This window comes from Sander lucioperca, chromosome 1, assembly GCF_008315115.2.
Source record: "Sander lucioperca isolate FBNREF2018 chromosome 1, SLUC_FBN_1.2, whole genome shotgun sequence".
Classification (NCBI taxonomy): domain Eukaryota; kingdom Metazoa; phylum Chordata; class Actinopteri; order Perciformes; family Percidae; genus Sander; species Sander lucioperca.
In genome coordinates, this window is record NC_050173.1 from 43,497,983 (window position 1) to 43,570,071 (window position 72,089).

The 72,089-nt window shown below is 40.2% G+C and overlaps 3 protein-coding genes and 2 long non-coding RNA genes across 7 annotated transcripts in view; 3 read left to right on the plus strand and 2 right to left on the minus strand.

Moving 5' to 3' along the window:
- Window positions 1-34,445: 34,445 nt before the first annotated feature.
- Window positions 34,446-52,217, minus strand: LOC116062538 (protein Daple). 3 transcript variants are annotated; one of them, XM_031317246.2, is made up of 8 exons: window positions 51,907-52,217; window positions 50,026-50,180; window positions 45,936-46,192; window positions 44,055-44,142; window positions 41,185-41,297; window positions 40,641-40,778; window positions 40,309-40,399; window positions 34,446-34,734 (listed from the first exon to the last, which is right to left on the minus strand). In XM_031317246.2, exons 1-8 carry the CDS (start codon window positions 51,995-51,997, stop codon window positions 34,696-34,698), a joined length of 972 nt encoding a protein of 323 aa, XP_031173106.1. In that variant the 5' UTR covers window positions 51,998-52,217; the 3' UTR covers window positions 34,446-34,695. The 3 variants fall into 3 exon arrangements, with proteins under 3 accessions (XP_031173106.1, XP_031173107.1, XP_031173104.1); XM_031317247.2 differs by having other exon boundaries at window positions 40,309-40,396; window positions 50,026-50,183; window positions 51,907-52,216; XM_031317244.2 differs by having other exon boundaries at window positions 50,026-50,183; window positions 51,907-52,215.
- LOC118495665 lies at window positions 37,241-47,322 on the plus strand. The gene is made up of 4 exons (XR_004898166.1): window positions 37,241-37,275; window positions 45,062-45,105; window positions 45,212-45,306; window positions 45,918-47,322. It is a non-coding gene; the product is annotated as an uncharacterized LOC118495665 (long non-coding RNA).
- A 3,539-nt stretch (window positions 52,218-55,756) lies between the features above and the next one.
- LOC116062512 lies at window positions 55,757-56,976 on the plus strand. The gene is made up of 2 exons (XR_004108017.2): window positions 55,757-56,568; window positions 56,819-56,976. It is a non-coding gene; the product is annotated as an uncharacterized LOC116062512 (long non-coding RNA).
- Window positions 56,977-56,986: 10 nt separating this feature from the next.
- Window positions 56,987-63,336, minus strand: leprotl1 (leptin receptor overlapping transcript like 1). Its single transcript, XM_031317216.2, has 4 exons — window positions 63,182-63,336; window positions 62,416-62,491; window positions 60,857-61,043; window positions 56,987-58,981 (listed from the first exon to the last, which is right to left on the minus strand). Exons 1-4 carry the CDS (start codon window positions 63,195-63,197, stop codon window positions 58,865-58,867), a joined length of 396 nt encoding a protein of 131 aa, XP_031173076.1. The 5' UTR covers window positions 63,198-63,336; the 3' UTR covers window positions 56,987-58,864.
- A 706-nt stretch (window positions 63,337-64,042) lies between these two features.
- srp72 (signal recognition particle 72) overlaps window positions 64,043-72,089 on the plus strand; it is a 14,350-nt gene continuing 6,303 nt past the window's right edge. Inside the window, exons 1-11 of the mRNA XM_031317215.2 lie at window positions 64,043-64,310; window positions 64,840-64,960; window positions 66,472-66,592; window positions 66,966-67,109; window positions 67,529-67,640; window positions 67,731-67,762; window positions 68,369-68,493; window positions 69,488-69,545; window positions 69,791-69,922; window positions 70,037-70,165; window positions 71,935-72,007. Of these exons, the coding sequence (XP_031173075.1) occupies window positions 64,211-64,310; window positions 64,840-64,960; window positions 66,472-66,592; window positions 66,966-67,109; window positions 67,529-67,640; window positions 67,731-67,762; window positions 68,369-68,493; window positions 69,488-69,545; window positions 69,791-69,922; window positions 70,037-70,165; window positions 71,935-72,007 (1,147 nt within the window). The 5' untranslated portion in view covers window positions 64,043-64,210. The remainder of the gene's footprint in view (window positions 64,311-64,839; window positions 64,961-66,471; window positions 66,593-66,965; window positions 67,110-67,528; window positions 67,641-67,730; window positions 67,763-68,368; window positions 68,494-69,487; window positions 69,546-69,790; window positions 69,923-70,036; window positions 70,166-71,934; window positions 72,008-72,089) is intronic.

A 72,089-nucleotide genomic window follows, 5' to 3' on the forward strand; every position in this document is an offset into this window, starting at 1 on the left:
TGACTTGATGGAGCGCCAGATTTCTTTTTGCCATTAAATATCTGGAGTGCTTTAAACACAGCTGCAAACACAGGCACAGATACAGAGGCAGACACACACATATGGTATACACTGATGTATTGTTGAGTATTCATTAGCAAGTGTTTGGGTTCAAAGGCACTGAGTCGTATTTGAAATAAATGCACACAACCACTCATACACATCTACAGACAGTCCCTGGCCTTTTTCAAACTGTTATGGTGTCCATGTGTGAATGAGGTAATTACACAGTGTTACTCACAATGATAATGCTATACGGCTCATTTGACTCGCATTACAACCCGTTTCCAGTCAACTCAGCTGTTGGAGGAGACCCCTTTTAGGCCTATTTGAACACATATCCCACCAAAGGACAGAAATAGATAGCTTAAAGTGCCCATATTATGAAAAAATCACTTTTTCTGGGATTTGGAGTGTTATTTTGTGTCTCTGGTGTTTCCACACGCATACAAACTTTGAAAAAAAAACATCCATGCTGTTTTGAGTGAGATACGGTTTCTGAATGTGTCCTGCCTTCAGTCTCCGGGTGAGCTAGTCCAAATCTGCACGGCTTTCTACGTAACTAGCCGAGACGAGGGGCCTAGGGGGCTAACCGTTAGCATGCTAGTGCTAGCATGTAAACCTATTCTGATACAATATCAAATTACAATTATGAACCTGAAAATGAGCATAATATGGCCACTTTAACATGCTGTGTATTGATCTGCAAAATAATAAAAAAAACAAACAAAGGATGATCCCAGCTGGAACATATCAACCTCTTTTCCTGTAGCAGTCCCTTGTTTTATTTTATTTTAGGAGTCAGATGATACGGCTGTCTGCTGGGAATTGTAGCAGGGCCTCAATAAGAGCAATACAGGCAGGAGGGCATCCTGTAGGCTTCCTGTAGTTTGAAAGGCCAGTATCTTTTCAGAAGGAAACTTTATCCTCTAAAGTTTACTGTAATACCCATTTCTTCTCCCTTGGCTTGTGTTCCTGTTAAGACGTCAGCAGGGAGAGCTTCATTGTCTCACTAAAAGCTTAGCACTTCAACATGTCATCTGATGGATTGGCTGTTGTGGGGATTGAAACTACAGGCTACTGGCTAGGCCAATAGTACCACAGTGGTCTTACCCAATTTCTACTGTTAGTTTCCAAACAAGCTAATATGGTATACAGTATTAGTGTGAACATGAATGCCAGATGCAAGAACATCCAATAAACCATGACCATTTCTAGTTTTCTGTTATTGTAGTCTACACGCAGAATCTGTTAATGTACCACACAGAAATCCTCGTCAGGGTTGTTGGACAATAAATGAAATGCAGTGGTGGAATATAACTAAGTATATTTACTCAAGTACTGTACTTAGGCCTAAATTTGAGGTACTTGTACTTTACTTGAGTCTTTTCTTTTCATGCTTCTACTCCACTACATTTCAGAGGGAAATATTGTACTTTTTACTCCACTGCATTAATCAGATAGCTTTAGTTACTTTACAAATTAAGATTGTTGCACACAAAACACATGTAGTTTATAAAATCTGATGTTTTATTATAAATGAAACTACCCTACAATATAACGGTCTACAAGTCCAGATGATGAATGATTAGCCGATTAAACATAGAACAGTTTGGATCGTTTCCAATTTCTAAAATGTGAGTACTTTTACTTTTAATACTTTAAGTACATCTTCCTGATTTACACCCTTTTACGTAAGTAACATTATCAATGCAGGACTTTTTACCTGTAACAGAGTATTTTTACAGTGTGGTATTAGTACTTGTACTTAAGTAAAGGATCTGAATACCTATTCCACCACTGTTGAAATGCTGATAATAAAAAAAGTTGAATTAAACCAGGTAAACCTCGTCTGGGCTTGGTTGTCGATCACACTGCCCTCCATTGTAGCACGACTGAGCTGCCACAGTCCTGTCCCTGTCTGGCGAGACACGCCCATACCAACAGATCCCCTCACTCTACTCATCCCTCGAGCTTCATATCTTCCCCATATGGGACAGATTGAGTTTTGACCACAGGTCCTCTCTCTCATCTTGAATCATGCTGCAGAAATCAGCCTCCTTTCACGCTTTCCTGAGGCCACACAACAAGACGGGAAGGCACTGATTCGGCAGCAGATTCTCTCTCCGCACTACTGAGGTCGGATGTAAATCCCCCTGAGGGTGTAGGTCAAGTGTTTTCATCATCTGGGCGGCTATTATTTTGCGTGTCATTATCAGCTGCATAATATCCTCGCTCAGACAGGAAACGGGCGTAGATGCGAGCAAGGAAGTGAAGTGGATCTTGTATCATGGCTTGTTGCCCTGCAGCTGTGGTTTGGGTCTCTTTCCCCCCTCAGGACCTCATACAAGCCAGTTCATGTCCATCCAGTAAGTCTTCACCGTCTCAAACTGTAAAGGAAGCAGCTGCGTTTCATCCTCATAACCACCGTTGGCAAGATTGAGTGACCATCAACACACCCAAAGCGCAGCTTCCCTCTCCTCTGACCACAGCTGCTCTCATTTTTGATAAGCTTAGAGGTTTTGGGGCTATTTATTATATCCCAGACCTCGCTTCCCACCAAAATCTCTCCTATTCTTTTATCATATCCTACGAGAAGAGCCAAAAGACATTAGTGTCATTGTAATCCCATCCAAGTGTTGCACGTTGGAGCTGATAGAGAGCAGTAAAACAGGGACTCCACCAATATCTTATAGGGCGTCCTCGTTTATATTTATTAGCTGACACTTAAGTATCACTGTGGTTTGGAAATGTTTATCATGAATTGAATGGGCTTACACTTTTCAATAAACTTGGCTACTGCTCTCCCACACACATTAAGGTTGTTTCTGTGTAACATGGAGGAGGTGAGCAGATAACATAAACTCCTGATTAACTTGATATAATGTTAATGTTACCTTACCCTGGATATTAAGATGCTAAAAAAAATATTTTCACTGTTGCATAGCACCTAATGGTTTCATGATAACTGCCAGAGCTATCAATACTGGTGACTTGGCAAAGTGCTCCCATTTGAAAACTCCCTTTATGGCCCGCGTGCAAAAAATGAAAAGACAAGCTTGTGTTTTACAGTCTTTTGTATCCACTTTTCTTATTGTAAAAATTTGACTTTATCATTTAAGTCAAATGCAAGATGTGCCAAAGATCTGTCAGTGATTCAGTTCCTCTCTGTGTTTTGTTTTGGATTAATTCTTGCATTGTACAAAACCTTACTCATGTTTGCTTTTTATCCTTAGTTCAGCTACTTTCTCCTCTTATGATGATACATGTTTGCATTATTGTTGTTTTAATAGCTTATTTAACATCTGGTCCAGGGGAAACAGTTGAAAATATGATTAAATGATAAAAAATGAAATAAAAGATGAGGTCAATAAGAGTCACATAATACTTCATGCACCTTTAACTTACACATGCATAGATACTGTAGCCTGAAAATCAGAATGGACTTAATTCATTCAGCCTGACACTGTTGTCATGATTTCTTATTGGGAGGGAGGGAATTTGGTTAGTTTTACACTAACTAATCATTAGTGAGAATTCCTCCCGTTGACCCAATTTTCAATTGATGAGGAAGCTGTGGTAGCTGTCACTAGGATCAGTCAACTTTACATTTGTAACATTAATCAAAGAGATATTTCCGTTTAAGAAATGTTGTTTTTGTAAGTGGATTAAAAATATATATATTGTACAGCTGCCTCTAGCACATCCACGCTTGTCGCCATTTTTCTGTAATAACATTATAGAGCCACAAACTGTTTCTCTGACGTCAATGGGAAGAACATCAGGCCTTTTTGAATTTCTAAACAAATTTGATATATTGGCAGTGATTCATAGTTCTGAAACAAGGTTTCAACTGTAACGGATGACGAGCAACATTTTTAACAAAATAAAGAGCCATCTCCTGTATATCAGATCATCTGAAATGGTCATGGAGAACACTGGAAATTCTGTAACAGCTACAACTGCTGGGTCAAAATAATGAATGCACTGACTGATAATTGGCTTGAAACATCCATCGTTTCAAACATCTTTTCCAGTAGAGTCATTGTGGGCACAAAATTAAAACCAATTAGGAGTGTTGTATCCTGTCAGAAGACAGCCTGTAACTCAAGTTCTTGCTTCAAACTTTTCATTCACAGGATATTTAATAACACACACACACACACGGAAATATTTTCCAATGTGGATGAACTGTATTTTGGAATGAAGCCCTTCATTTGTAAACTGAAGTATTAAAGTAGCCAATAAAAATTATAAATGACCTTGGGAGAGCGAGGCCACGGAGCGGACTGTGCAGGTACGCTGTCTTCACAAGTCATCTACACGTTTATGGCTCTTGTGAGGATATTTCCTGCCAGGACTCTAAATTACATTTCACCATATGCAACATATGGAGGCTCTTTAGAATGGCAACGCTGACATTAGTTCAAAATCATCATCATTTACCATAAAACAAAGTCCTGCCGATTGATGTTGATTGGCAGTGACGTGTCCAAGAGTTATGAGACGGATCACAGCTGCCCCCCTGACTCCCATTCATTCAACAATTCTGATGGCAAAATTTTTGCAGATCAGTTTGAAGAAATCCAGACCATGACCTTTATTTTGACTCGATTCTTACACCAGGTCTCCGGCCAAAGAGCTATTTGAGTATCCTTTTTATTAAGTGTGTGTAACCATTAGGTTTTCAGCAAGGGAAATTACACTCTTGTTACCGCTCATGTGGTCGACTGAAGTGACCCTGTGTGACCGCGGGGGCAGAGGTCTCGATAAAAACGACAAAGCATGAAACTATAGATCACTATCCAAAGCAGGAGTGGTGTTAACCTTGGAAATCTGGGGAGCTGTGAGGTTCAAAGAATACAGGCCTTGAGTTATTTGTTTAGGGTTGAACTGCGCTGAAATGGACCTACTAAGTTACTCGAGCCATAGCTCAACCATGCCCCTCTTCCTGGAGGGGTCAAAGGTCACTGTTGCTGTAGAGACCGCGCAACAGTAGAGAGGGAAAGTGGTAGCTGGAAAGCTGCAGAGTTTCTTTTTGTCCCCATCAAGAGACTGAGAGAACAGAGGAATAGAAAGAGAGAGAAAATTTGATGAATAGTCTGCGCTATAAAACACCACAAATTTAATTGTATTATGACCTCATTTTTGGCTGGTTTTGATAAATGCCGTGGTAGCGTTCGAAGTAATGATCTACCACTCAATTGTATGTCTTACAAAACCACAAAGCATGATTTCTTTACAATGCAGAGAAGCCCTTTCCTCGCTCATGTTTGCTGTTTTTTTGAATATAGGTTATCCTAGGTGGCCTCCTGCACCATAAAGATCCAGAAATAAAAGGCACATCCGAAAAGGGTTTCCGAGTCTAAATCCTCTGGCCATCTTTTTCTCTCTGATTGATAAACCTTCAAAATTACACACTGGGGATGGACACAAAATAAAAGCCTCTATTTTTTACCATTGCCATTTAAAGCATGATATTTAAAGCAGACATACTTTTGTACTGTTTCAATGAACTGATAAGTGCCTTTAAAATGGATTTGATGAAGGTTTAGGATAGTGGTTTTCACCATGTGGGTTAGGACTCCCCAAAGGTTTACAATATAAATCTGAGGGTTTGTGAAATGATTGAAAATGAAGGAGGGAAGAAGAAGCAAGCCTAGGTTCTGAATGCTAATAGAAAATGTTAAAAACCTCATGGATTACCAAAGTCATCTAGGAACCATGGGAATGCCTGTACCAAATTGTGTGCCAATCCATTTAGTAGATGATGCGATATTTCAATAGATATATTAAAATGTTTACCTGCTGGTGGCACTAGAAGAAAGTTAAGGGGATCACCAAAGTCATTAGGATTCATCCTCATGGGACCATGGATGTCTGTATAAAATGTTAAGGTAATCCATCCAATAGTTGTTGATGTATTTCAGTCTGGACCCAAGTGGTGGACCAACAGACCAACGAACATTGCCATCCCAACCTCATACTGCTAGTGAAACCAGGTTCTAATCAGCCTTCAAGATTACCTGCAAAAAAAAAAAAAAACACCTCAAGGTCTGGGATCACTACTTCAGTACTTTTAGTAATGTCCTGGTTTGAGGGATAAAGACAAGATAGATATCAAATGAACTGACACTTAATACTAATTTGTCTTTGGCTGTAGATGATTATTGACTTCACACAGAGAATGAAAACAACCACACAGTAACTCTTTTCAAGAAAATAGTATTATTCAAAATGTCCAACAACGCATATTACACTCCCATTTCCCACCCCAAAATACATTCGTCAACAAAATATGTTCTGGCCAGAAACCACATTTTAAGTTTTGCTGCAGCAATAGTCTCTTTAATTTAGTTGTGCACAACCCAGTACCTGTTTTGGTGAGATAGTAGAAATTAAATCCAAACTCAGGCCTGAAGTTCAGAGTCCAGTCCGCTGTCCACCACGCTCTCTCTCTCCTGTTACGGCTAGCAGAGTGGAAACACACCGCTCCTCCGTCGCACCCGCGCTGTCGCTCTCACAGTCCACCACACAGTCGCACAGTATGTCAACAGATAAAAGTTTTCAGACACCACCATCAAAAGAAAGAAAAAAAATAAATCCCTTTTCAGGATGTTATTTCCTCATTTTTCTTGCAGAGCTAATGTTGGCCGTTTCTCCCTCTGTAACAGGCTAAGGAAAAAAAAACGACACCACCGCAGCGCCATCTTAATTACGTTTAGATCAGACTACAGCAATATACACAGGCACATTATGAGCTAAAAATCTAAACTCAGCACGGCAGATATAATTTAACATTGGCCACATAAGTTGTCAGTCTTAACTAATAATATGCATAAACACTAATAACATTTTAGCAAATACTTTGACATTGAAAACAAAACCCATGCTTCCTCCAGAACTAGTAAAGCGGCCATTGTGACCGTGTCTCCCTCATTTCAACTGTACGGTAACATCGTAGTTTTAAACTTGTACAACATAACAGTTAGGAATAAACACAGTATATGAACTTACCTATGTCAACAGATAAAAGTTTTCAGACACCACCATCAAAAGAAAGAAAAAAAATAAATCCCTTTTCAGGATGTTATTTCCTCATTTTTCTTGCAGAGCTAATGTTGGCCGTTTCTCCCTCTGTAACAGGCTAAGGAAAGAACGACACCAGCGCTTCGCAGCTGCCACCTAGTGGGCATTACCGCAAAGTGTTTGCCACTGCTGAAAAGTGTTGAGAATTAAAATGACTCAATTAAAACAAAGTGGCATAACCTCAGCTATTTGTGTCTGATTAATAAGTAAAAAATAGCAAACTCATACTTTGTGTTTTTTACTCATGTATTATATCTGAAGGAATATTTTAGCTTCAGTTCTAATTAGCTTGGATGAATGTACAAAATGTCCTATTATGATGACAAATATTGATCACACAAATCATATCATCCCTGCTTAAAACTTTAAACACAACCAGCCAATTTGGGGTGGGTTACACTAGCATGGCTAAAACCATTTCTGCTACACAAAATAACAAAATAACGTTTTTTTTCACATTATTCAAATCCTGTGAAATGCTGAAGAGTTTAAAGGACAATTCCAGCGCAAAACGAACCTAGGGGTTAATAACGGATGTGTACCCACCCTGTCGTTCTCTGGGACATGTTTTCATGCTAATTGATTGTGTTTGTAGCTTGAAAGAAGCTAGCGCGGACCGCTGATTAGCTTACAACGCTAGTATTCGGGGCACAGGGAAAGTAAAAATAAATCGCTATTTTGTACCACTAAACAGGCTCAAAATATCATTAAACTTCAACGGTAGCATAATGAGGGTCCCTACATGTTAACCGAAGCATTGAGAACTTTGTAAGTGTACAGATGAACACGAACGAAGAGCTGCGGGAGCTCCGTGAAAGGGCTACGAGAGAGAGAGCTATGCCGCAACAGAGCCTCATACTTCGGGAAACCAGTCATGACTTACAGCTGGCGATGCAAACTAAAATCAAAAGCAATTTGCTCAATATATCTGAAATAATCGCACCGATGTAAAACATAACTTGTCTAGTGTACTTACTCGGTGGATAACTGTCCATCTGGTTCCTCCGGTCTGGGTCGCCGTCTCCAATTTATTTTCAGGACATGGAAAAAAGTTTCAAGTACAGCCCTGTTTATCAGAGAGGGGAAATCTTCAGACTGTACAAAACACTGCAGCTCTTGGGTGTTGCGATGCAACAGGTCCCACTCCTTGCAACACAGACACTCCTGTTCGGTGGCCATAGCTTCACAATGTCCGCAGGTACACCACCAGTTTCCCGAAGTATGAGGCTCTGTTGCGGCATAGCTCTCTCTCTCTCTCTCTCTCGCTCTCTCTCTCTGTCTCTCGTAGCCCTTTCACGGAGCTCCCGCAGCTCTTCGTTCAATAAACTGTCTGTACATTTACAAAGTTCTCAATGCTTCGGTTAACATGTACGGACCCTCACTATGCTACCGTTGAAGTTTGGTGATATGTTGAGCCTTTTTAGTGGTATAAAATAGCGATTTATTTTTACTTTCCCTGTGCCCCGAATACTAGCGTTGTAAGCTAATCAGCGGTCCGCGCTAGCTTCTTTCAAGCTACAAACACAATCAATTAGCATGAAAACATGTCCCAGAGAACGACAGAGTGGGTACACATCCGTTATTAACCCCTAGGTTCGTTTTGCGCCGGAATTGTCCTTTAAGCTCATCCCATTGGTATGATAATGTGAGGGGAGCATAGTTTTTAAATAAAACGCTCACAGACATACAATGTGTGACAAGGTGTTGCAAGTAGACATTTCTTGGCTCAATCAAGGGTCACAATCCAAAAAGATTGGGAAGCAGTGGTTTAACAGATTGACTCTATTGTAAGCCTCTTGTTTGAAAAAGACAAGGATCTGGTGGTGTTGTCACTCGCCTATGGGGCCAATATATGAGGTGTCCCGTTTCATAGTAATAATCAAAAACATACTGATCTAATTATCATTATCGCTTATGGCCACTTCTTAGATAAACTATCATCCAAACGCTTCCCCCACTGTGGACCTGTTTTTCTTAGCCAATCAATTTCCGAGGCGGCAACCCGGGATTACCTCCAAGGCTGCGAACGCCGTCCATGTCGTGCTTATTTTGCCTTCCCCCTGCGTATTTAGGTCTGTTTGTTGATATTGGTCTTGCTTCTCCTTTAGAGGCTCAACCAGTTCTGTCTGCTATGTCTGGCCAAGCCTTGACACCGGCTGGACTCGGGACTGCGCTGCGGCCCAGAATATACAAACGTCACTGGTCAGAGGGCCAGTTAGAGGCGCGAGGAAACGCTTGGGTATAGACCACACAGCCGTCAGACCTGTCTCGCTGTGCAATTTGAGAGAATTCGGTGAATGCATTTGGGTCAACGCTGCGGTCACTCCAGCTTCTTTCTGTTTAAGCGAAGGGGAAATACAGGAAGACCCTCCATTCTGTGTATTTTTGCAGGAAGTTCAGATAGAAACGGAGGGATCACAGAACCTTGATTCACAACCGCAGGGGTCAGTTTAACCAAATAAATGCAACAAAAATGGGCCAATTCTTAAGAAAGAAAAGAGAGACTGCTGGTGAATAATTTCCACAACAGAAAAAAATTGCTCAATTAAGTTGGTCTAGAGGTCTCCACTCCCAGAAAGGGAGAGTAAAAATAGTCCACTAGATCTTGGACATTTCAGGATAAATTGGTATATATTGGCAAGCATTAATAAAACCTCAGAACAGGAGAATCATAGCATTTTTAAACTAATGGGCAGTATTACTGCTTTTATGAATGTTTTGCCTCATTTGAAGTGACTTTTTGGACTCCGAAGTTGATTTCAGTGCTCTAAAGCCTCCGTATAAAATGAGAGTAACAGCTCATATTTTCCTTTCATTATTGCCTTTCTTCTCCTTCCATGATGCATTCACTGTCTTGTTATGAACTACTGACCAACATGGTTTGATGATGAATAGACGAAGGGTATAGTTAAGTTAAGTGTGAAAGTTGATGGAAATGTTATCAAAGTTGTGAATTGTCTCTGTGGTCTCTGTATCTCATCTGCTTTTTACTAAAAATGACTTTAGCACTGACTGCAAGGACAATACCTATTGTTTACACATTAACATGGGGTTTGAACACATGCCATGAATTTAAGCCTTATGCTAGTTTTCTTTCATTAATTGTTTCCATACTCTTGGCTGCCCTGCTTAATATTAACCTGCACAGTTTATTACCTGCTTTAAAGGCAACAGAGAATAGTATTTAAATGTATTTCCTGCTAAGGGAAGTAGCAGCTGTTGGTCTGAATTCACAGTATTTTTTTCCATCAGGGAAACACAGGTTGCAGGTTGGACAATATTTGCTCACTGTGCCACACTGTGTTGCTTTTTTTCCACACATTACGCATCACTTTACGGCTGCATTAACCCGGGCCAATCATGGTTGCTCAAACACAGTGGTGAAAGTGCCCTAAAAATACATTATACTGCATCCTGCAGACTTTTTTTCTTAAAGGCTAAGGCTGATGATGTTCTATTTTTTTTGTATTGCAAATAAATCCCATTAAAATACTAACAAGACTTGCCTGAGTAGCCATACCCTGATTATGTTATTACTCTGTGCCATAGAGCTCAATTGTTGTCCCTTTAAAACACATCAATGAGCCACACTGTTTCACTGGTGAAATGTTTTTTACATTAGCATGAACACAGACATTGTTTTGAGTCAATCCCACATACGCTGTTCTGGTGCACCAACTCTGTATTAATTCACAAATTAAAGTAGTCCCCTACAAAAAAGAACAGTGCCCTGCTAACTGTTATAGGAAATAGTTTTGCCCTTCTTCTTTTTTTAAGATTATTTTTTGGGCATAATTAGGTCTTCATTGACAGGACAGCGGAGAGAGAAGGGGAAAGACATACAACAAAGGGCCGCAGGTCCCAATAAATAAATAAATCACATCATATTATATGAGAGACAAACTAATCCATTGTTGGGTTGGCCTTTCAATGGAATTTCTTGACAATAAGAAAAATAAAGTCACCATAGATAGATTGTCAACTTTATTCTTTAAACTGTCCTCTTGGAGAAGGAGCCAAAATGAATCAGAAGCTCAGCAAATATTCAGTACATATGTACGTAAACCTCAGCCAATAGATTTTGTTCTCACTTTGAGGGTCACCCCACATTGCCCTTTCTGGGGTGTTAGAAAGACATCACACATGTTTGAGTGGGCCAGAAACCCCCAAAACCAAAATTGATTTGCTACATCAATAGGGAAGGTATTTACATTCAAATGGGGAAAAAGAGATGGGAAATCCATAAGCTGTCATCTAGTCCATCTTCAAAAGTTTCTGTTTCTATTTTTCATGTCAAACCCGCTGAAAGATGGGGTATTGTTTGACTTTTTCTTCCGCTACAGACTGCACCATATGAGAGCTTTACGTTTGGATCCTTCCAGACTGCAGTTTATTCAATAATAACGGTGAAATTCATCTGTTCTCCAGCTCTGTTCCATGAGTTATAAAAGATTTGGAAAGTTTTCTTCTGGTTTCACACATTGTCTCTGATGGAAAAAGTTTAAGAGGGAAGGAAAAGGCCACCCTGGATGAATTCTCACTGCCTCTTTCTCCCATTTTCTCTATCCATTTCTTTCAATTCACACTTCAGCTCGCTGTATCCGGCACGCGAGTCAACACTTTCTGCCCAGAAATCAGAGGAGGCATGTTCACAATCGCAGCAATTATACTCAGCACCAGGTTTACAAAGTAGCTGAATTAGTTTGAGATTAGGTAGAGCACTGCTTTTCTCATTATAGCCTGTTCTCTGTTCATTTCATTGTTTCCGGACTTCTGCCTTTGTCCAGGTAGACTTTTATATAACTGGTTTTGCAATTACGTCACCTGAGGAAAGAATTACACTCTTAGTCAGAAATGTTTGGAGATTACAAGAGAGTACAAGATTTTGTGAAAGAGTTGTCACCCTTCTGTTGGTGACTAAAGTTTGTGGGAGAGACATGGGGCTGCACGCATACAGCTACTGTTTACCTTTGTAAAGAGTTGTGAGCGGAGTTCCAAATCTCTTAAATTTTGTCAAGTGATACAGAGGTGTGGTTTCGCTTTCAGGAATATTTGTCGGAGAAGCAATCATTGATGTGAAGTTTCTGCACTGCACTTCCCAGATATCACCATCAACAGTAGGGGTACTGCAAAGTTATTTGTTTTTAGATGAAGAGTTTTAATAGGCGGCGCTCTTCTTTCTTTCCCTGCTCAGCCACGGTGACTATCACAGCTCATTTTTCTGTTCAGTACAAACAGACACAATGGAACAGTACTGTAAATCACATCCCTGTCTGTCAGCCAATGCATATGTCCTGCGAGAGACCAATCAAACATTGTGTGTTTGGAACAGCAACTGTAACAGCTTCCATGAACTGGCTGTGTTTTGAATCACAATTGTGTTATAGCAATCAGTGATGGAGAGTAGCAAACTGCAGATCTGTTTATTTGAAAATGTCATATTATATAACGTTCAGCTGCAGTCATTCCCTCATTTCTCCTGTAACTTGACCTGGTGTTGCCCAGTATTCCCACATTCTCTCACACACATACATCTCTGTCTCTAAGAGACAGAGATGCCATGTATTGTAGTTCTTTTCTGTGAAAAATGCCTTTTTTTCATATGTTCTGGTCCTGCAATGCAACTTTTTTGCAACAACATAACCAATATATAATGTTGCCTCATATATATTCCATTATCACCTAACCTGTGTCTCCTTGGTGCAAGCAAGCTATTTATCTCGCACTTTAAGCTACAAGAAAATGTATGGCAATCAACTGGAAACTGAAAATACTGCTAGCCTGGTTCCAGACGTCTGAATCACAGCCCACATCTCATATTTGTGGGTCTTTGTAAATTATAGTGTGGTCTAGACTAGGGCTGTGTATTGGCAAGAATCTGGCGATATGATACATAGGTCACGATTCAATATATTGCAATATATTTCGATACTGTGCGTAAGGTGATATGGGGGTTTAAACAACATAAACATGAACCACTGTCTTACATGAATATTTTTGAACGTTTAAAAAAAAAAAAAATAAAAAAAAATCGATACAGTATTGCAAAATAAAATATCCCGATACTCAAGTGTATTGATTTTTTCTTACACCCCTAGTCTAGACCTACTCTATCAGTGCCCTGAGATAAGTCCTGTTATGATTTGACACTAAATGAAATTTAATTGAATTGAATTAAATTTGTTCAGCGATTGCATTTGGTCTGTTGTTGTGCCCATTGATGGCTGCTTTGGCTGGTTGGTGAAACAGCCAAGCAGAGCGTTGAAGGTAAACTTGACTTACTGCAGAGCAGGAGGAGAGAAGGAAGCATTTTCACCATGGATGTTTTATAAGAACTGGAACAGCGTACAAGGATCCGTTCATATGAGAGTTGCCCAGTGGCGCACAAGCCATCATGGAGCCAAAAATGACCCTGATGATCGGCAATGCTTCTGAACTGTGCGGCCTGTGACAAGTCATTTCGCGGGGATTATGACGCTCAAAAGAGTGTATCCACTGATTTACAGATGTTTCTTTTGCAATGTAAGTCTATGGGGAAAAGTATTTTTGGGCCAGAGGGCATCATGTGACGTTGTAATTCCACTGTTTGGACACTATGTTCAATTTGCAGAAAGTCCAAAGCACTTTCTGTAGGCCTGAGTTTAACTCTCTGCCATGACGACCAACCCCTTCTCACTCCAAACTCGTAAAATACTGACGCTTGGTCAGTGGCTCTCAGCGTCAGATACCGACGCAAAAATCCCCCTTCAGCGTCTGTATGGAACACACAGGGCATAACAGCTGCTTGACCGCAGGGCTGTAAGATGACGTAATATTAAGAGCGACAACGGTAGCTAGTAGTGTGAAAGACCGAAAATCCGCATACGGAGGTTGTTTGGGGTGGTGGATGGGTCAAACATCACAGGACTTTCACCCAAGAGACCGGGGTTTGTGTTCTATTCTTGTCCTGCATGTCACTGAAACGTATATATTTTATAACCCCACCCACGATCTTTTCCTAAACCTAACTGTCCCGTTCTTGTGCCGCATGTCAGTTAAACATACGTCCCGACCCAGAGCGTCAAGTGACGCCAAGAGTCCCAAGCAAGAGTGTCTAAATATGACGGCAAAGGGCTAGACGCGAGTCCCGAGAGCGTCAAATAGCGACGCCAAGAGTCCCGACCCAGAGCGCCAAAAAATAACAAACGCCAAAGGCATCTGACCAAGTCTCGCTTTTTGACACGATGGGAGTGAGAATGTGTTGCTCTATCCTTCATGTTTAGGTTAGCTTCATGCTTCAACTGAAGTACAGTGAGTTTGGACTTCGAAGCCCTACCAGCTCTCTGAGTTTTTCCTCCACTCCTAAAGAAAAACCTGTTCGAAATTGTGGATCGAAGATCATTTTTTGGCTTCTGTAGCCATAATCAGCATGGTGTATGCTTGTGACCCATGCACTGATCCCAGAGCAGATTGAAGACAGGTTCTGGATGGGCTCTTTATAGAGGTCACATTGTATTTTGGGAATGCAGCCACCCTTTAATCCTCTCCAATCCATGTTACATCAAAGCAGCATGTCCTCTGCCCCTCACCAGTTTACAATATGCTACAGTGTGCACTGGCATTTCTTCAAACCCACACTAATTACCTCCAAAGCTCAGTGGAGATAGTCTGTTGTTTAAAAAACACTAGTTTCTTTGGTAACTGTGTAAACCATGTATGGTGCGCTACAAAAAACAATGCAGAACTCCCCCATAAAGATGTTCAACTGTAGATTACAGATTGTAGATGAGATTGAGGAAATTGCATTCTATGCTTGTGGATTTGTAATCAGATTAGAGTTTAGTGGGTTTTTTCTGCAAAAATGTTCCTTGAAGAGTTTTGGAAAGAGTTCAAATACAGTACAATTGGAGTTCATTACTGAAAGAAAAACATTAACAGTATCAGTGAGTGTGTGCAGTTCTAGGAACTCAGGACAAAGTGAAGCTCATAGACTTTACATTTTCTCATGTAAATCCAGAAACACTCAAAGTGGAAACCAATCATGGGGAAAACAATGTAACTACAATTTAATATTTTTCTTAGCCCAAATAAAAGTTCAGCCTCAAAATACACTAGAACCATCCATCCATCCATCCATCTTCTTCCGCTTATCCGGTATCGGGTCGCGGGGGTAGCAGCTCCAGCAGGGGACCCCAAACTTCCCTTTCCCGAGCCACATTAACCAGCTCCGACTGGGGGATCCCGAGGCGTTCCCAGGCCAGGTTGGAGATATAATCCCTCCACCTAGTCCTGGGTCTTCCCCGAGGCCTCCTCCCAGCTGGACGTGCCTGGAACACCTCCCTAGGGAGGCGCCCAGGGGGCATCCTTACCAGATGCCCGAACCACCTCAACTGGCTCCTTTCGACGCGAAGGAGCAGCGGCTCTACTCCGAGCTCCTCACGGATGACTGAGCTTCTCACCCTATCTCTAAGGGAGACACCAGCCACCCTCCTGAGGAAACCCATTTCGGCCGCTTGTACCCTGGATCTCGTTCTTTCGGTCATGACCCAGCCTTCATGACCATAGGTGAGGGTAGGAACGAAAACTGACCGGTAGATTGAGAGCTTTGCCGTCTGGCTCAGCTCTCTTTTCGTCACAACTGTGCGATAAATTGAGTGTAATACCGCACCCGCTGCGCCGATTCTCCGACCAATCTCCCGCTCCATTGTCCCCTCACTCGCGAACAATACCCCAAGGTACTTGAACTCCTTCACTAGAACCAAATCACGCTTTTTATTTTTTGCTTCTGAAAGACTCTTATGAAAGGCTTTGCATATGTTGTGAAGCTACTGATAGTACACGTATACCCTCAGACTGCAAAACCCACAACTCCCAGCTCCACACCCAGACGCCTCTTCCTCTTTTTTACAGCCAGACATTCTCCAACCTGTCTGGGGTCCAGGAGTCAACCACCACCCCTTGACACCAATCCATACGGGTTAATTGACAATGAAAATACCTGGAGGGAAAACAGCCGTTTATAAAGTCAAGATTTAAACCTGGCCATATAGGATTATTAAAAAAAAGTCACGAGCACGCCGCAAAGAAAATACCTTGGCCTTCAGATGAATAGGTATTCCTTCTTTTTCTCGAATGTGTTATTTTTCTTTGGGAAGCTTGTGGTCATGAAGTTCTTTGGACCTCAGCTCTGAGGCAATTTAACAGATGTACAGAAGCCACACTGTGCACAAAATAGTATTTAAATATGTTCTTTATGTTTTGATACCAAAATCGGGCTTCAGATGAGCACACAGTGTGCGTCGGTGGCGTAAAATGTGCCTGCTGCAGGGACACGTGGGGCAGTTTTTTTTGGCCACGGCGGATGAGAGACGGCATTCAAACACTTGCCTCAACAGCACTCTTACAATCACTGAGGAACGTTTTGTAGCCATGAAACATTTGAGCTGATTTATGACCCTGTGGCTTAGTTTGTTGCATAATGCCGAAAACGTTGTTCCTTTGCGCTGACTGAGATTTCGTCTTGTGCATTACCACCCTTAAGATTCGGCTTATGGACTGAATTAACAAACCAAACACACAATTGAGACACACAGAGATAAATGTGATGTACATGGAGAAAGACAGCAAAACGCACGCTCATTCCCTAGTTGCGGATCCTCATCCAAACCACTTATTTTTGGATGGGTAAACAAAATCTAAACATGTATTCCATATTTCTTGGAGCCTGACATGATGCTATGCAGCAGTTTGTCAATGTGTTTTAAAACAGTAAGAGTGAATAACTGCAGCGATACCATCGCTACCACGTTTTGCCGAAGGCTGCTGAGCTTGTGGCCAGATAGCATCACTAAAGGGGTTAAACATGAGCGCTTTGTAAAAGAAACCATGCAGCAGCGTGCAGGTTTCCATAACAATACTACAGATACAGGTCGCTCTCTGTAATCAAGGATTTACTCACAGCTGCTTGTTTTGACAGCGTTGCATCAATTGTTTTGACAGTAGCTCAGCTGAACTAAACTTTTCAACCATTCAGCTCTTTTTTTCCATTTTCTAATGTCTGTGTGAGGACCATTGGCTCATCACACTGCAGCGGCGCCAGTATTTTTGTTTATATTTTATTCTGGGCACTGCATGGATCAGCTTTGCACGTTGGGCGGCTATAAATACTAAAAGTACACATAGCATGTTCACATCTAACACGTGGTTTATACCAAACTCAAGAAAGAGATGAGAGAAAACAGTCTAAAGATGGGGAATTCAGCTGTCTCTGGACACAGTGGTTTGTCCCTTAGGCTACGTTGAGGCAATCCGATTTCTTTAAAATCTGATCTTACTGATTTACTGTCCGTACTGTTATTTGCAAGTGATTAAATTGAATATGTGTGTCACTGTCCAGACATTACCAACCTATCTGCGGGGTTGCTGTGGTACATCGTACAGGTGTCAGAAACTTCTCGCTTTGCCAGACCTTCCTCCACAGCACTGCGGAGGAGGGTCTGGTTAGCCCACACAGCATTCTGGGATGGGAAAAAAAAATTGCTCTGGTTTATTGGCATTTCTTTAAACCAATCACAATCATCATGGGCGGTGCTAAGCGCTGGACACAGCCACTGTGCCACTGCAAAATAGCCTCGGGAAGGAACTTGTTTACATGTGTACGTTTAAAAGTTGTTTTAGCCGTGCAACAGAAAACTCAGATTGGACAGATAGTCTAGCTAGCTGTCTGGATTTACCCTGCAGAGATCTAAGGAGCAGTTAACCATAGTCCTCATGAATCCACCGGAGTTTAGAATGCCAACACAAAGAAAGCGGAAGGTAATGGACATCCTGCCGAAATGAGGAACATCTGGCGGAATGTCCGGCGGCACCTGAACGATCCCGTAAGTGGAATGTCGTGGATATAGACTAGTAACTACTCAGCTACGCTGAAACATGAGAAATGGAGGTCCATCATCACGTTGTCAAGTCTCAGTAAAGATTACAGACTGTTGTTTCCCTCCATGTTGTCCTCCATAGCACTCTGCTGGAAGCAGCATTGTGTCTGCTCATGACTTCCGTCATTCTGGATTTGACGTCGTGTGACATTTTGCGAGTGATAAGACAGTTTGGAATCCGATTTGAGCGGACAGAGCGTCCAGACTGAGACGCATCTGTAAATTTCTGATTGGAATAACATTTAAAACCACCTACAAATGTTTGGAGTCTCCCAATTGATTTTCAAACTGTACTGAATTGAATAGAAACCAATGGCTGCCAGGAAATGCTGTGGAAGAAAACGTTACTGTAAACTAAGTAAGTGACCGTGCCTGGTGCCAACATTTCATTTAGACTTTTCTCAGTTAAAGATTTTTTTTTTTTTAATCACAATAATTTAGGCTGATCAAATGTCATATTTTGACTGTTAGATGGCATAATGGTATGAAATACAGCTGCTGTGATAGTGACACGTGTGTCTTCAATTTTACAGCCTGTAGCTCATGTCACTTTTGCTTCCCAGCTATTGGGAGCCTGCTGTGTTTTTGACAGTCCTGACATAGAGGCATCATAAGAACACGGGTTAAACCTGCTGTCCTGTCCTGTCTTGTCTGTTTTGAAGAGGCCTCTGGAGCTTTTCTTCTTTGGTCAGCACAGTCACTGAAAAGAAGTAAAGACGGGCAGCTTAAAGAAAGCACCATCTTGCATCTGCCTCGTCTCACGTCGCTCTCTTGGTTTTTCTTCCATCCTTCATTTTTTGTGTGTGTCGCGGTTGCCATTCTTTTGGAACGTCTCAGGATCGTCTTTTCCATTCCCAGGCAGCTGGAGCGAGTTACTGGCTGTTTGGCCATCGGGCCAGCGGGGGGAGACGCAGATGGTTCAATTCTCATGTCACCCTGTCTGCTTGGCAGAGATGTCAGGGGAGCAAGTGGAGAAGGATTTACTCACTGACACTGAACACACATACACGTGTACGCATACAGATGCACACACACATAGGATCCAGTGCACACACAGTCACGCATGTATGTGTGGAGAGCTTTCACACACATTTTTCTCATTTACATTGCAGGCTTTGACTTTGACACTCTCGTCCAGAGACACTCAGGAAGAGTGCAGCGGTAGATCAAGCTTCAGCTCAATCCACCAAAATGCAACAACGTACAGTATACATGGGTATCACACATTTACACAAGTATAAAGGCAAACATGTTGCAGTGTACACAAGTGTTTCCACCCACAAATCTATTATTTTCAAAGTGGAAAAGCCATGGGAAACAACATTTAACAACATCATGAGGTACCACAACCCTCCAGTGCAAGTAGGGATGAACAACAAGGAGAAAATATGAAATTGCGATAGTGATTTAAAATGTGCTGTTTTTGAAACAAATTAAACTCAAAAACCTATTGGTGGTCTACAGAGTATTAAACTGTATCATAACTTACCTCTTTGTGTACACTAGGGCTGCACAATATAAGGATAATATGTAATATGCAACATTGTTCAAATATTGCAATAATATTTTCATTAATGATGAATCCATTGGACTCCATAATTTGATTCATAATTTAGCTAACAATAGAAGAGCCCAACAGTACATCTTCAAATTCCTTCTTTTGTCCAACAGTTCAAAACCTCCAAATTATTAATTGTATAATTATTTAAAACAAAGAAAAGCAGCATATCCATATACATGAGAAGCTGGAACTAGCAAATGTTATGCACTCTTTCGTGATAGATGACTTAAATGATTCTGGAAATGAAAATTCTGATTAATCAACTATTTGTCTTATTACTCTTTCAAAGCTCCTTAAAGTGATCCCCAAACAACTCGACGGTGGCTCTACAGAGTGTTTGTGAGAAAAGCCTACAAAAAAACTTGCACACATCCCTGAACCTATTAATATTTACCTAATTACAAGCATATTATTCACATTATATCAACAGTGGCTGTGCACCACATTTGCACTTCATTCAAAACATACTTTTGGAAGTGATGTGACTGCATGGGAGAATTTATTTGGAAAAACCCTGAAATTACTTTGGCGAGGAAAGGAGTTCTTCTTTTTTTTAAAGTTTGTTTTCACAAAATGGGCCACGTTACAATATGAGGGTTGCTTAGCTTCAATAATTGTTTGCTGGATGTTTTAAAGTTTGTTGTCATACCTAATTTTGGAAGAAGGGCAGGCCACGTTCATCGTGCTCGTCTCGCCCCTCCGCCGCTGGGGAAGAGACTACTGTGTGTGTGTGTGTGTGTGTGTGTGCGTGTGTGTGTGTGTGTGTTGCAGACACAGTAGGTGGGAGGTATCCATAGCAAGAAGACCCTGCTGACAGCTGCAGACAGGTGGGAAACCTTACAATAATACTAAACAGGAGTTAAGGGAATGTGGGTGTGTGACTGAGTGAGTGCATACATACAACATGTACATGCTCTATATGCATGTGTGTGTGACTGAGAGCATGTATTCGTAAAATGACACCAGTTAACCAAAATGCCACTTCATACGTTGATCACAGACACATAGAAACTTGGAATTATATGTATTCTTCCCACTTTTTGTGCGTTTTGAATTGTGCCACTTACTCAAATTTGTAATAACTAAAAAGAAGAAATGGAAGTTTTATTTATTTTTCTGCTATGACCGTAATTTTTACTACCATTGACAATTTTGATAATATTAAACTGATTGGGCAATATCTGTGTAAATGAACACTAAAAATACTTTGTGACATCTCTTCAATTCCGCACAGGCCATCAAAGACACAGTGTAATCCTGTGTTGTGTTTTGTCTTCCTGTAAAACCTAAAATATGACATGACTCGCTAACTAGCCCATCATATAAAACCACACTTGTGATGCTGCTCCACTCGAAAATCACATTGCAGAAGCAAAAGATGCTCTAACTGCTATCTCACTGTGACTTTTATTAGCTTTGGGGGGCCAACGTTGTCAGCAGTTTCTTATGCTGCATTCACAAAACAACAGGGAAACCTCCTGTAATTCCGGTTTGGGAGTGATCACGCAATTATCCGAGTTGGTTTAACCCACTGATAGCCTTATAGTCACAGCAGAAAAATATCCTAAATTAGTTTTATTTTGCTTCATATTTGTAGCGGTTTGTTCATATTAAATGAAACCCGATACAAACTGTGTATAGCTCCTTTTAAATCATCCAAATGTATTCTTTTAGCGCTAATATTGCATTAATAACAGAGTGATTAAAAGTTTATGGCTGATGTGAGCATGTTTTCCTACTCAGCCGTTCGTAATTGAGATATTACGTTCAGCAGCGTTGGTCCCCTCTGTAATTTGAGCACTCCTTTTGTTACACTTTTACTCTGTACATTACTCCTTGCCAGGGGCGTAGCACAATATTTTGGGCCCTGTAGAAAGGCATTCTCTATAGGCCTCTCCCCGCATCTACACATCTATTCATTCTAGCATCTTTTTGGGCCAATCTCACATGAGGGCCCTGGGTACTCAGTCCCATTTCCACTCCCAGTCCGACACCCCTGCTCCTTGCCATAAATCGAATCCCAGGATAATATACGAAGTGTTGAGGCCACATCACTTAATTTTGACAGTGTGGTCAACAAAAACCTGCTACCTACCCAACTGTGCTTATAGCTCTCTGAACTAGCCTCCCGCTGCGACTCCCACATATTGACTAACTCCCAGTCCCTGAACTAGCAGGAAGAACAACAAACATCATCATAACTCACTGCTTAATTGATTTATATAAAAGTTCTGCATCACAGTTCCTTGTGTGTTGGGGTTTTCTGCTTTGTTAGTCTGGATTTCAGTGGAGAGTTTTAATGTCCTGTGCCGGTCTTCAAGACTTTCTCATGCTGATGTGAATAGAATACCAGGAGAAACACTGAATTCTTGTCATTTTTGTGGATTACATTTGTCAAATGTATGGATATTGAATATCAGGACATTATATCCGTAACAACTTTCAAAGCCGCTGCTGGTCGGAGCGTAACGCATGCATGTGTTTCATCCATGCGCCCTGCTGCTGAAGAATCTTCACCTGTGCAGCGATCCAGTTCATCTTACCCGTTCCTGGCTTGGTTGCCAGCCTGGTACACACTGAAAATAAAAAACTTCACACTCAGAAGCAGCCCAGAACTCAATCATGCCAACACGCGTCACATCAAAACTGATGTCAAAAGTGAAAAGTATCTACCAGAAGTGGCTTTTTTTAATCTTCTTTTATTTTGTTATATGCTTTACAAATGTGTGCAGGACATCCATACAGAGCTGTTCCTCGTTGGGAATTTTATGGTGAGATAAAAGAAAAACCAAAGAAGGGTTATCTCCAGCTCAGCTGACATTCCAAGTCAGAGGATGGTGTTGACTGCAGCCCGCTAATTGAAGACACATTTCAGAGATGTCTCGCTGTGCGCCAAATGGGCTTTTACTGATACAATCCTGGTGCAAGAGGGACCTCCGGTGGCCGAGTTAGTCATGATGAATCACACTGCCTACTGTCTGAAATCAGCCTGAAATACATGTCAGATGATGTAGAGCACACACTTATGACTGAATGATTGGAGTTCTCTAGAAGTCAAACACAGACATATACAGTATCTACCTCAGCTGCCTTGACTCATCATTTTGAGTGCAGTATGTGTGACGTTTGGTAGTCTCTTAATGTCTACAGCATTGCATTAATACTGGGTTCAGTTGGTGAAAAGCTAACATTTCATATGTCACACAAACTTAATTTACTGCAAGGAGAGAGGAGAGATCACATCTTATCTGTTTGATGCTTTGACTCTTTAAAACCATCAAATTAGATAAGATTTAGTCTATATCTTTGACATGAGTGCTCCATTGCCACTGGAAAATCCGCCGGATTTCACTCATTTAGGTCAGATATCCGTTGCCTTGGGCTTCCTTTGTGTTGGCATTTTAAACTCTGGTGGATTTATGAGGACTATGGTTAACCTTTTCTCAGATCTCTGCGGGATGAATCCAGACAGCTAGCTAGACTATCTGTCCAATCTGAGCTTTCTGTTGCACAACTAAAACTACTTTTAAACATCCACCAAAACAAGTTCCTTCCGAGCCTATTTTGCAGCGGCACCGCGGCTTTTCTCCGGAGCTTAGCACCGCCCAAGACGATTGTGATTGCAAGAAATGCCAATAAACCAGAGCGCGTTTTCCTCCCATCCCTGAATGCTATGTGGAGTAGCCAGACTCTCTTCCGGCGCACTTTGGAGGAGGGTCTGGCAAAGCGAGACTAGATAAGATTTGACTTTTTTTCTTTGCACTTTTATACAACAGCATAACAGCAGGAGAAGTCAAGAAGCAGGGATATGTATGCATGTACTTAAAAAAAAGCAACAAAAACATTGAATAAATTGTCGAAAAATACATCAAAAGGCGACAAATGTCAGAAAAATTGCCCAAAAAAAACTCGAAAAAGGCAACAACAACTCTAAAAAAAAAAAAAAAAACTGAAAAAAGTGGCAAAAACATACAAAAAAGGTACACAAACTTTGGGGAAAAAAAGCCCAGTTTTGATTATGGGGCTGTGGGTTGTAACTAGGGATGCACCGAATCCAGGGTTCGGATTCAGCTGAATATTGGGCTTTTTGACGCTACGCTTGCACTACGCTGGTCGACGTAATGATTCCACCGGCTGCTGCTCGTTAGCTAACGTTAGCTTTCTAATTTCACCCACCCAACATGCCTTCATCATACACTGGTTAGCGAAAATTTGCCAAACAAAATTGCCACTCATCTGGCGATAGCGATGTGCTTTCCTCAACATTAAGTTGTTACATTTAACTATTTTAGAGGTTGTGGGCGTTGTTTACTTCATTAATGTGTTTACTGTGTTAATGGACAGAGGATGAGAGTAGGATTCAGTATTTTTCGGTTTCGGATTCGGCAGAATCTTAACCAGTGGATTTGGTACTCGGCCGAACCCCAAAAATCTGGATGTGGTGCATCCCTAGTTGTAACCCCCGTAAATGAAGCCTATGGTTACACTAGAACTTATAACATTTTAAAAGAATATCTCATCTTGTCAAGATGCACTTCGTCGATTAGAACACAGCCACCACATTTTCTTAATTTCCAGTCTTTCGGGCCAATATGGCCGTCTTGGCTGTGTGTCACTTTTTCCATGCGTGCGCATGCTCACAATCATACTCAAATTTTTTCTTCTGGTTCGTGACATGTTTGGAAAGGTGAGGCTGAGAATGAGCGGACTGAGCCTTTTAATGCCATGGCTTTACCAGAGCTTTCATCGTGGCTTCACATGCTGAGGAAGAGCGTCATGATTTTAAAGACAATAATTCGTCTACACACAACAGATATAATATATATATATGATATAAGTTTTTTAAGGTGCCAAAAGAATAGCTGGATGTCTGTAAAAGAAAAAATGAAACAGAGAAGGAGCAAAGACATAAAAAAAAAAAAAAAACAACAACAATTCTGCCCTCGCACACATAAGGCATTTCAGGTCTGAGAGAAAATGGATTGCAGATGTTGCTGCCAAAACCTGCGGAGGAAATGTTTACAACCTGGTCCACCTTGTACACTAAATTGGTGCCAGCAGCACGGCCTGATATGTTCCTGAAGGAGAAAATCAACAGTTAAAAAGTGACATTTTGTTTACAAAAAATAGGCATTGAGCAATCAATCTGTCAAAAACTAAGTGTGCAGGCAAAGTCTAACATCAAGATGTAGGTTACTGAACCTCTTAAAGCAGGGGTCTTCAAAGTTTTTTAAGCCAAGGACCCCTTAACTGAAAGAGAGATGATGCAGGGCCCTACATACTACATATATATAATGTATATAATGACATTGCATATTAAACTGGACCTACAACAATGTATAGGGCGGCCTAAAGCCTTTATACATACATACATATCTTTTTGGCATAAAATACTAAGCTATACAAATAATTTTTGGCATGATTTTATAAATCATCTTTTAATGTTAAACATACACACATATCACATATCCTTAGGATTCACTGTATCTGTGGATGGCTATCTTAGTGACTACCTTATAGGCCAGTAAGCCTATCATCAGTGGGGATTTATATTTGCTAATAATATGTTGGATTCATGTTAAGACATTATAATTTTTGAAAGTTTTTTTCAAAAATGTACAATAATTTGGAGGCCCCCATGCAGTGACTGAGGACCCTCTAGGGGACCCGGACCCCCTGTTGAAGATCTCTGTCTTAAAGGAATAGTTCAACGTTTTGACAATATGCGTTTTTACATTCCTGCCAATTCCTGCTGTTCGTGCAGCATATATGAAGCTGAAGCCAGCTACTGGTTAGCATAGCTTAGCATAAAGATTGGCAACAGGAGGAAACAGCTAGCCTGGCTCTGTCTTAACATAACAAAATCCACCTACCAGCTCCTCTACAGTGTATATATATATATATATATATATATATATATATATATATATATATAAATATATATATTATTAACGGCGTTAACGCAAACCTATTTTAACGGCGTCAATTTTTTTATCGCGAGCTTTTTGGCATAGCAAACTTTGTCGTTTTTTTCACACGCTGTTGCAACAACTGGTAACGTTAGAACAACTACAACATCACACCGGATCTAGCTAGACCTGAAACATAACAACAGGCACGCTGCACACACTTGTTTGGGCTTGCGAGCCGGCCAAAGAGTAGTAGGCTAACGTTACGTTAGCCTACTACTACTGCGAGACGCCGAAATGGATACCAATAAGATTCTGAATGGAAAGTTTACTTTTAAAAGTTGCCAAATGGTTCCATTGACAAGACCAAAGTGATCTGTGTGTTTTGTCGTTGAGAACTGAGCTATCATGGCACACGGCTGATGCCAATTCTCCGCCCTCTCGTCAAAGCCAGGCGACAAAAGCACAAAGCAAGCCGATCCACTTTTCCATGTTGATAAAAGCATTAAAATGAGAAAAAATAATTGGACAAAAAGAAATCTAGGGACATTTAGAATAGATAAAAATGTGCGATTAATTGCAATTAATTGCGAGTTAACTATGACATTAATGCGATTAATCGGGATTAAATATTTTAATCGTTTGACAGCACTAATATATATATATATGTGTGTGTGTGTGTGTATATAGAGAGAGAGTATATACAATCCATGAAGTGTTCTGAATTGAACTTTAACCTTCTTTTTCACAATATTTGTGTATCGGCGATTTAAAGAAAAGTTTTTGTCTCTGTGCCTTCATCTACATCACCGCTTCATGAATGAGATCATAAAAAGTGGATTTAATAGCTGAAAATCAAATTAAGGTCACAGCTTTCACCTCCATCCATCTGGTCCGCAGGTCGTCCTGGAAATCTCCTTCAGACCAATTTCTCAAAATGAAGCAAAGAACACTGGCAATATTGACATTGTAATAACAATGAGAAACGGCCACCATAATATCAGTCAAAATGCCTTGCCAGTGTAAACACTCCATAGAGTGGAAAGTATATTTCTCAACATAAAACACATCTGTCTTCCAGACCATTGATATTAGGCTTCATACGACAGTAAAGGGAGGCTTTTCCTCCCAGCCGGCGGATGCTGGAACGACCATGTCGCTGTGCTTCACCTGTGCACTAGATGGTCCGGACGGCTGAGGCTGCCGTCTGGGGCTCATTGCCACACACACACACACACATTCACCTTTCAGTCACCTCATGGGCTGTAAAATAAGCTGCCGCCAACCAGGGGTCAATGGTGTGTCAACATCTTGCCACTGTCAAGTAAGGAAAACACACATGCACAGAAGTACACGTACAGAGTCACACGTGTTTGCATTATTACAGTTGGGAGGACCTTTATTGTATACATTCATACCCTAACCTCAAACCGTTTTCCTTCCAGCTCTGCATGCTTAACCACAACTTTTACCTTAAACTAAACCCAAGTCCAAACCCGTAAACGCTCCTTAAAAAAGTGAAGATCGGCCAAATTGACCTCACTGAAGAATGAACACTCACACTGGCTCTCATTTGGATAGAAAAACAAGGATACACCCACTGAGATGGTGCTACAACTCCCATCAATCATGTTCCGTCTGCAGAGAGCCTATTGAATCCATACAAAAGGGAAGGCTACGAGCCAGGAAGCAGTGAATAGGTTAGCATATTAATCGTGACACAGTGAGCCTATCCTGGTGGGAGAGGGCCTTAAAGAAGCTCAAGGTTCTCGAAAGACACGTAAGAGTTTTTTTTTTTTTTTTGGGGCATTTCTGCCTTTATTGGATAGGAAAGCTGAGATATGAAAGGGGAGAGAGAGGGGGGGAAGACATGCAGGAAAACCATCACAGGTCAGATTCGAACCCTGGACCTTCTGCGTCGAGGAATAAACCTCTGCACGTGTGCGCCCGCGTTACCAACTGAGCTAACCTGCCACTGACACGTGAGAGTTTTGATGAATGTTCTGCCCTACTGGTTAAGATTATCGTAGTCTCACATTGCCAGACCTTCCTCCACAGCACTGCGGCGACACGCAGTCACTGTGAAAGTTTTAACAAAGAGACATCGCGTGCAGCTTCTCCTGCTTTCGTGTCACAACATGCCCACCACAAAGACAACAAACATGGGGACTACCATTGTGCACTTGCATGACAGTAAATAACCAGAGTCAGAACTAAACATGGAGAAGTTCACTGAAGAAACTGCCAGAAAACTGAAGGTCCGCTGCAAGTCTCAGTTCTTTTCAAATCAAGGCTGAAGACTGTTCTGTTTGATGCTGCATTTTTGTAAAGTAAATATTCATTTCATACACTACCCTGTAACTTTGTATTCTTGTATTTCATACCTGTCTTATTCTATTTTAGCTGTTTTTATATTCTCGTTAACAGATATTTTTAATTGTTTGAAACTGCTCTTTAATGTTTTACATGGATAACTTTGAATTGCCTTGTCACTGAAATGTGCAATACAAATAAAGCTGCCTTGCCTTGTCAATAATCTTTATTCCCAATCCAAAAAACATTGTAGAAGGAAAAGAAAACAAGTTCCTCTACCATTGCTGTTGTTCAGCAAACATCTCTGCTGAATTCATTAATGGTTCTTCTAATTTATTTATTTTTAACTTGGTCTAATGAAACTTTAAGATACCGTTTGTATTCTTGCCACCATTCATCTCAGCCCCCCTAAAAATTATAATAATAAAAAACTTTCTTTTTTAAATCAATTTTATAGCTTCAAGTTAGAGGTTGCGGACTTGTCTGTTAGTGACAGAGGACAAACAATTACAGGTACTTGAAACAGGTTTAATATCCTGTGTGGCTGTCGCCGATGCTATGCACCTGTGACCCAGTCAAGGAAAGGGTTAACAGAAATCTAGTGTTGGCCAATCAGAGGAGGTTGTGCCCAGCCCAGTCTCACGGCAGTTTGTGTAAATCACGATCTGTCACGTTATTTTAATCTATTGATACGTGTTCACAGGGACGTTTTTCTCGTTTTTTACGTGGTGGCCAGCACGAAAATGTAAAGTAATGTATTTCAATGGGAAGCATATTTCGTGGTCACAGCACAAAAATGGTAGGGAGTAGTATAAAAAGCCGAAAATCCGCGTAGGGAGACTGGTCGGGGTGGTGGATAGGTCAAACAACACAGGACTTTCACCTGGGTGAGCGGGGATCGTGTCCTGCGTGTGGCGTTTTGTTTCCCGTAGTCTTCCTAATCACAACCGTCCCGTTATTGTCGGCCGTCCCCAGCGGCCGTCTCCCGGCGTGTGAGGCGCCCTTTCCCTGTAGTGTTTTTCCTAAACCCAACCTCTGCCATCCCGTTATTGTGGCACGTCCCCAGCGGTCGTCCCCCGCGGCCGTCTCCCGGCGTGTGAGGCGTCCTTTCCCCGTAGGGTATTTCGTGCTGGCTAACATGTAAAAAACAAGAAAAACGTCCCTGTGAACACGTATCAATAGATTAAAAATAACGTGACATTTACACGAACTGCCGTGAGACTGGGTTGTTGTGCCAGACTCCCTCCTTTGGCTGAGTCTCTAGCTGATCTGTCAGAGGGAGAGCAGGAGTGCGGTTGTGAAGTTTAACGTTGGTAGTCCCCAGAGGAGAAGTTTCTTGGCGCAGATTAGAACCCAAATTGAAACGTAAGCAACTAAAATTGCTGAATGTGAGAACATTGTGTCAAATTGGTCATTATTACTGTGACTTATAAAGTGTCAGGTTTAGTTCCACCATAGTGATAATAGAGTCAAAAAACGTTAGCTGACATTGTTGTTCAGTAACTAGCTCCGTGATTATCGGCTAATGAAATTATTGATTTAGCAGGGGGGGTTAACACTTTTGCAAGACACTGTATCCGTGTCACATTCTCATTAGGGGCTGAGCCCCCCTAAAGGTCTGATCCTAGAATGGCCTCTGCTTGCCACCTTTTAGAAAGTACATGTTAAAAGTTCTGATGCCTGTTTTAAAACGAAGCACTCGCATCACGAACGGCAAATATGTGCTGTGTTTGCTTCATTAAGAACCTGAACTGCCTCTTTAGCACATTGCCAGGTTTGCATTTTCCCCTTGATTTAGTTATTCATTTTGTTTATGGGGAGGATTCCTCTACATGTCAATGTAGAGGAATCCTATAGAGAATAAGAATAACTTCATGTTTACATACAGCTTTGTGTCGTTGAGTTGCTCGCAGCACGAAGCGTGGGCACTAACAGCTAAGATCCTCTGCCGCCAAACAAGACCCTCTCAAAACCCCGACACCTAACCCTTGTGTGTGTTTACTCACGCCACGGTTAAACATTTACATACTCATCCAAACATTGTCAGCGGGAAAAGCGCATTATCCCACTCTGTTTTCCATTAGCATGCGGTCGGGCAGTTTGTCTCTTCCTCAGAGAGGGAGAAACAGTCCCAAAACATCCATAGTAATCAATCTGATGAAACCAAACAGCAGTATACACAGAGGACACCGGAGTAAACAACTTTTAACTCAGCTGGATTGGAGTCTCATCTCCACGAGGAGCGAATAAGACGTGACTCCATGTTACACTAACATTTTGTCTTTGAGTTTAAGCTCCGGACCGCAAACAAGTATGTTATGAACATGCCAGAGTTTGTTTTCTGAGCAGAGACAGATGAATATTTCTCTAAATGGACTCCAGCTCTCATAAATGTTTAATGAACGCTTTCTATTCACAATAATTGAACCTTTTCCAAATCCGTGTAGTGTTATTTATAATCCATATAAACTACATACATAATCTGTGTTTGTACAAGCAAGTGCACAGACAAAAGTCACACATGGAAATACAAGTCTCCTGGTCTCCATTTTAACAAGTCTCACTTTTTTTTTTTTTAATGGGTATATCCTGGTGTTAAATATCTGTTATGTGTTTTGCCTGGCTGTGACGATGGTTGGACATAAACATGCTATTCTTGCTGTACCTATAATTGTTCTATTAATAACGCCCATAATGTCTGAGTCTGGTTCTGCATGGAAGGGTGCAGCAGTATTTATTGTGTGCAAACGCGACCTGTTTCCAGCTGCCACACGTTGTTAATCTCCCTGGCCACACCTCTGCCACTCACGGCCCATTTAGGTCAGACTTATTTAGCGCTTGGCAGTCAGAGGGCAGGCTGCCGCTGCTGCCACTGGGGTCCCTTGTGGTCAGGGGCGCCGCCGCAGATCTGGGGGCCACACCTTTCTGACAAGACGTAACACCGTGTTTCTGCAGCCTGACACGTCTATAGAGAGCAGCATCACCTCGCCTCTGTTACAGCTGCTCCCTCAAACTCCATCCCAGACACAACCATCAAATACATGCATACACAGTTCTGTCTAGTGGTGCTCTTTCAGGGGCGAGCGTGCATGGGCCACCTGGAGTGGCACATGACAGAGTTGGGTCTAGAGTTCAGACCTGAACCCGGCATGTACCCGCTGATCCCGACTGGTAATGCCAAATTTGAGACTCAAACTCAGTCCAAGATCTGTTTGCTTTATTTCATCCATTTCTGACTGTGAGCTCACCGGGCCAATGCAATGCATTGCCTACAGCCTAGGCCATTCTCAATCTGCAGTCTCCTCTGTACTTGTGTTCTTATGGACGTTGTCAGGTATGGCACAAGTACTAAATCCACTTTATTGAGAATGTAAATGTCATGTACAGTCACTTTTTTATGCTAATAGTTGATCCAGGTGTGTAGTGTTCATTACAACAGAAGTTATTTGTCTCATTCTGTCCTCTAGACCACCCGAAAGATCTGCAAAACCGTATGACCTACCAACCGTATGGCTGGGACTAGTCTATTTCCACGTTCCACTTCCCGGATTGCTTCGGTGCCGCCAGAAATTTTGCCGGATTTTTCTCCCATCCCGGAATGCTGTGTGGACTAGCCAGACCCTCCTCCGCAGCGCTGTGGAGGAAGGTCTGGCAATGCGAGACCTCTCCACCCAAACACCCTCACACACACCACTTCGACATATACAGAAATCAACCATCAGCAGTGTGGACAATATGGATTATGAAAGTTTGAGAACATGCAACTGACAGTAGTAGCAATTCAATATTAGTGGAAAGGGTGTTAATCAGTGTCACAGTTTTGGAGGCCCATTTTACATTGGTTGTGTTTCCTTACAGTAAAGCATCTTCATTTTTTTTTACCCCTCATTGCTTACGTTAAAATGTTTTGTTGACCACTGGATCTGTACTGTTGAGCTTGTTAGAAGATATTTGCACCTTTATGACCCATCAAACCAGCTTCTACATCCTCATATTCCCCCACAGATTTTCTTTTTAATAGGTATGTGACCCAACTGGCATTGAGTGTAAATTGAAACAAACAAAGAGTGTGTTTCTATTTCATGCAAAGTCAGCTTTGTTGTGGGTACACTCCAACATTAATATCTAGGATCAATTTAGGTGTTCACCCTAATTATCACACAGGGACAGATAATGAAGTTCAGTGTTTTGGTAGACGACTAAGATGCTGAACTAAACCCCAGGCTGGACACTGTTTACAGGAGTGAATTAAAAGTATTTGCTTTTAAAGCTATTTTTTGTTGTAGTAGTTTTGCCAAGAATCTTAATTTATTTTATGTTACTCATTGCATTGATTGTCACTTTAAAACAGTGTATAATCCAATATCTGTACCTCCATCCGGTGTTCCATGTGCTCTTAGGCTATTAAAGTGCTCATATTATGCTCATTTTCAGGTTCATAATTGTATTTAGAGGTTGTACCAGAATAGGTTTATGTGGTTTAATTTTCAGAAAACACCATATTTTTGTTGTACTGCACATTGCTGCAGCTCCTCTTTTCACCCTGTGTGTTGAGCTCTCTGTTTTAGCTACAGAGTGAGACATCACACTTCTGTTCCATCTTTGTTGGGAGTCACACATGCTCAGTAAGTACTGCTAGCTTGTCAGTTGCAGAGCATGAGGGAGTGCCATGCTAGCAGCTAGGTGAGCATTATAACGTGTTACAACGTGACGCACGTTCGTCACGGAAGTAAAGGCTGGACTACAATAGAGCTGTTTGCAGCAGTTTTTGTACAGTGTTTTCTCTGGAAGATGGTAAGTCCCTTTGGGGTGGACTTTGGGCTTTTTCACTTTGTAAACCTATAATGTGCACAAAAAGATATATAACACAATAAAGGAAAGGGGAAAAGCCAAAAAGCACAATTTGAGCACTTTAAAACTTTTAATTGAGGTCAGGAAAAAGGTTGTGGTTTTGTTGTATATTTAAAAAGTAAATTCCTCCTGTTTTGTGCTTCAAGCCTGTGTTGACTTTTTTAAAGTAGTTAATGAAAACCACAATATTTTTCTGACTTTTAACCAAGTGTGTTGTGCCCAAAGAGGACCATAAAAATATGGCTCATGCTGTAGTTACCAGGAGTTAACTGTTGTTGATCAAGTCTACAGCGCTGGTTAATAGTACGCTGGAAAACTAATTCAATGTGTTGACAGTGAACGTTTTGCATTCAGTTTTAGTATGAAAATGTGATTGTTTTGTTAAAGAACGTCCCACAAAGTTAGTCACTTGTACTTATTTTATTACCAACGTGGCGTTGGTAAAATGTGAATGCAAATGAGTTGTTTATGAACATAACTTTTTTATATGACACAGTTGCAAAAATACATACCTTAAAAGATCAATCAACACATCTTGTAGTAAGTAGAACGCAATGATATCAATATGAATAAAATGGATTTATAGGGAAGGCACAGGAGGAAGTTGAGCAGTAGAGACTATAATATGAAGACGTTTAATGCTGAGTGAGTCCAACACTACCTTAAGGCCCACTGGACTCACTCACTGAAGGCAGTTGATAGATAGTAGAGCTACAACGATTAGTCGACTAATCGATAAGTCAATCGACATAAAATTAATCGCCAGCTATCTTGATAATCGATTAACCGTTAAAGCAATTTTTAATGCAAAAATAACAGATTAGCCTCTCAAATATGGGGGTTTCCTGATCTTTTCTGTTGTTATTAATCTGAACATTGTTGGGCTTTGGACTTTTCTCGCCGGACGGAGCAACGATGCATCTGCAAAATAGCATCGGGAAGGAACTTGTTTTTGGTGGAACATGTGTACGTTCAAAGGTTGTTTTAGTCGTGCAATAAATCGACCGGAGTTTAAAATTCCAACACAAAGAAAACGGAAGGTAACGGACATCCGGACGAAAAGAAGGATATACGGCGGAATTTATGGCAGCAACGGGGCAATCCCGGAAGTGGAAGGTCGTGGATATAGACTAGCTTTGGACTGACAAAACAAGAAATTTAAAGATATTACCTTGGACTTTGATAAACTGGGATGGATGTTTTTCACTATTTTCTGACATTTTATAGACCAATCGGTTCATCGAGAAAATAATCGTTAGTTGCAGCCTTAATATATAGTTTAATATGTAATGTGACATATCTGTGCTTCAGATGGATTTCCCCAAACATTTGCTTTGTCTGTACATTGTACAGACCATGCGTGCATCATATGGTTCACATATGATGAAACGTCATCATTAATCGGCGCCGATATCACCTCACATACGTTTTAGATTCTTGCTGACATCAGATCTGCTCACTTATCGCTAAGTGAGGAGATCTGATGATCAGAGTCGAGATGTACCAGGTCCTCAGCGGGAGGAACAATCAGCGGAGCTTCATTTTGATCTCAGCAACACGTTTGTTGTGTCGTCTGCACACCAGCTGCTGCTTCCCCTGTGAGGATTCATTGGCAAAACAACAAAAGAGAAAACATTCTCAGGTTTTTTTGCTCTTGTTAGTGGTGTTGATTACAAGGTCTGAATAATGGACAATTACAGGAAAATGTGACTTTAGGAGCGTTAGCCACACGTGATGTGCATGTGTCTCAGTTAAAGGAGGACAGCAGCACACTGTGCAGTGTTTTAATTCAGTCATATATCACGAAGCAGATTCTTTTCAAGACAGGTGAACAATAGTGGGGGCAAAAAGTAAATGTATGGTTTCACAGGTATGTTTTTTCCAAGGTTTTTTTGGTTTTTGCGACAATGACTGGGAAGTATTCCACGAAGACAACCGCACACACAAACATCTAGTGGTTATCTTCTGGAAAAGGTGGGGAGAGAAAAAGAAGACGAGGCCAGGCTCCAGGCTTCTGTCCTCAAGGAGGTTTTTGGTATCCGTTGATAGGGCTCCCTGCCTGAGGACAGAAAAATAAACTGTAAGTGAAGACGACAAAGACAATAAACATGAAGTATGTACAAGAAGGGAAATCGGAGAGAGAAATGTCTTGAGGGGAAATGTTCCAGTAAGTAATGGCAGGTCTACAGACATCTAGATATTAATATTAAAAGGGGGTTTAATTTGGCTAAAAAGTGTACGGTTTTTCGATTTCTAGGTTGTAGGCTCTAACTACATGGTGAAAGAGTTACTTAAAAGGCTGTTGAAACGAGCACATGCAAGCTAAGTGAATGCACTGGTTGCACAAGAAGACTGTCCTCCCCTGAATAATGCTCCCATAAGTCGTTTGTTCACGCAGCAATTCCATCTCGTACATAATAGCGTCGCCGTTTAGTGGCCGTAGTACGTAATTATGATGGGAGTAGTCTCGCATTGTCAGACCTTCTTCGACAGTGCTGCAGAGGAGGGTCTGGCTAGTCCACACAGCATTCTGGGATGGGAGAAGAACGTGCTCTGGTTTATTGGCATTTCTTTAAACCAATCACAATTGTCGACAGAGCAGCGGTGCCTCTGCAAAATAGCCTCGGGAAGGAACTTGTTTTAGTGGAACACGTACGTTGTTTTAGTCATGCAACAGAAAACTCAGATTGGACAGATAGTCTAGCTAGCTGTCTGGATTTACCCTGCAGAGATCTGAGGAGCAGTTAACCATAGTCCTCATAAATCGACCGAATTTTAAAATGCCAACACAAAGAAAGCGGAAGGTAACAGACATCGGGCCGAAATGAGGAACATCCGGCAAAATTTCCGGCGACAACTGAACAATCCCGGAAGTGGAACGTTGTCGATAGAGACTAGGCGTAGCCAAACTTATGCTAGCTAGTGAGTGAAACCACAGCACTTCAATGTTTAGCAACTAAGAACAATACTCATGTCTACAGAGTGTGAATCTACAGTTTATATAAATCATGTCATAGCTGGTAATGTGTTTTATCATGGTTGTCTCCGGTGGTCACCGCTCCTCCAGCTACATTCCTCCCTCTATCTTTTTAGCTCTGCAAAAAGAAAGCACCCTGCATCATCATCATCTGCATTCAATCAGAATAATTATCCCAAGAAATTCAGCGCAGAGCCTGTGAAAGGTGAGGGGAATGAAGCACAGAGGCTATTGGTAATCACCTCCCTCCAGTCGTTATTAGTCATCTCTCTGCTGCTTTGGAAGAGGGACCCGGACGGCTTGGGAGGAAGCCATGTGCAACAGACAGATAGACAGACAGAGAAAAAGCCTGATGTGACTCCGGTGCCCAGAAAGTATCAGCAATCTCTCAAGGCTTTGGCAGCACAGCAGCTCCTCTGGGGACTGGCACACGAGAATCAGCTTAAGTTCTGTCTGTCAGGCTTGCTCTTATCCACAGATTAAAAAAAACACTGAGCTTGTCACTCTAAAGATGTGGGAGCTTTTTAAAAAAATCCCCAAAGCGGACAGCGAACACCTTTTGGATTCTTCACTATAAGTATGGAGTGTTTGAGGTCCTGTCAGGATTTGTAAATGCTTCCTGCAGGAGCTCTTTGTTGGGTTCCTGTTTGATTGCAGAATAGCTTTGCAATCAAAAGTTTCCCAAAGCCATCTAACTTTTGTAAAGCAGACAGAAAAGGAAGAAAAAAAACACTGATTAGACTCCAGTACCCATGAAGTATCAGTTTTATGAATGTTCTGGCAGCCCTACAGCTCCACAGGGGACTGGCAGCTGTCCTCAGATGACTGTCTATGTTCTGAAATTCTAATTTCACCCATGAGATTTGCACTTTGTATCCGATCCAGAAATTTTGAAAGACTGAACTGGTCACTAAACATAAAGGATATTTTCTAAAATCCAAAGGCAGCTACAGTATGCACCTTAGCCCTGGAAGGTTGATTATACAGATGTATTTCTTATATATTGAGTATATATAAAGCTTTATTGCAGACACAGGTCCATATAACACATAATACAGTATACATAGTATAAAAAGGAGATACAAAAACACATAAAAAATTGCATATTAACCTATAGGATACACAATAATACATAAAAATTACATATGAGCCTATAGGATATAAAGGCTATTGCACCAATGTCATCTTAACCTGATACTGATATTACATATACTATTATTATATAAAGACACTGAATACCTATTAAAGCTTGTGAACATTTAAGATAAGAAGCATCTATTGAATTCAAATAATAATTCTCTGGCATTTTCATTCACACACCCATTCAATTTTGGACTCATTTTTGTAGTTGTGGCCATAATTTCAGTTACGATAACATTTAGTCAACAAAGTAAAAGCTGAGATGTGGGAACAAGATGACATCTCTACAAGGGGTCAAACAATCAGTTTTTAAACATGAAAACACTTTAGCCGGATTGTCTAATTGTCTTCTTTTTTTTAGGCAAAACCAAAGTGAGAACATCAAAGTGTTGTTAATAATCCGTTATTGGAAATCTTATCTGAATGTTTGTTTTCTTGTTTCTTGTACAGATGTCGCTGCACTCTATCCCCGCAATGAACTTGGTGAGTACAATGTTATTATTCCTGATGGGAAATTGCCAAAAACTACAACTATAAGACCCAAGTTTTAATATATACTTGAATTACTTTTGATGCTCATCATTTTTATTAAAAAAAATATTGATTTTCAAAAAGGGACAGATCAGTTTAAAGTTCAAATTCACCTATTTGTATGTACCTATAAATCAATGTTTCCAGTTGAAAAAAAGACACTGATCATCCCAGTTAACAGTAAAGTAAGTAAAGACCTATTTCACCAAGAAACGGTCATAAATGTTTCAGTAATTCAAACTAATTGGAGTGCTGATTATGCACCATGCCTCCAACTAATTTATAAGCAATAAATAGTTAAACTGCAGAAGTTTGAGAAGAATTGTTTTTCTAAAATCTAACTTGTGCCCAGATTCTGTATGATTGTTTTACATCATTAACGGTGTTTGTTTTGAATACTGAAATAAATTCCTGCATTTTAGAACACACAATTAAATTAATGAGCCATATTCATAGTTAACCTATGTGCCGCCTAGTGGCTGTTAGGCGATATGACAACGTCTTCCACCGACACACACAATCCTTCCAACACGGTTTCACGGCAGTTCGTGTAATTATCACGTTATTTCTAATCTATTGATTCGTGTACAACAACACGTTTATCTCGTTTTTTTTCGTGGTGGCCAGCACGAAATGGGAACCATGAAAGGACGCCTCACACGCCGGGAGACGGCCGCGGGAGACGCGCGACAATAACGGGATGGCAGAGGTTGGGTTAAGGAAAAACACAACAGGGAAAGGATGCCTCACACGCCGGGAGGCGGCCGCAGGGGACGCGCGGCGATAACGGGACGGTTGTGATTAGGAAAACAACGGGGAAATTACGCCTCACATGCCGGGAGACGGCCGAGGGGGACGCCCAACAATAATGGGACGGTTCTGATTAGGAAAACAACGGGGAAACAAAACGCCACACGCGATCCCCGGTCTCCCAGGTGAAAGTCCTGTATTGTTTGACCCATCCACCACCCCGATCAACCTCCTCCCTATGCGGATTTTCGGCTTTTCATACTACTCTCTACCGTATTCGTGCTGTGATCACGAAATATGCTTCTCATTGAAATACATTACTTTAGATTTTCGTGCTGGCCACCACGAAAAAAAACGAGAAAAACGTCCCCGTGAACACGAATCAATAGATTAAAATAACGTGACCATTTCACGAACTGCCGTGAGACTGGGTTGATCCTTCGTGCTCCTCGTCTCTTCAGCGCTGCTGAACACTGTATGGAGTCGTATGTCTTTGTTCAAATACACAGCAGGCAGACAAAATAAAAACACTGATGAGACTTCAGTGCCCATGAGGGTTCGGAGTTTTTTGAAAATCCTGGCACCACAACAAACCCACTGCGGACTGGCAGCTGATCTGAACTTCAGTCTCCGTTCCAGAGATTTTAAAACACTGAACTGATTTCTCTAAAGATACTGGTCCCTTCTCAAATCTAAAAGAAACTGTAGCTAATGGGCAGAGTACGAGTAAAAGGGACCTGAAGGAGGTCTTCTCTGGAAAAGGACAGCATTGGTTAATTGTTTGAACAGTTTTAGACATCCCTTTTTAAAACCTGCAATAGCAGATTCTTTGGCCACATCTTGATTTGAAAATATTGTGTAAAACATATTGATTATAGGTTGCTTTAACGTTCAGAAACGTGATCTTTGTATACCTGTGCAAAAACTCTTACGAAGGAAGTCTGGATGGATGGACGGATGGATGGATGGGTGGATGGAGGGAGGGAGGTAGGGATGGAAGAATGGATAGATGGATGGATGGATGGATGGGTGGGTGGATGGATGGATGGGTGGATGATGGATGGATGGATGGATGGATGGACAAAACATATGATTGAAAGATACCCTGTGTTCGCTCATTAGATTCCTCTTTAAGGAACATTCTGCGGTCACCCAATGATTGCATAAAGGCTTTCAAGCAACTTTTTAAAAGACAAAAAGAATGATGAGACACCAGTAACCATAAAGTTTCAAAGCTCTGGCTGTATGACAACCCCTGCAGCGACTGGCAGTCGCACCCAGATGATTATTAGCCCTGATTTTTGGATATATTCTATTTCAGTCCTCAGATCAGTCCTCGTCTTTCATCTACAAATGTTTTAATACAGAAAGGTTTTACTACAGGTAAGGTCGCTCTTTCACCTGAGGGTTCTAGTCAAATACAAAGAGAGCCAACAAGCCATTGGAGTTTCTTATAGGTTTCTTTTAAGAATGATGATCATTTGATGAGTTGATCGAAAGAAAATCAATCGGCAACTATTTAGGTAATCAATGAATAGTTTTAGTAATTTTTCCAGTAAAAACCTCAACAGCTTTCGGATTCTAACTTCTCAAATATGATTATTTGATGCTTTTCTTTGTCATGTACAGTATGACAGTAAAATGAATATCGTTGGATGTTTGGACTGAATTACTTCTTCCTGGTCTGTGGTAAACAAAGCATTTTTCAGCATTTTTTGACATTTTACGGACAAAACAATACATCAAATAATCAAGAAAAAAAGAATTATTCGATAACGAAAATAGTCATTCATGGCAGCCCTACTTCACATATGAGTGCTGAACTGTTATGGCTCCATATTTGGTTTCCAAAGAGATTTCAGTATCCCTTCCATGTACATCAAAGCCTCTTTACTTTTAACAGTCTATAGAAAAACACACTTAACCACCCCTGTTCAAGACGTATGTCTAAATTCTGGAAGAACTGACAGCAGAGCAACTCTTCTGGGAATTGGCAACTGTACTCAGATGAATATTAGCCCTCCCTAATAAATCTCTAATATTTCACCCCTGAGGTTTGCATGTGTCTCCCACACAAATATTTTAAAACACTAAACTGGGGGCCTCTGACATGTAGAGGGACTCTGCGGAACATTTCTTGAACCCATTGCAAAGAGTTTGTGAACATGATAAGACCTTTGCGATTTTAGCCATTCAGCATACGCCCGTTAAGAAGTAGAAATATTAAACTGGTACCTGGTTAAAGAGCTCCGCATACGGCATGTTTGACTTCTCCACCTGAGACTCCAGGTCAGCCACTGCATCTGCATCCCATGATGTTATACTGCTGCGAAAGAAAGGAAGGTTAGACGTGTTGTAAATACTGTAATGTCTTGGAAACCATGTAGGGGTGGGCCACAGTGAAAAATGTATACAAATGATGGGAGATGATGAGGAATTTTGTTTTCTTTACTTAATGCCCTGTTGGAAAACACTCCAGTGAGGATTCCTGGCAAAAAAGATGCGCAGCTTCATCATAGTGATAAGTTTAGTATATGTTGCATCTCTGTGTCTGTCTTCTTTCTTACCCGTCACAGCCTTGAGTGTCCTGTAGGGGACAGACGACGCTCTGTGTGGGACTGTCATCATGTTTCTCAACCTTCTTTTTCAATTCGATGACCTGTCGCAGCAGAGCGTCTCTCTCCTCCATCAGGCAGTCTTTGAATCTGTGATTAAAGAAGGTTTAGACAATTAGATATAGCCTGTAGAGATATTTGGTGGGGGGAAAAAAAATGTTTTACATTTTGTAAAAGAGGTTGCACTTTCTAATGTTGAGTTCATAGTTAGGGTCTCAAAGCTGCACATTTTTGTGTCTCACGTGAAAAACAGACACAATACATACAATGGACACATTAAGTATGTGTGCAGGGGCGTAGCACAACATTCTGGGCCCTGTAGAAAGGCATTTTCTATGGGCCCCTCCCCGCATCCACAGCTATTCATTCTAGCATATTTTTGGGCCCTCCTCACATGAGGGCCCTGGGTAATCAGTCCCCCTTTCCCTCCCCAGTCCGACGCCCCTGTATGTGTGTAGTATGCGTGATTGTAAATGTCCAGGGAGAAAATACCCACTTCTTGACACAGCACATCCAGTAGCGCTGTTGCTGACAGAGCCACTCAAACTGCTCTGCTGTCCCCTGCAGTTTCCTCAGACTCCCCTGATTCTCCTGCTGCAGCTCCCTTACCTCAGAGACAAGACAACATCACTTTATATTCCTCGTTCAACCAGGATGTGATCGAGGCAACAAGAAAGCAGGAAATAATGATTGCGGTGTGTTTGTGTCTGTCAGGAAAAACATACTCGTGAACTCAGTGGCGTCATCTGGAAAGATGAGCGAATGCAACAGGGTTAGACTTCATCTCCGACTCCCAGGACATTCACAATATTTCACTGGCTTTATCCCCAGCAAATAGATGTTCTCATTAAGTGACTGACAGGGCGGTCTGTTGTTTTGTTCTGTTGGACTTGTGTGGCTTTCGTAGGAGAGATAATTGTAGAGCTGGATTGTTTGCTGTTTGATGGACTGGTTGAAATGGTGGCCAGGAAGGGAGTGAGTCTTTGAAGCCAAGTGTAAATAACAAAATCCTGACAGTGTGTAGGAATGTAACACTAATGCCAAGACTCAACACACATTAATACAAATCTAATGCCAGAAAAATCTGAATCAGTGGAGTTCTCTGGAGTGGTTGTAGTTTTTCAAATTTGGCCACAGTACATAAATTTGAACCTTGACGTTTCATGTTTCATGAGATTAATTATTCAAAATCCGACAGCAGATTTATTATTCTCTGTTTGTAACTGGCGCGCCGACACGTTGACCTAAACTACCCTAAGAACAGAGTTAATCCATTACTTCTCGCAGCAGGATGATGCTGTACTGCATTATTTGTGGAGGAGTTGGCTGCATGTTTTGACAAAGAGAAGTACTCCACAATGTGGAGTCCACATTAATTATAAAACTATCAAAAGTACATTACTTATCTATTTATGCTCAAGCAGACGAGACCAAAGAAGCTGTGTTGAACAAAGTGTCCAATCCTGTCATCTGCTGGACAAAAAGTCACATTACAACCACTGACTTCTATGTCGTGATACTGGTGGGTATTTAAATGTTTGGTTTGTTGCTAATTAACAGTCTTGTATAAAGTACTTGAACGCAATACTTGAGTAAAAGTACAAGTATCTTGCCAGAAAATGACTTTGGTAAAAGTTAAAGTCACCTTTTAGAACATTACTTGAGTAAAAGTCTCAAAGACACTATCAGTTCTTATGCTTCCTCCTCTTCTTTGGTTTTGGCCCATGTTTTTTTTTTTTTTTTTGCTGCATGGCAACAAACAGGCATTACAACTGGAATGGAGTGGGCATTAACATGCAATCTAGCAGCAATGATTCGCCAAACTTGCTTTCTTCCAGTGTAACAAATTTCTTCTGATTTCATTTTGTGGTAACGATTAAATAAAATGCTAGGGGAAATGTAGTGGAGTAAAATTATACATTTTATTAAGGAAATGTAGTGGAGTAAAAGTAAAAGTTTCCCGAAATATAAATAACGAAGTAAAGTACAGGTACGTGAAAATTCTACTTAAGTACAGCAACGAACAAAGTATTTGTACTTTGTTACATTTCAACCAGTGGTGTAGTCTAATGTATTGTAGTGGGTATACTGTACTGTTTATAAATATATTGGCCTATATATATATGGGCCAGAATCTGCCTTTGGGGGAGGGGGGTCTGGGTCTCCTCTCCCAGGGTTATTTTGAGCGTCAAAGACTTAATTTCCTGCTTTGGGATATACTTTTATGCACCAATTTATGGTGGAAGTACCTTTATTTAGCCTATGCCAAGAAGAAAAACAAAGATGACAATTCAAAATATATCAGAAATGTAATAGAAAGTATGTTGTTGCATGTCATTGGGCCTTTTTAAGTGGGTATACGGAAATCCTGGAGCTTTCTTAGTGGATATGCTGCGTATACCTGCATATCACGTAGACTACACCACTGATTACAACACTGCTAATTAACGTGTGTGAATAATCTCATTAGGGATGAGTCATCATGTAAATAACCATTCATTGGTTACATCTTATTAATATATAGTCACACAAACTCAGCCCACGATGTGCAAGCAGTGGTTTCGGATTGTCTGAATATTTACACTTCACATCATAACCTTGGCATACTCGTTCCTTTTTTGGTTTAATTTTTCAGGTCCATCAGAATGTCGTATGTGATGTAATGAATGCACTGTGTATTTTTGTCATGCTGTGATGGACAATAGCACCTCAAGCAGTTTATACCGCCAATTATTTTCTTCATGTCACTCAAAGACGAAAAGTACTGTTGTGCTGTCCCTATCGAAATTGTTTGTAAACAAGAAACCTGATATGAATTTCGATTTTCAAACTCCAAGCAAACTTTTGTCTACATTGAAAAGACTTAAAGATGGCAATTAGTATCATTTATTTAGGTATGAAGGGAATAGTTCACCCACCAAAATGTGTGTTTTGAATAGAGCTGAAACAATTGACAGAAAATGAATGGGCAACAATTTTAACATTGATTAATTGTTGTGGCCCTTGTGCATCCCTTTAAAAAAGTTACAGAAATGTCTGGTTCCAGTTTCTCAAATTTGAACATCTGTTGGTTTTCTCAGCCTTCTCTGATGGTAAAATTTCATATATTTGGGTTTTGACTGTTGGTCAGACACAACGAGCATTTTAAATATGTCAATTTGGGCTTTGGGAAATTGTGACGGCCCTTTTTCACTTTTTTATGGCATTTTATAGATCAAATGATTCATCGATTAATCAAGAAAAATAATCAGCAGATTAATTGATAATGAAAATCAACAATAATATATAGAGGAGTTGCTGTTTGACTATGTCAGACTCTCACAGACCCAAAATGTGCCAGAGCTGCATTCAATTCTGTTCCCTTACCTCCTTCTGATGAGTGGAGCGTAAATCCTTCAGATTTTCTGTCAAAGTTTGGTTGGTGTCCTGTAGCTCCTCCAGCTCCACTGTCTTACTGTTGGGGACAATGACAAAAAGATGTTATCCTATCTGTGTGTACTCAACACTTGTTGTGGCCGGTTTAATTTGACCAGAGTAGAGTCATATCAATGTAGTTGTCTGCATCATGTTTGTAAGTTGCAAAAGCTGAAAACTAACAGAAAACTAATTTAAATTGACCTTTAATCCACTTTTGTTATAATGATTTTTACATTTTGGCAAACTCCATTTATCTGATCTCTTACATTAATACACAAAAACATAACTTCCCTTACCTCGACAATAATATCATTGCGTTCTGGTTAAAATAATGAATGTTTGCTTCATATGGTGCAGTATAACTTATTTCTTTAACGCATGGGAATGGGAAGAAACATTATTTCTAATGCCAATTATTTCTAACACCTAACTTTTTGTCATTGGTAAAAATGACTGAAAGGAGAAAGGAGTTGCATGAAGATGTTTCATTAAAAGTTTAAATATAATATATGTTTGGTACTCCGAGTGCTCTTAACTAAAATAATGTTCCTTATTTTTTAGTGTTTTTCCAGGTTTTTTCTTCCATTGATTTTTCTATTCAGCGGAATTTCTATTCTCAACCCTGCATGCTCCTTGCTGTCACAGATTCATTTCCACAATTGTATCGATGCATTTAATGTTAGATGCAATAGGAATTTTAAAGGCAAATGTAAAACATATACAGATTGACCTTTCTGCTAATGTTAAGATTGCTTTCATCTTCTTGACTTGTCGGCTGGAATCATAATGTGATAATGCATTCTGACACTAAGCCAACTCTCCGCGGGGATTTAAAGTCAGCAGATTGAGGCACGGCGCTGCATTTCTGCTGACTTAAAAAAAAGGTCCGAACTCAATGCTTTCATTCAGTCTTGAGACAACAGTTTGAGATGAAGTTCTTCTCTGTGGGTTTGCAGAGCAGCTGGTGACAGCTTCACTTGGCTCCAGTTTGCTGGAGATGGTAATCAAACGTTAGCGTGTTTTTTATTCATTTGAATGTTTCTTTTCTTAGTCTGCGGCCTTATCTGGGTTAATGTTTGTTATTATATTTTGTTCGGTTTAAACAGCTGGGTGGAACATGGAGGAATGCGTTTGAATCAAACCATCAACAATTCAACATGGTTAAAGAAAACAAGGCAGTCACCGCAAGCTTTTTGTTCAGGTATTTCCTCCACAACTCAGAGCTGTGGCAGGTCCTCGTCTTAAGCACAGTAAAGTATGCTTGTGCTTTTAATTAAAAAGGTGTGCACATTGGACACTGACAAGTGGTAAATTTAAGACCACACACTCAAAGTGATTACCACCAGTATTGCTCCTGGGATGCTGCTATGTGGCTGTCCACTGCTTAAATGCAGAGATTGAATTTCACTACATTGTACTGGACGATTGTATGCGACAGTCTCTTTTTCTTTCTTCTTTCTAATAATAAAACGGTTTAAAACTATAATGAAATATGATTTTTCTGGTAAAGCTCGAATGTGCTTCAGTCTTAGACAATAAAGTGAATTTAAATCATAAATATCGATTGCTCTGGTGCTGCAGGAAATTCCGCCGGATCACGCTCTTTTCGGCCGGATGTCCGTTACCTTCCGCTTCCTTTGTGTTGGAATTCTAAACTCCGGTGGATTCATGAGGACTATGGTTAACTGCTCCTCAGATCTCTGCAGGGTAAATCCAGGTAGTGGAGGAAGGTCTGGCAATGCGAGACTAGTAAGGATGAAACTAAAGATTCAATTTTATCATGAATTATTTGGTTCATTCTTTTTCAGAAAGCATGAAAAGTGGGCCTACCTGCGCAGCTCTGCCTGCAGGCTCTCCGTCAGCGCGGCTCTGCGCCGGGCTTCACTGTGCAGCTTTGTCTGGAGGCTCTCTGCCACCACAGCTCTGTGTTGGGCCTCAGCATGCAGCTCCTCCACCAGGCCTTCCAGCTTCACCTCGGAGCTCTGCAGGCACAGCATCTCTGAGCTGACCTGCCGCAGCAGCTCCGCATCCCGGGAGCTCGCCTCCGCCAGCAGGACCACACGCTGCTGCAGCAAGTTCACCAGGTCCTGCAGGCGAGACACATTCTCACACATACAGATAGGTAAGGACTCCATAACAGTCCACATAGATTTTGGCAAAATGTTTTTACACAACCAAATTCTATTTCATGGCTTTTATTGTTCATCAACTACTACTACTTATCAACTATTTTATAGAATGCACTCTAGTTTTCTTTCTTGTCTCTGCTAAATTAAGTTACCTAATTCAATTCAATTGTTTTTATAGTATCAAATCATAACAGGAGTTATCTCAGGACATTTTACAGATAGAGTAGGTCCACACCACACTCTATAATTGACAAAGACCCAACAATTTCCCCAAGAGCAAGCATTTGGTGCGACTGTGCCTTTTTACAGGCAGAAACCTCGGACAGAACCAGACTGTTGGTGGGCAGCCATCTGCCGCTGCCGGTTGGGACACAGAGACACTGATACAGATATAGAGAAATATGATTCATAATAATTATAGCAGTTGGTATGATAAACAGTGGCAAAATAGTAACAATAAAGATAATAGAACTATGACTTACAGAGTGTAATAGCTTCATATCATCTGACACAGATGCTTACATAAAGGTACATGAACCCAGAATATATATAAATGGAACATATTAACTCTGCATATTAATCTCATATTACTCAGTACACCCTGACCTTTTAACATCTCCCTGGAGATGTCCTGATCGTAGCATTATCATCTTACACAGACTTAAGTGATCAAATCAAAGACACCTACTGTATAGGTCAGAGAGTTTGTGGCAAGCCCAAACCTGACACTATATCAAATCTATGTGGGGAAAGTGAGTGAGCCACACTCTCCAAATCTCTAACAAATACCACTGAGGTCTCTAGAGTTCTATGTATCATTTTGTCATGTGGATTGTTTGTACTGGAATTTTATTATGCTGGTCTGTTCTACTCTATTGCACGTCTGTCCGTCCTGAGAAAGCGAACCCTCCTCAGTTGCTCTCCCTGAGGTTTCTTCCATTTTTTTTTCCCCGTCAAAGGTTTTTTCGTGGAGTTCTTCCTTATCCGATGCGAGGACAGAAGTTGTCATATGCTGTACCAATTGTAAAGCCCTCTGAGGCAAATTTATGATTTGTGATATTGGCCTAAATAAAAAATGGACTTGACTTGAACGGAGGAGCTGCTCATTTTGTTACTATGAATCAGGGATTAATCTTAAAGGTCGAAAGTAATAACTGGAACATGAAAGAAGAAGAGATTCTGTGTTTTCTCTCGTCTTTCTTTTTTCCCTTGGCCTCTAAAAGTATTAAAATAAATCAGTCAGCAAAAAGAATTTAAAAAAAAACCAAAAGGTTGGTAACCAATGCCAAAACCTCTGCATTTACAGTATGTTAACACTGGCACATACTTGTAGCCTAATTCCAGTGTAATTTCAGTAATTGCAGCATAGGTGGCAGACTGGTATGGTCATGGCTATGTGCATTTAAATGATGGGATTGTAATGAGGTTAAACACTACAAGATTAAATGACACAGATTGGACAGGAGTTGGCCTTCAGGTAAGTATTTCCTAACAAGACTGCCACACCAACGTCTGAGGTTAAAATAGAGCTGAATGTTGTTTTGGGAATCATGATTTGGTCGCTCATAGTGATCAGCTAACTGCAGCTCTGTGGAGGTTTTTTAACCTTTTTGAACTAATAGTTTTGGTTTTACGGCACATTTACTGTGTGGTTCATTCCCAAGCTGAAGCATGCAGATTTGTCAGCCAACAAAGCTCTGATAAATCCACTGTATACTACCTTTCCTGCACCAAACAGCAGACAACATTAGAGCCTAGCTAGTGAAAAAGTGGAACATTAGCAGTTAAAGAGCCAGATGTTTTTCTCAGTAGTTGGTGGAGACCAAAACAGAGCAAACATTTGAGTAAAAATTGGAATTAAATGCATCGGGGACAGAAAAAGACTCCACATGAATGCTAACGTTGCTCTGTATGTGCTGAACGCCCCCAATAAGCAGACCCGGATCTAGGCATAGCCATTCTATGCACGTGCCTAGGGCCCATTTGCCACTAGGGGGCCCAGTTAGAGGGAAAAGTCAAAGTATATTTGTTTATAGTTTTAAAAACAATTTTAAAATGTAAATTTTCAATCTAACACTTTATCTAAACTTGTATATTTTTTAAGTATATATATATATATATATATATATATATATATATATATATATATATATATATATATATATATATATATATAAGGGGGGCGTGGTTAAAGTATAGGGGGCGGCTCAGTATCACATGTAGACCACACATTATAAGTCATTATATTTCATGTAAATCGGATGATGTTTGTCATATAAGCAGGGGGCGCTATGACCAAAAGTCAATTTTGCCCTGTAGATGACCTCAGGCCTGGACCCTTGTCAAACATGAGAAATTTCGGACAGATATGACAATGTAAACTAAAGTTACAACTTCTTCGTTCATCGATAAATGCTCAAAATGGCCACCATGCCACGCCCACACCGTTTGATGAAAAGTTTTTCTTTTAATAATTTTTCATCTTTAAGGTGTTGAGATGGTACAGACCAAATTTGAAGTCCATCGGATGAAATCTCTAGGAGGAGTTCGTTAAAGTATAGCACCTTGACTTTTAGGTCTACTTCCTGTTGCCACTAAGGGGCGGTATGACTTCAATATCGGCCTGTAGATGTCCTCAGGGTTGGACTCTTATGAATCCTAAAAGGTTTCGAGCCAATTGGACAATGTACACTCAAGTTACACCCACTTCCTGTTTCGATGGCGAAACGCACAAAATGGCCACCCCGCCACGGCCATGCCCTATGACGAAAGGTTTTTCCTTTAATAACTTTTCATCTTTAACCTCTTAAGATGGCACAGACCAAATTTGAAGTTGATCAGATGAAATCTCTAGGAGGAGTTTGTTAAAGTATGACGTGGAAATGGTCAAAATCACACTAATTTCCAACTTTCAATTCAACATGGCGGACTTCCTGTTGGGTTTAGGGTATGGCTCCAATGAGCTTTTTTGTACGTCTTGACATGCTACATATGTGTACCACATTTCGTTAGTCTACGCTAAATGTACTGCAGGGACTCCATTTTTGTAGGGGGCACTAACGAGCCATTTTTGTGCGCCTATTCCCGAAACCCTTAAAATACGTAAATTTTCACCAGGCTTGATGCGACCGCCAATTTTGGTGATTTTTTTAGAATGTTAAGCCCCTACAAAAGGTGATTCATTTGCAGGAATAATAATAATTCCTTCAGTTTCAATAGGGCCTTCGCCGCTGTCGGCGCTCGGGCCCTAATAAATTAGCATCATAATGATTTGTGGCAGTTAAAAGTAATCTTGTTTATTCACCAAATAACAAAGTATCTATTTGGAGGGGGCCCGAAAAATGCAGATTGCCTTGTGTATCCTTTCCATTTAATCTGGCTCTACCAATAAGCAAAACATAATCACTTAATGCAGCATTCAATAAATAAAAAATGTGTTTCTGGCCACCTGATGAATTTGAGTCCAGTAGTCACACTTTAGCTCTGTTTTTGGTCTCCACCAACTCCTGAGGGAAATATCTGGCTCTTCAGCTGCTAAATGCTCACCTATGTTCACCAGCTAGTCGCTAACTGTGTCTGTCTGCTGTTTGGTGATGAGCATGTAGTGGTATTAGAGCTTTTTTACTGAAACTGTTGCCTGCTGAGTCTGAAAACATCACTGATGAAAGAGATGCAAGTGAACCTAAACAGTAAAGTTTCTGTAAAACCAAAACAATGAGCTGAAAGACGCTAAAATGCTCAGAAATACAAACTCATTCAACTCAATTTCTTTTAAATCCTAATCTGCTCACCTGTTGCTGGTGGATCCTGTTTATGAGTTGGTCCTCTCTCATCCTGAGCTCCATGTTCAGCTGCTGCTGGTGGAGGAGTCGAGCGGTCGCAGCTTCCAGATCATTCTGCAGCTTCCTCTCCCTGTCTCTGGACATCAGAAACTCCCTGTCGAGCACTGCTGCAGCCACAAACAACAGACACCAATTCACGTTTGGGCCGCGAAACCATTGCTGTGTAGACCATTTTCATTAAAACAGAAGATCTGCTGAATGTGTGCCACTTGGACGTGTTTTAATGAAAGGTAATGAAAAAGTATGTTGTTTTTTTACTGCTCACAGCATAAATTAACCATAATGTTTTAAACAATAACACTTTAAATGGAGGAGTATGTCAGCTGCTGACATCTCTGGCGTTGAAACACTTTCCTCTCACTGGAGTTTTAAGGCATTCCCATTCCCCTCACCTCATCATGCACTTATGTGTCCCTAATACGTTTTACACACATTTACATTGGACCTCAGCTCTGTGGCCGTCCTCATTTCTCACTTTAGTGTCCATAACATGTGCATACCTTGGCTACAGTCTATCATTAGTGTTGCAACTCCAACCGGTCATCAGCAGAGGTTGATAAAGCCTAGATTTCAAAATGTCTTGCACAATTAGGCGTTTTCTTATATTTTTTTTACATATTGTGTTATTCACTTTTGACTATATATCGGTACTTAAAATATAACCCTTAACAAAGACACTCTTGACAAGCAGAAACAACATTCTTTATTTGAAATATGTATCTTAAGTGGCATGTGTGCAAATTTGATTCTGATGGTTCACAGCTGGCAATCCAGTCTTTGATATTTAATAGCATCATAATCATATGTATTGCCATTGCATGGAATTTGCCTTGGTGTGTTAGGTGCATACAATAAACATATGAAAATGAAATGAACAAACAAACAATAAAGTACTGCAACAGATAGAAAACATGTACAATATAACTCTTTTAAGTGTGTGTGTGTGTGTGTGTGTGTGTGTGTGTGTGTGTGTGTGTGTGTGTGTGCGTGCGTGCGTGCGTGCGTGCGTGCGTGCGTGCGTGCGTGCGTGCGTGTGTGTGTGTGTTCAGACCTGATGTGTTTGGTTGCCATCTGGTTCACTGCTTGAATAAATAGGAAAACTACAGCTTTTTCTGACTTTTCTGGAATCTTTGTCTTTCTCTAGTCAAATACGTTCACTTGAGGCCTCTAAAAAATATGTAATACTTTTATGCCTTCAGACATGTTTCACTTATGGTGCTCAAACCTAATCTGATTACTTCAGTGAAGCTATAATGGCGTATTGTCACTGTGGCGTATTGTAATTGTTTTCATATGATAATTCTGTGAAATGTTATCTCGTCCCCATTAACCCTGACAATATCATAGCAGTAAATTACACACTTTTACAGACAATGAGGCACAGTTCACTTTCAAGTCATGACCTTTGAAGCAAGTTGTTATATTATCTACTATGGATGATGTGGGGAGGGAAATTCACAGGTTAATCTTACCTCTTAAGCATGTAGCATGAATCTGTGGTTCATTTTATGGCATGAAACCAAATTTGAACATCAAACTAATACATTACAAAAACGTAAATAAGAGGAAGTATGAACTCTTAGACACCACAGTACTATGTGTCATAAATTACACTTTGATTGACATTAGATTGCATTACTCTGGTATTCATCAGAATGTCTGAATTTGCACTTGTTGGTGCCTCAAGTGCAAGTTAATACAACTGTGAACTGAGGAGACAAAAAATATAACAGACATAAAAGATTATATTGGCAGTTAACACTAGACTGAACCAGTAACAGCTCTGAAATGTAAATGTATAACTTTATTCTCAGAGGTCAAATGAGTTACCTTTATCATAAGCCAGGCGGGTGCACTTGGCCGTCAGATACTGGATCTGACTGTAGTCTTCGTCCCTGTGTGCTCGGAAAAACCTCCTCATGCTCACCGGTGTTTGAACTGCTCTCTCCAATCCCACTCTAAAGCTTCTTCCACCTTCCCATGATCCTTAGGGCAGGGCAGGTGTGTCCCGCATGGTCAGATAGGAGACAGTGTGCACATTTCCTGCCATGTTTCACTCTCCCTGTACAGACAGTCGCACCTACAGAGGGCAAGTTTAAGCATTAATCCAAGCTGCTGTTTTCATAACATGGAGGTGAGGCGTGCTGCTTGTGTGTGTTTCTGTGTGTGTGTGTGTGTGTGTGTGTGTGTGTGTGTGTGTGTGTGTGTGTGTGTGTGTGTGTGTGTGTGTGTGTGTGTGTGCGTGCATGCATGTTCAGACCTGCTTGAATAAATAGGAAATCTATGACTTGTTTCGTGCACAAATTGAAGGTTTGATCTGACGTTAAATGCAAATTTTCTTTTAAAATTCTCCCCCAAGGCATCGAGTGCTGCAGGAGAGTTGAAGCAAGTCGGGCATGTTGCATCTAGCAGGCAGGCGTCTTTATAGCAGCAGCCTCCGGTTAGTTCTTTTATAATATAGGATTGCGTAAGGGATTTTATGGGGGAAAATAAAAAGTTTTGGTACTTTCATTTAATAATTGATGTATCAAACATGTTAGTATTGTGTGTTAGTAGTTTGCATGTAGAATATAATGGTAAACTGTTTAATCTTTGCTAATTCTCATGAGATACTGTACCTAATCCTACTCCACCCACTGCTAGCGGCTGCTAGATTGTTGACTGGTACCAGAAGGAGGGATCATATCTCCCCGATATTGGCTTCTCTTCACTGGTTACCGGTCAAATATAGAATCGATTTTAAGGTAATGTTACTTGTTTTTAAGGCATTACATGGATTGGCCCCTTTATATATTGCTGATCTCCTTACCCTACATCACTCCTCCAGGAACCTAAGATCGTCTAATCAGTTACTTTTAGCTATTCCAGTCTTGGATGAAAACAAAGGGTGATCGTGCCTTCTCCGTTTTGGCCCCAAGAATCTGGAACAAACTTCCCATTCATATTAGGTCCTCTTCTTTAAGTCTCGTCTTAAAACACATTTTTATTCTTTGGCGTATGATTTAGTTTAGGGACATTTGTATAGAAGTGTGTTGTTTGTATGATGTTCATTGTGTCTGTATTTGTATTGTCTTCCTTTGTTTTTATAACAATATAACTCTATGCAGCACTTTGTTCAGCCTAGGTTGGTTTTAAATGTGCTCTATAAATAAATTGACTTGACTTAAAGAAGTCTGATACATGCATCCTATGATTGTGTGTCACCAGTGGTACATTTGTAGACTGGGTAAACCCAGCCCGATCTGCCGGCGATTTGATTTCACCCTGCAGCTCAGGCTGGAAACCTGTACGTTTATCTATTCTGCTTCCGTTACAATTTTGCGGGGACCAATCACAAACTGGCTTATCCACCTGGCGCGCTATTGCCGGGTTTAACACGATAATGATAGAGAAGCGACCAAGCAGCTTCTTGTTTACATTCAAAATAGCAGCAACCCGTTGATGCCGCTGTCGCTGCTACGTCACCCGGATCGTTGGTCTGATTGGTTGAAGGACTATCCAATTGCGTACAATTGAGTCTTTTAAACTATGCCCGCTGATCACGTCTCTTGTGCAGTACAAAATACAGAGCAGACTCCCCAGACTAATGTTCAATCTTAAAAGCTTGAGCTTGGTCTGGTGATAGCCAGACTAGTACATTTTCACATTTACTCCAGTACTGTAAGAGTGGAAAGAGGGAAAATATTGTACTTTTTACTTTACCACACGTATTTGACAGCTTTAGTTACATAATTTTGTCAAGGTGTCACTTTAGAACTTGTGATTGGCATTTCTCACTAATTTCACAATATTTACAAACCAATCAATCGATTATGGAAGAAAATAAGCCATAATGAAAATGTTCATTAGTTAGCAGCCTTATATAAAACAGTCAAACATTTGCTACAACTACAACAGTTAAATCCTACATTTACATTAATGCATGAGTAATAACAATCTAATGATATAAAATATAATAGTTTAACAGTCACAGGGGACATTTTTCTGCATTGAATACTTTTAATACTTTAAGTACATTTTTCTGATTATACTTTGCTTAAGTGACATCTTAAATGCAGGATTTTTTACTTGTAACAGAGTATTATTGTACTTAAGTAAAGGATCTCAATACTAACCTCCACTGCTGGCAGTCACTGTGTGCTGTAATGCAGATGCAGAGCTAGATGCAGATTGAAAATTCTACTTACTGCCAATCATTAACATAACACATTTAGAAGACTGTGTGGGTTGTTTTCTAATCTTTGCATGTAATTTATTCATTTCATAACTAAGTATTGATTTTGTAAATGAATTATTTCTTTAAGGTTTTGGTGACATCCCCTAGGCAGAGCAAGAGTCCACACAGAAGATTGCAGAAGTTACTTTTTAAATATTCTCACTTCTAAGTGTGAAGTTGCTGCTGCTCGTTGGTGTCAGATATGTCTATAAATGAGACACTGCTATCTCACTTTACTCTTTTTTTTTTCTCTTCTCAAAAATGTGTTGACAGCGTCTAATTGTATGAGACTTTGCATGTTGCTGCTAATACTTATACTATCATATGTGATGCCAGCAGAGGGAGACACAGCACAGCTACTCCTCCCAGTCTACGGTCAGGAAAGAATGAATTACTTTGTATGGTTGTCTGTTCATTATGTACTTGTACCTCTTTTCACTAAAAGAGAGGGATATATTTGGAGTTGTTATTATTTATATATATATATATATAGATAGATAGATAGAGTGACAGAAAGAGTGACATGACACTGTCATGAACACATGACACTGTTATGACACATGAACCCTAACTCTAACCCTAACCATAACTTGTCATGACAAAAACCGAATGACACTTAATGACAGAAGTGTTATGTCATAAACATTTATACTTGTTTATAATGTTTATGACACGTTCATGACAGTGTCATGTCACTCTTATGTAGATACCTTCAAGTAAAGTGTAACCGAATCATCCACTAAACTGGTAAAAATCAAGTTGACTTCCCTTTAATATGAAAGATTTAAAATTAACGAAAATCATCACTATCTATGTTTAAAATGACCTCCTTCTACATTACACAATGAGATGTTTTGACTGCGTTTTTTTCTAGTAATGGGCTGATTCTCCTTAGGGCACCGAGTGCTGCTGAACAAGACAAACTAACTAGGCCACGCAGATGATATCAGTTCAGCGTATTTCCTGTAAAGCCTTGTAAAATGAGTGAGTCTATGTGCTTATCTGATCCAGTCTTGCCAGCAAAGTAAACGCATTTGTAGTCATTCAACAGAGAGGATGTTCAAAAATGGCGTTTATTAAAAAAAGAAAAGAAAAAAGAAATCCACCATGCTGACTTCTGCCTCTTGAACAGAAAAAGTAGTAGATAGAAAATGGCATTGGACACTAGCCGATAAAATAAATAAATACAATATCCTTCCAAATCTGTGAGAAACAAAGCATAGCATTTCTCTTAAAACAGAAACACAGAGAAACCCATCCCACAGGTACACAACAGATTCTGTCACGTCAGGGAGTTTTAACGTCAGACTACAAAACAGAGAGTCAGAAAGTCACAAATGGAGCTTATAATTCATACAGTGTCATACAGACGTTCACGCCTCAGGAACACAATATGGAGTTACCCTGCTTGTTAAACCATAGACTGACTTACAGACCCCCACCAGTGGGTAAATCTACTGTTCAGAGCACGTTCAATTAGATTCAAAGTGGTGTTACGTAACAATATGCACAAATCATGTCAGTAGTTTTCAATATTCAGTAACTTAGTTAAATACATTTTTTTTTTTAACTGGAACTAAAAAGCTGCCATTGTTATGATGCTTTTAATACAATCAGTATTAGGTTGTGATCTCTGGAAGAGTCACGTGAAATGTTACAGCCGAGTGTGAAATCTTAATGCCAATTTGTAGTGCTAAAACCCAGATGCTAGTTTGTATTTTTAGCCGTGGATTCCCTCAGGTGATTTCCAATGTTTTTCTCTTCCCATAGTGTTTTTTAACTGATGTAGGAAATACTGTGGGGGTAACTTGTGATTTCCACTTTTTGTTATTCTTTGTAAATTGTAGCTGTTAATGTGACTTAGATGAGAAGACAGATACTCTAATGTCTGTGCTTTAAGTATTGGGCTGTAACCGGGAGGCAATTAGCTTAGCATAAAGACTTGGAAGCAGGAGTAAGCAGCTATATATATATATATATATATATATATATATATATATAAAAAAATAAAAAAACCACCTATCAACAAAGTTCACTGATTAACACATTGCATCTTGTTTGTTTCATCCTCACACAACCAGAGATATAAAAAGGTCAAATGGTTTTAGAGGGAGTTATGCGCTATGACTATTTCTAGACACAATTTATCCAACAGTTAATAGTGAAAGCACATAAATCCATCTACCCAGCAATGTCATTTGGTCAAGTTTTTATATATTTGTTTGTGAAGGGATTAAAAAACAAGATACAATGTATTGAATAATAACCTTTAAAAGGTGGGGAAAGTGAAAGAGCAGCGCTTGTCCCTCCCTCATTACCACCACTGAGGTACCCTTGAACAAGGCCCTTAACCCCAAACTGCTCCAGTGGAGCTGCTCAGTGGCCAGCAGATCAGACTGTGGTTGTACTGGGGCAGCTTCCAGGTATGAATGTGGAAGTGTGTGAATGTGACAGGTGGTCGTTGCAAATGTGAAGTTGTTCTCAGTCGACTTAGCTGGATAAATAAAGGTTTAAAAAAAAAAAAAGGGCTGTCTCCCCCTGCTTCGTCTTTATGCTAAGCTAGGCTAATCCCGTCTATAGCTCCATTAGCACACACATATAAGAGTGGTGTCAGTCTTTTTATCTAACTCTTAAAAGAAAAGCAAACAAGCTTTTTCCCAAAACGGTTTCTTTAAATGTGTTTTATTTAGTATGTGTGGTTTTAAAAATATGGGGGGGGGGGATTCTGAACGTGGAAATTATACTGTGGGACAGAAAGTGTGGACATTATGAGTGTTAATTTACCTAAGAGCTTGTCTTAAACTTTGAATGGAAATCATCTGTGCATGGAAACCCATGGTAAAAGTACATGCTGGGCAAGGCCTACAACACATAAGTTGAGAATTAAAAATATGTTTTGGATCTTCCAGGGGGCACATATTCAAACGGAACCATCCACAAAACCCCCCAAAAAACTGAATTAAAATCAACATCTAAAGGAAACGTTTGACACTCAACACACCAGTGCTTTACGAGGCAGCAGATGCTAAACTCCTTGTTTAGCTACCACTAATGCAGTTAAACAGGAGAGCCGCACCTGACTTGACTGCAGGCTGTAAGCTGCCGACAGATTACACAACCCAATTTACATATTTCCTTCACGCAAGCCGGAGAACATAGAAACACACAGAAAAACAGATCATAAAACATGTGTTTTTATCATGGAAATGCTGGTGCGAGGAAACGTGACGGCACGTGCGCCAAATCTGGACCTAATGTGCTTCTAGAGAAAAATACATTAACACTAAGATTCTTTTCTTACTTTTTTTTTTTTTGAAGGAGTCACATTTAAAAGCTTAAGGGCTGTTAGTGTTATATTTTAAGTCGCCTAGTTCTTAGCTTGGCTCCAACAAGGCTGCTGTTCTCAAGCTAATCCTACGCTAGCTGGCGGCTACTAAAGGCTTTTCATGCTTTCTTGACCTGACCCGGCGACGCTTACCCTTACATAGAGTGAGGTAAACTAAGAGTGAATAAGCAGCCTGCATCCAGGTGGCACCGAAGTCGGTTTAATTTGATCTCTGCGATGTTTGGATAAATCCTATCCTCTTAAGTTCAGAGAGGAAACAAACACGCTGCTGCTCATGAACACCGTCTCCTTACTTTGCGTGATGGTAAATTACTTTTATGGATTGCAGACATTAAATCAATTGAAGAGATAACATATTACGTATTTTCAACATGGTACCAAACAGAAACATAATGCTGGAAAGACAACTGATTTACATTTACATGTAACATGGTTCGAATGATGAGAAGGGTTGGTGGCAGTTAACAGCCCAGTTCTTTCACAAACGCACACTGATCTTCTAGACTTTCACAGCTTAGCGATGGTAGCATTACATTAGCAGAAAGCTTATTAAAAGTCAGCGGAATTTTCACCTTCTGTGAGAAAAAATAGACACAGTTTCAATCTAATAAGACTCGAGCCAAATGGAAACTGAGCTTTTCCTCATCTTGAGTGGTGAAATCAGAGCTTGACTGTGTAGATCTACTATCAGAATTCTGCTGATTTACACTCAACTCAGCACTTTGCCTGGAAATATACCCCCACATGTACTGTCAGTGTAGAGAAAGCTTCTTCCAGAGCTTTTCAGAGTGTCTAAACTGACTAAATAGAGAGAGGAGCCAAGACATGTTAGGCCTTGTTCGACATTCAAATGGATTCATTGTAACATGTTTTTTCACAAATAAAATAAGCAGCTGTTCACCAGTGTTCATCAGCCTACAATGCTCAAAATGAAACAAACAAAATGAGAAAAATTCTAAAACACAGAAGTCAAAAGAGCATAACTAAAATGAGTAAAAATCCAACTGAAAGTCAGCATTTTCCATCCCACTTGTGTCAGTTCAATATGATGCAGGCGGTACAAAAAAAGAAGAAGAAAAAGAAAGTATTGCACTGGTTTGGTGTGAGTCTATGGATGGGCGGTCATCATATAAATAACAACAACAAGAACCAAACAGTAATACCATAATAATAATTGTAACGCTAATAAAAACAGTTCCGACTAAGGTCCCCCTCCCTCTGCTGTTTTACCACTGCTGCCAACTGAAGTCGTCGTTGGATCCAAAGACCATGAAGAAGCCCAGGATGGTCCCGAAGATGACTATGTTACCCGTTAGAACGAGCGCACACGCCCCCCAGGCAATCTGTAAACCAAAGAATTAATAATTCAGGTTAACAAATGCTGCTGTACATGCTGCCAGGCTGCAGTGCATATTTAGGCCAAACTCTAGCGGGTGTCAACAGCAACAGTTTCACAAAATCACTTCCACACGCTGCTCTACACAGTTGTATATTCAGGACACACAGTGGGATGACACATTAACAGCAGCCAGTAGCTAAATGCTAATCATGTCCTGCTGCAGCAGGTGTATCTGTCTGCCCTGTCAGCTCCTCTGCTATGTGGTCATTTTAATGAATTGCCTATCTTGTTTTTTTCTCTTAAAGGTCCCATGACATGCTGCTTTTTGGATGCTTTTATATAGGCCTTAGTGGTCCCCTAATAATGTATCTGAAGTCTCTTTTATATAGACCTTAGTGGTCCCCTAATAATGTATCTGAAGTCTCTTTTATATAGACCTTAGTGGTCCCCTAATACTGTATCTGAAGTCTCTTTTATATAGACCTTAGTGGTCCCCTAATACTGTATCTGAAGTCTCTTTTATATAGACCTTAGTGGTCCCCTAATACTGTATCTGAAGTCTCTTTTATATAGACCTTAGTGGTCCCCTAATACTGTATCTGAAGTCTCTTTTATATAGGGCTCGGTTTACACCTATCGCCATTTCTAGCCACTGGGGGACCATAGGCAGGCTGGGGGAACTCATATTAATGTTAAAAAACCTCATAAAGTGAAATTTTCATGCCATGGGACCTTTAATGTTCTTGCTTGTCAGATTAGCAAATATGATTGCTCTGTACGAATCAGACTGCCTGCTGCTGGAGCCCAAAGCAAACCTTTTTTGTTACCACAATAGAGCAAAGGATACAGCTGGTAACATTCAATATGTATGTTATTGTCATCAAATCCCATGAAAAGACCAAAACTTTCTGACTTCCATGCCCTCTCTGTGGCTCAAAAAAGGACAAATAATTTCCCTAAAACAGGAGGTCAGTGTAGTTTTTAGCAAACGTTCCTCAAAGCGGAGGACAGTGCATTTGTTGGAGATTATTTTCAGCTGTGGTTTGATCCACATTTGGTGCTCTAGTGAGTATTCGGGGTAGCAGGACAGTGGATGTGGGATTTTGTCTAAATCAACTACAAGTGTTTGTGTTCATGGCAATGAAGGAACATGCAACAGTGTGGCTCACTGATGTGTTTAATAGTTTTTGGAGCAATGGAGCTCTATGGCACAGAGGAAGAAGTTATGTCAGGCTTTGGATACAGACGATAATTGTTTTCTGTTTTTATGGGATTTGTTGACACTAACTAAAACATAAAATATCCCCAAAAGTTATTATTTACGTGTATTTACTTAATATACTTTATACTTTTTAATATATAATTTTATTTTGTACTTTCCACACTTAGTTAGTATCAGATTTTGTCTTCTTGGTCCTGTAATTAAATCAAGCTCTTGTAAAACAGGATGTTGTTGGGGGAGACAGAACATGAGGAGAGAATGTTAAAAAGTGGGTGTGTTTGACCAGAATTAACACAGAAAGTGAAAAACTTATTTTGAGCTTCACAAGTTCCTCAAGTGTCGATATTGAGCCAGCAAACGATACTCACAGCGTCTTACGAAAAGTGACAGATTAAGAGATCAAGTTCCAGGTTTAGAATGAGAGGAAAAGTGGCATTTTTTCAACATGTGTGGTGACATTCTACTCTTTGTATGCTTTCAATTACCATTTTTCCAGGAGGCGAAAATATATAAATAAATGTGGTTTTGATGTTACATTTTGCATTTGTTGTTATATGTCGCACAGATATGTAGCTTTTAAAAGTAATCTTACTACAAATCTGTTTACATTATTCTTGACATCACTGTAAACTGCACTGAGCAGCTTCTGTGACTTACTACTTCAGCTCGTGCGAAGATTATGGGCAGGCCGAAGGCTGAGATGACAATGCCCGTCGTGAGGAAGATGGCCAGCTCTTTGCAGGCGTTACTGGCTGAGTCTGTGTCATCAACCACCCGCCGCGAGATGCAGTAAGGGATGGGAGAGAGGATGTAGAAGAAGAGGAGGAACAAAGGCCAGTATTTGCTGCAAAGAGAGAGATGGTAAAAGAGAGCGATAAATACTCACATAAAGTGATGCAGTCAAGTGAATTGAAGGCTTAAGGACTAAACACGGTTCAGCACTCAGTACATTATCTTACTTCACCAGTGTATTTTATGAGGAGCTGCATTTCTACAACCTAATAACTAGTTGTTGTTGTTTTTTTGGGGGGGCATTACTGCCTTTATTAAATAGAAAAGCTGAGATATGAAAGGGGAGGGGGGGGGGGGGGGGAGAGACATGCAGGAAAATTCGACCATCACAGGTCGGACTCGAACCCTGGACCTTCTGCGTTGAGGAATAAACCTCTGTGCGCCCGCTCTACCAACTGAGCCAACCGGCCACACTAGCTGTTTTTTTAACCTAAACAAGGTCTCGCTTACATTTGGTTATTATAGAGTTGAACAGTTTAACTTAACAGCGTATATAACAGTGAATTTTAAACAGTAAACCTTACTGCCAGTAACTATAAACAACAATACAAGTACAACAACATGTAAACAAAATTATACATTTATCTATGATAAGCTAAAATTGGTTGATAATATCAGTCAGACGTTACTCATAATTTGATAAATATCACTTAATAGATTTACAGCCTTATTGCCCTACTGTACATTCTGCTGGACTGATGCTGCAGTTTAGTAGAATGAAAATGGCTTAAATGGAAATGAGATTAAATTACAGGAGCCAGATCTTAGGCTGTAGCTCCAGGTATCATGTTGGGACTAAATCAAAATCCAGTTTTAATACCGCCATTATTTCAGCTGGCATTATGCTTACATGTTTGAATTCAGACCTTTGAGTTCAAATAGGATTCTGGTGTTTTGCCAACTGGCGGCAGTTTCAGCTGGTTTGGTGAAACAGTCAACCAATCAGAGCAGACAGTTTCTTAGCTATGTACCTAGCCACATCCATGAAAATCAGAAAAGCAGTGTGGATGAGACTGTTGTACATTCACTTACAGAAATAACAACTCTTATATCGCTATATTTTTTTCCCAATCATCCTGGAAAATGCTATGTCACTTGCTCTGAAAATTATGTTTGTCGTTCAAATTACCATACCACAAATAAACCTGGAGGGCATGTAATATTCCACCATAAAATACTAAACAAAAGTCACTGAAACGGGGAAGAACTAGGTGTCAGAATAAAATCTAACTTTATTGTTTGCACAGGTGGAAATTGTCTTTGTCTCATCATGTGGCAGGTAAGTATTAGGGAGCAGGTTAATCCAGACCTGCATTCACATTTCTAAAACCCTAAACCTGTGATGGGCTCACCCAATGTGCATCTGAATGCCAAGTGTCCCTCACACACAATATGCTCACATGGTGTGTGATGGTGGTACTTACTCGTACACAGGGAGGGCACATCCTAGCATGAGGAACATGAGGCCAATGGCCCCTCCAAAAGACAGGCTGATGAGAGCTACAAGAGAAACAGAGGAGGGGGGGGGGGATATAATCATGGGAAATATCACATAGATTCTCGCTAATTCTGTACGTGTGTATCCCGAGACCCTCAACAATCACATCGTAGCCGCAGGGCCCCTGGCTACTGTACCGTTAGCTACCATGTGATGAATCAGCTGATTTCACGTGTAACAGCGACATTTGGAATCTAAGCCATGCTATTAGGGCATCATGTTAAACTCTGAAAGCAATACAATCAGCGCGGTTGCTTGTTAACAGCAATAAATCCGGGAAGCTCACTTGCAAAAAGCACAGCATCTCAATCAGCGACTGTGTAACATTACCGTTAACGAAGTTAAGGTGCAGCTAACATTGGCATTATAACGGTAACTACTACGTTATTATACTATTGAAAGGGAATGGCATTGAATACGGTATTATAATGTAACGTTACATGGCTGCAGTGTGTCAACTAACGTTGATGTGCATTGAATTGTGTGCACTAGCTAAATACCGGCTGCTTCTAGCCCAGGGAAGGAAGGCTATTCAGCTGGCTAATGCTATTGGCCCTGCGGCTGACTACTTCACATTACCGTTAGCTAGCTGGACGTGGCAAACGCGTCTAAATGTCTTTAGAATAAGGTTATATAAACTGAGTTGGAATTCAGAGGCTTTCGGAAGTAAACGAAAAGTGGAAATGTCTTACCTTTAATCCCAGCCATTTCTTCTGGACAAAAGCTCGACACACACAGCCCTGACGAATGACAACAGTGCCCCCCTCTTCGGCTGTCGAGTTCGACCGAGTCCGAACGAACCTCCAATCCTGCCTGTCGTGCTGCCTTCCAGTGCTACTAGAAAAATCGGAATTATGGATGTATGAATGGATGGATGTTAGGGCTGCTTGATTATGGAGAAAAAAAATCACAATTATTTTGGTCAATATTGAAACCTCGATTATTTAACTTGATTGCTCATTGACTTTTGGAAATATGTTGCATTTATTGAACTTAAAATACAGTAAAACAGTTAAACAAATCATCAGTGAAAACACCTTGAACTGTGAAATTCCCATTAATACCTTTGCCGTTGAACTTATTCAATTCCCCATCAGAACACAGACAAAAAAGTTTTTTCGATTAAATTGTTTTTGTGATCCTTAGGAGCCGAAATCGGGATCAAAATTGATTAATTACACAGCTCTGATAGATAGATAGATAGATAGATAGATAGATAGATAGATAGATAGATAGATAGATTACGTAACTTTCTTTTCTTTGAATTTTTGTCTTGCTTTCTTAAATCTTGTTTATTTTTTTATTTATCACACAATCACTTTTTTCTTTTGCGTTTTGACTCTTGCGCTGCTGTAACAAGTGAATTCCCCCAATGTGGGCTCATTGAAGTTCATCTTATCTTATTTGTACAGCCAAGAGGTGCTCCAAAAAGAATCCACTAACTGCTTCAGCACCTTCCTACTGCCTACTGTGGGAAGCCGAACTTTATAGGTTGGCTGTGAAGGCATCATTTGCGAGCGTCACTACTAAGTGAGAAACCTTACAGCTAACATCTCCAAAATATCTACTTTTCATTAACATTGAAGCACGTTGTGGTCTATCACTAATCTTTATTTTGTGTATTTGGTATTTATTTTATTTTAAAATTAATAAATACAAATCTTGTTGACCCGGTAGTGTAAACATTCTGCTTCCGCTGATTCAGAGCCCATTCAGCGAAGATGGCGAGCGGAGGGGTCTCGGTGCCTTCGCTGTGGACTGAAGTTAATCGTTGCGGGCAGAATGGAGACTTTACAAGAGCCCTTAAAGCTCTAACTAAAAGTAGGTACTTTCGTCTGTCATCGTTGCTCTCAAACGGAACCGGAGTGTCGGTCAGACAGTAGACAGACGGCCCATATATTCTGCCTCCAATCAGCTGGCTAAGCTAGGGCAAGCTGCATGACAGCTGTTAGCATGTGGCTAGGCTAACGGTAGTTAGACATCTACATGTCCGGTCTCTCAAACACGTAATTATCTTCATATACCAAAGTTCTGTTCATAATTGTATACTTAAGTGTTGTCGCTACAAAACCAGCTGTTCTATGTTGGGTTTATGTGAAGTTATAAGTTAATATTGTGCTCCAGAAATGCACCGTCCTGCCCTGATTAGTGACGTGTCCCTAGCCTTGCAGCTAACTGATCGTGGTCAGCAGCTAACCAGCTTGTACTCAGCTGTTACCAAGCCGTTAGAAACGTTTGTTGACGGTTGGTTCTTCTTCTAATACTGCTGTTTTCAGTCAGTAGTATCTCGGTGTGTAGTTGGCATCTGTTCTTTAATCTGCTGTGTGTTTTTTGTCCTCTTCTCTCGCAGTTCTGCACGAAAACAGGGATGATGTGACGGCCCTTCACTGTAAAATAGTTTGTCTCGTTCAGAATGGCAGCTTCAAAGAGGCGCTGAATGTAATGAACACACATTCAAAACTACTCGGCAGGTAATCGAGTAATTGTGTGGTTTTTTTTTTCACAAAGTGTAATGTTTATTGCACACATGAACCATGACAAAACAAAAGAAATTGGCAGTACCAAACAGATTTTTTTTTTTGGCACATATAGCATATTGCGCATCACCACAAGCCTGTAAACATAGAGGCTACAATGAAGAGAAGGGAGAGCATTGCAGCGCTTGGGAGCGCTTTAAAACCTGTTTTATACAGTCTGTTTAAAACTCACAGAAGAAAGTAGTAGCGTTTGTGATGCAGTCGGCTCGTAAAATTAAAGGAGAATTGAAGTCATTAAAAAAAATATTTAAAAATGTAATCGTGAACAGGGTGAATCGAGATCGCGATTTTATATTGATTAATCGTGCAGGCCTAGTTATGTATGTTCGTAACTTCTACACGTGTTGATTAGTAAATGTGCATTCTTAATATTTGCATGGGAACAATTATCTGATTAAACAGACAGGACATTTTTTCTTGAATCATTTATTTCATTATTTTAATCAAGCAAAATGCATGCAACAATCTTTGCTCATTGGTTTCCGCTTCTCAAATGTTAGGGTTTCTCACTGTCAAGTGATTATAAATGGAATATTTTGGGGGGGTTTTGGACTGTTGAACAGAGAAGAAAAGACATTTGACATGTTATACCATTATAGAATAAATATTTCATTTATTATTCAAGTTTCTTTGTAGAGCATGGTCTTGTACAAAGGCAGGTGGAAGTGCTTAATTGAGTGAAAACAGTAGACGATAAATTGTAACTGAAATACAGGCAGATAGCATGCATACAGTATATGTATGTATATGCCATGCACACATACAAATGCAAAACAACATATCTTGAATTTGTCTTTTTAAAACAACAATGTATCTGCAAACCTCAAATCAGCAAAAACCGTCTGTTCCATACTGGAGGAGCATAAGCTCTGAAGCTCTATCTAATATCTTCAAATGAGAAAAAAATGATCGACAAAGTCATTGTTAATTCAAATAAAACCATGTCATTTGGTTTGCTGTCAAAACGCTTAAAGAATATTATAACTTAATGAAACCTTTGCCATGCTTGTTTCATGCTTTATACTAGGGGTACACGATTCAGAAATTGTCACGATTCGATATCGATTTTCAGGCTCAAGATTCGATTCAAAATCGATTTTTCGATTCAAAAACTATTCTCGATTTAAAAAAAAAAACGATTCACAGTATGTAAATGTAGTTACTTTTCCCATATGATTGCAGTAGACATACAATTAAAAAATGTTTTAAAAAAAATGATTTATTTATTTTTATTAAAAAATATGAATCAATTTTTGGAAGTCTATGAATCGATTTTGAATCGGTAGAGCTTGAATCGCGAATCGATTTTTTTATTTTTATTTTTTTTGTACACCCCTACTTTACGCACATAACCAACACATTACTTGCTTCCATTATTTGCTTCCACTTCTTGCTGTTGGTTCCGTCTCCCTATTGAAATCATTTGTATTACTCGTCTTTCTCAGTGATGTTGCGTTTGAGAAGGCGTACTGCGAGTACCGGCTGAACAGAGTGGATAGTGCCCTGAAGACCATTGAGGCTGCTCCTGAACAAACAGACAAGCTGAAGGAGCTCTACGGTCAAGTGGTAAGGCTGAAGAAAATCATATTATTGCATACTTTTGATTTTTAGACTGTATATTTTTGAGCCTTTTAATGGGAAAAGAAAACAAGTGTTCCTGCCCACCTCCTTGTTGATGTGGCGCATCTTACAAAACACACAATTTGTCCTCACAATCTAGGATATGACTGCCACGAGCTCTTAAAATGCTGTGTATTTTTTTTTTTTTGTTGTTGCCTGGAACTGCTGAATATTAATAATGAGTATCTTCCTATCTAACCATGTAACATGTGATATAGTTTATATAGAACACAAGAACCTTTTTGAAACCACATTTGGACAATGATTTGACACGGAAACACTCCTTCTGATTGGAGCTGTCTCTCTTTTCCTTTTCCAGTTGTACAGACTGGAGCGCTACGACGACTGCAAGAGTGTCTACACAGATCTGATCAGGAATTCCCAGGATGAGTACGAGGAGGAGAGGAAGACTAACCTCGCTGCTGTGGTGGCGTCTATGAGTCAGTGGGAGGAAGCTCCGTTGGTAAGCACTCCTAAAAACATTCTAATTTTGGGCTCTTTGAAGCCACCGTGCTGTAGTTTATTAGCTTTTCTGTGTTGTTGATCAGGTCTTTGTTTCAATCTTGAAACTGGATAAGGAACAAGATAAACTGATTTGCAAAAGTGTTAACATTTCTGTACATCAAACATGTTTAAAGTCTGGAACGGTTCCTCTCTCTTGAATGCTGAGCATAACAAATGACTCCGGAGTCACGCTTATATTCAGCTTATTCTTCATCTGTTGTTAACTAGTATGAATACCAGAGATGAAGAGCTCGTGCAAATTGATCATGCTCAGCTCAATGTCACTGAGACTGGAGTCAGACTGAATCTGTCACCAGGCAAATGACTGTGCAATTATTGTATTATATGGATTTTAACTTGTTATACTTTCTTTTGCAGGAAGATCTAGGTCTTCCCGAGTCCACGTATGAGTTGTGCTACAATGCTGCCTGCACTTTGATTGGCCAAGGACAGCTTACAGAGGCACTCAATAAACTACGACAAGCAGAGGGTCAGTCCCATTCTGTTCTGTCTTCTCTGTCAAGGTGCTGTTTTATTCATTCTTGATTTAAATTGAACTGATTTTGTTTTTCTTTCACAGAGCTTTGCAGAGTCTCATTGGCAGATGATTCTGTGAGTGTTGCTTTTTTTTCTCTTCTAAATCATAATTCATCAAGTCTCATCCATTGTCAAGGAAACAGAGTTTTATTTTGTAACAATTTCATCATGGATGATGTATTAGAGATGATGTGACACACTTTGTGGAACTTAATACTTTTGTAAATTGATCTTGAAAGATCATGAAGTGGAAAATAATAAAAGGGTATTAACTGATATCATTTAGGATTTGTTAAGCTTGGAAAAGGCAAAAACAATTTTGAAGTCATTAATCTTGTCAGTAATATATATATATATATATATATATATATATATATATATATATATATATATATATATATATATATATATATATATATTTTTTTTTTTTATATATTTTTTATCTGGAGAGTGAAGTCAATTTTCGATTCCCAGAAATAGTCTGGATTTGAAATTGATATTTGTTTGAGTTGAGATGTTACCAAGGTAGATGATGGTGTGAGAAGAAAACATTGACCCAAGACACTAGAAATTGAGCAAATAGGAATTTTTATGGTGTTTTTGTTCAATTTGCAACCAATGCCCATGCTTATATTAATTCCCCCAGGATAATCCCTCTGACTGCTGGTTTGTCCCTTTCAGGATGTGACCGAGGAGGACATTGAGTCAGAGCTGGCCGTCATCCATTCTCAGATGGCGTACATCATGCAATTACAAGGTCGGACAGACGACGCTCTGCAGCTCTACAACCAGGTCATCAAGCTCAAGTGAGTGCGGGGATCATCGCAATTCATTTACTCTCAGAAGCAGACGAAGTGAATGTAGCACAGGTTGAAATAATGTTGTTGTATTCTATTTTGAATTTGTGTTGTGATGGTACTCGCAGTATGTACATTTGTGCCAGAAACAGTTTAACGGGCATTTCCAAAGTCCAAACATAAGTTGCACTTTTTTTTAGTAAACTTAGCACAAAAAGTAAGGACATTTGTGTTTGGTAGATTATTTCTCTGTGGTAACAATGCTTTTTGGCAATAAATCTTATACCGTTGGAAAGCCTGTTTAGTTCCCTTTCAAATGGTGCCCCATTTGTAAGGAACATGCATTTATGGGATGAGCAGCAGCGCTGAGTATGTGGGTTGCGCCCATGAAAAATTTGCCAAATCTTCTCTGCCAATGCCAAACAGCTTATTCTGCTGTTGCTATTGACACTTGTTTTGAGCTTCTGGTACCCCTGTGAGCATGGGCCCTACTACTGTAAGTACAGCTACAGTCAGTCAGAATGGGATGCCATCCCACAGCAGTGTGTGACCAGCATGAGGAGGAGGTGCCAGGCTGTTGTGGCTGTGTATGGTTCTTCCACACGCTACTGAGGCTCCTGTTTGTGAAATAAATAAATTGTTCAATTGCCAATATGTCTTGTTTCTTCAAACTTCAATCATCCAATCCACCAAATGAGTCAATGGCAGAATAAGCTGTTTGGCATTGGCAGAGAAGATTTGGCAAATCCTTCATGGGCGCAACCCACATACTCAGCACTGTTGTTCATCCCACAAATGCATGTTCCTTACAAATGGGGCACCATTTGAAAGGCAACTAAACAGGCTTTCCAACGGTGTAAGATTTAGTGCCAAAAAGCATTGTTACCACAGAGAAATAATCTACCAAACACAAATTTCCTTACTTTTTGTGCTAAGTTTAGTATGTGTCAGTAATACAGTGCAGATGTCAAATAGATATTCAATAATATGCTCTAAATTGCAGGCCATCAGATGTAGGGCTGCTTGCTGTGACTGCCAACAATATCATTACAATAAACAAGGTGGGTGTGTGGCAATCTTACCAACTAAAACATTTCATCATAAAAGTATCATTGGGATCTCACTGTAAACCTCAGACTTACTCACTTCCCAATGTGCACCGCCGTGTCCAAAATACTGAATATAACGCACTGTAAAAAAAAATAAATAATAATCTGTTAACATCTATCCACAGATGTAAAATCAAGAAAGCAAAATTCCAACTGGATGAAGTGCATTTTCATTTAAGCTCTGTCTGTTTTCATAGGACCAAAACGTGTTTGACTCCAAGAAAAAGGTGAAACTGACAAACGCTGAAGGTGTTGAATACAAGCTGGCGAAGAAGCAGCTGCAGGCCATTGACTTCAACAAAGCCCTCCTGGCCATGTACACGAACCAGGTAGCTAAAAGATGTTCTGATTCACATTACGAAGATAACAGTAATGGCTGATTTTCCAGAATTTTAGATTTCGTTACTGATCAGCGTTGGTGCATCTCTGCGTGCCGTCAACAGGCTGACCAGTGCAGGAAACTGTCATCCAGTCTTCAGTCTCAGAATCCGGGTCACCCGCGGCCGGTCCTCATCCAGGTTGCTCAACTGTGCAGGGAGAAGCAGCACAGCAGGGCCATCGAGCTGCTCCAGGTAGAAATAACCAACGCTGCTGTCTGTCTGACTCACATCCTAAAAACAAACAAAATCCTCCTACTTTTCTTTCTGATTATGTAAAGGTCCACGGGTAAAGTAAGGCGCCAACGTTGCTGATGTTTCATTCCCACTTAAGCTATCCATACTAAAAAATGTATGTACAAATAGTATTAGACAGAAACTATTAAACACCCAGCAAATGGCTTTACAGTTACTGACACATACACTCATTTCACAAATTTTAAAGTGCTCATATTATGCTTTTTGGCTTTTTCCCTTTCCTTTGTGTTATATATCTTTTTGTGCATGTAATCGGTTTCCAAAGTGAAAAAGCCCAAAGTCCACCCCAAAGGGACTTACCATCTCCAACAGAAAACACTGTTCACAAACTGCTCCAAACAGCTCTATTGTAGTCCAGCCTTTACTTCAGAGACAAACGTGGTCACTTTGTAACACGTTATAATGCTCGCCTAGCTGCTAGCGTGGCACTCCCTCATACACTGCTTCTGACTGGTTAGTAGTCCTTACCTAGTTACTGCACATGTGCAACTCCCAACAAAGATGGTATAGAAGTGAGATGCCTCACTCTGTAGCTAAAACAGAGAGCTCAAAACACAGGGTGAAAAGAGGAGCTGCAGCAATGTGCAGTATAACAAAAATATGGTGTTTTTTGAAAATTAAACCATGTAAACCTATTCTGATATAACCTCTAAATACAATTATGAATCTGAAAATGAGCATAATATGAGGCCTTTAAGCTAATATTACTCTGTGCCCACTGTCTGTAGCTCCAAAAAATAGTAAGTGTAAGACGTGACTGGAATAAGTTATACTGGTATGATTCTAGATTATTTTTTAGGACCTCATGCATCCGTAGCTGCAATCCTAATTGGTCTGTTAAGCAGGATTCTAGAAAATGTATTTAGTTCTTGTTTAGTGAAAAGTGATGCCAGTAGTTATGTTTTATATGCATTCAGTGTAGGGTTCGACCAATATGGATTTTTTACTGCCGATACCGTTTTGTTTTTTTTTCCATCAGCCTTAGTCGATGACCGATACGGGCTGCCGATTTTCTTGAGCCGATATTTGGAGCCGATACTACATCATAAAAATATAAACCCTGCCACACTGGATTTGTTTTCGGAATCTGCTCTGCCATTTCTTTAAAAATAATAAACGGACACACAGATCAGTGTCGCAGCAATCATCTTACATTCATATCACCCAAAAAATGTGTGCAATGTGCATCATATGGATGGGTGCACTGCATAGGGTTAACTGTGCAAGGGTAAAAGGCTTTCATCAACATCTACAACACAGCCTTGATGATGCATTGCTTGCTGACATATTATAAGACAGATATAATCAGGTCATCACAACATGTCCTTTGTCAACACATTTAAATAATTTAAGAAAACAATAAACCTGAAAAGTAGCCATTGAAGTAAAGTGCTTGATTTGTAATTTAAGACTGCCATGGTGCTGAAAGCCTGGCAGGCTTCCAGCACCAGCACTCTGCTAGTGGGGGAGGGGCAGTGCATGGTCTGCATGTGAACTGCAGCGTCTCCAGCAACACAGAGCTGCCTGTGGACGCCTGTCTGTAAATAATGCCGGGAAAAAACTATCAGCGAACGCAGCAGCCGCGTATCGGCCGATACACGTAAAAACTCAGATATCGGCCCGATATATCGGCCGGCCGATAAAATCGGTCTATCACTAATTCAGTGTTTTCGATCATGCTAACTGACTATCGTTTTGTTTTCCAGCAATTCTCAGACCAACATCCAGAGAGTGCGTCTGGCATCAAACTGACAATGGCACAACTCTATTTAATACAAGGTACTGGCATATCTATACCTACAGATTCTACTCTCTTAGAACAGGATATCAGTTGAAAATGTTCCTGTTTCTATAATAAACA

Coding starts and splice junctions, on each gene's coding strand:
- LOC116062538 (XM_031317244.2), bottom strand. CDS start 51,997: ATGAGGAGGTTTTTCCGAGCACACAGGGACGAAGACTACAGTCAGATC. Junction 50,184..51,906: donor CCGCCTGGCTTATGATAAAG/GTAACTCATTTG, acceptor TTGTGGCTGCAG/CAGTGCTCGACAGGGAGTTT. Junction 44,143..45,935: donor CTGCAGGCAGAGCTGCGCAG/GTAGGCCCACTT, acceptor TGTCCCCAACAG/TAAGACAGTGGAGCTGGAGG.
- leprotl1 (XM_031317216.2), bottom strand. Junction 61,044..62,415: donor TGTGCCCTCCCTGTGTACGA/GTAAGTACCACC, acceptor CTCTCTTTGCAG/CAAATACTGGCCTTTGTTCC. Junction 58,982..60,856: donor TCTTCGCACGAGCTGAAGTA/GTAAGTCACAGA, acceptor TTTGGTTTACAG/ATTGCCTGGGGGGCGTGTGC.